We start from the raw sequence: 72,089 nt of genomic DNA on the forward strand, positions 1-72,089 counted from the left end.
AGCATCAGGCTAAAACAGGTCGTTAATATCCATATTGTGAAGCAAGCAACGATCATGCTGCTAAAACGAAACTCAATCTATTGCAGTATTCTGACAATTTATGCTCTGCGGGTAGTCTCGAAGTAAAAAAAATGTTTGCAAACAAATATTAACAGAATAAATTATCAAACTTACCACGTCTACAAGAGCAATATAAAGGAACATTCCAGCAATGACGGCCAACATCCATTCTCTGGCATCTGGGTTTTCGCTGACACTTAATCCAACGTACAAGCCTATAAAGGCAAAGCAGGCTGCGAGAAAGTTGAACAACAGGGCTTTCCACTTCGATAGTCCATTCTTCAAGTAAATGGCAAAGTCACCTGGAGTATAGAAACTAATTTAGCTTTTGAATCACCCAGTCATTAGGCTAGCTTATAGGCAATGATACTAGGCCACGTTACATGCTGAAATGCTGTCATTGAATAGCCTTGATTTCAAACAGATGCGCTTGATTATTCTTTACCACATCAGGTTTTCAAAATGTTTGCATTTTAATTTTACGTATTTAGTAATATTTATAAATTAAGCTAAAGTCTGTTTTGTGATATTTCTTTCAAACTATGCTATAAATTCTTATTTGTGTGTAATACATGATGTTAAACCCGCTAAGGTCACTTAGTTTTGTTTGTCTAAATTCTTATTTCATAGCTCCACAATGTTTATCCTGTACTGTATCAAAGTTTTGAAATAAAAAAACTAATGGTAAAATCATACTTCAAACCTAAAGAACAAAAATACAAAATTTTTAAAAAGCCTGATGTGTTAAAGAGACGCACAAAACCATCGAACAAAGTTTGCTGTTGTTGACCAATGTTACTAAGTTTAGCTTTGGAAGAGAGATAATTCTTGAATACCATAGACAGATAATTGATAGCATCTTGATAGAGATTGAATTGCATAACTCGAAAGCAATACATGAAAATAAAAAGCTAACCACATAAATTCTAACGTTTTCGGCAAAACTTTCAGCCCTCGTCAGGAAAATAACTTTATTCATCTAAACAAAACAACAGATATTCGTAGTTACTCAGTTTTATGACAATCTTATAATAAGCTGCAATACTTGTTCAGCTTTAACAAACGCTTTAAGTGAAATTAAACCACCACTGAAAAACTAACAACTAAATTATTCCTCCTTACCAAACTCATGAGGCAGTTCATGACAAAAGATTGCAATGGAGGCCCCGACGCCACTAACCCAACTTGAACTGAATGCAACCCCAATCGCCAAGCCGTCACCGAAGTTGTGAAGAACATCACCAATCAATACCATGACTCCGACCGGTGTCACTCCTGAGGAGTCAAAATGTTGTCGCAACCGTGAAAGAAACTTAGTTATGAATGCTTCTGTGCTTTTGAATTCTGGGCAACGTATATTTGGCAGTGTATATCACAAGTCGATGCTTTTGCATTCCGAGAAATTACTTATTGCTTGTTTAGCTTATAAACTTGGGGGTTTCCACTGAAAGTGAATCAATTGTGGGAGGATAGACAGCTCCCACCCACTTCGAGTTCAGTTCGTTAAAAAGCGGCTATTCATTCAACTGCTTGGTAAATAGCGAGTAAATACCGAAGAATGAAATCTTTGTCGCACTACGTATGCCTTTGGAGCATTAGTACATTCAAAGGAAGATTTACAACGAAAAATTCAGCGACGAAGCTTTATTAAAATAAAAAACAATCTTAATCTTCAGCATGCAAGGAACCGTCCGTAATGGTTTGACGTTTAACCACTTTGCATCACAGAAGAATTGAATCAACTGTTTAGATTAAGCATAGACTACGGCAATAACACTGTCCGTGACAAACTCAAGTGACAGAATCGAACTCGGTCGTATATAGTCTGACCAGACGTCATATCCTATCAAAAGTTTCATACAAAGAAGAGGATTTTGACATTTGAGAATCTCATGTCTAAAATATTGCGAAGTCGGAACTGAATGTATTTGGAGCAATGAATACTTAATAATATACAGTATAACAGTCTTAAATCAAATATAGTTATTACTATCTGAAGCCTTTACAAATTGTTTTATCTAACGGATCATCAGAAGGTCTTATTCAAATAGAATCTAATATAATAAAATAATAACCTAATAACATAATAATAATGTCTTATTCAAATAGAATCTAACATAATAACACATAAATAAATAGGTATAACAGTCTTATATTCAATGTAGCTTAACTTCGTTCGTTCAAATAACTTACCACAGCAAACAGATCTTTCTATGCTATTTTCGCTGCTTTCATCGAGCGAAATAGGTTTCTGAAAATGAAGATGTACTGAGTTTATGTATATTTGAAACACAATAATCACTACAAAAATGCTCGATGTCGAACAAAAAAGCCGAGTAAAACGAATTCTATTAGAATAAGAACCTTTCTCTGACCCCCATTAGGGTAAAACAGGTTGAGAAGGTTTTCAGGTAGAGCAACTATATTTGATATATTTCAAAGACAATGTTTTAAGATTCCATAATGATTAAGCAAGTTAGGGCAGTATTAGACCTACTTGTTTAAGCTAACTCAACAACCGCTTTACCTTCATTTCGTCCAAGTGAGGATAACCTGGGAGTCCATTGCTTTCCGCAATGGTGACAGTTGCTCTTGCAATCATGTGCTGGCCGCCTGCTCCTCTGCCTTCTTCTTGGTGAGAGTGATGATGGTTTCCGTGTTCTGTGTCATGGTGGTGGAGGAAGAGTTTACTCTGCAGAACAAAAATATAGTTTTGGATAAAAAATCATAAAACTTTGCTCAAGTTGTAGTTCCGAAAATTAAAAATCTATTAGCCCAGGCTGGTGAAAATAGCAATATAGCTTTGAACAGAATTCTTCATCTAATCGCATTTTATTTTTTCCGTTTATTGACCGTGAATAATTCTATCCAAAAGGTGCCGCAAAATCGAAAATTATCCGAGAAATGCAGTGGTCAAGCATACACGTTGGAAGCTGAATCAGCGTTGCTCAATCTTTCTTATTTCATAAAATCAAGAGCTTAACGAAAAGGCCTGCTTTAAGGGTGCCTGTTCTTTAGCTATTGTCCTTTAATAATGAACTCTTTTGGGAACTGTACGTGTATGCTTGGCAACACAAACAATAATAATTGCCAATAATTGATCTTTTTTCAGAAAAAAAATCTGTTTTCACTTCACTAAGTAGCCTAGGCTACTTTTTCACATTGATACGCAGCATTTTAAAAGCCAACGTTAGTTGTGCCTTGTCGTGAATCATACACATTTTATGGGTGTCTTACATACATACACTTCTTCAGAGTTAGCCTATGTATGGAAAAGTGCGACTATATGAACATGAATAAAAGAGCAAATAGCCCGAGGCTCTTAAAGCAAACCTTAAGTCTCAGACAATAATAACAATCTGTATAAAATGTAGTTGCTCTAACTTTTGCTGTAACCCCAAAATCACACCGCTCCCCGCCGCCACGGGGGTGGCAGGCCGTTTTTTTTTAAGTCTCTGACCTGGCTATATTTATTGTGCTCTTCCAACGTGTAAATTATTTGTACCCGTGTGTTGTCGATGCAAGTAAAACTGTTCACCACTGTTTAAATACAATTATATACCATAAAATGTTATCATTTTATAAAGTGCAATATGAACCAGTCCACTTACTCCTCGCACTTGGTTGTAAAGACGAAGAACGTTTTCGAAAAGGAAGAAAATATAAATTCCACCAACAACAACCAAGAGACGATAAACATATGTATTGTCTTCCTCTTCTTCGTCGTGTGCATGAGCTCCTCCTTCTTCTTCTGCGTGCCCATGGAGTCCCACAACCTAGTGAAGATTTAATTAAACTAGACCTATTTTTTAAGTTCTCAAATCTAATTGCATATAACTGAAGTATAAGAAGGCTATGTTGCTTTTCTATGTTTTAATTCTTATAAACAAAGCAAAATTTTATTGTATATTTGCAGTGAACAATTAAGTTTCTGAAATTACAAATTTAAAACAAAATTTCTCAGCATACACCACTAGACTTGTAATCCTTCTGAAAGTTAATGTAGTCTATCAAACTAAAAGATAGATAACTGAGAAAAAAAACTTCTGCTGATAGCATATCTACGTCCGGGCCTATGATAGTTTCAGGGCCTGATTAAGGCTCATGGGGGCCCGAGGCACAGCTAAGTTTAGGGGCCCCTGTTGGCAATCGCTTTCAATGCAATACCATGTAGTCTCTGCGAATGATGAAATATGGGCTAACAAATAGTTCAAGCAAAACTATAACTTCATAAATATTAATTTAGCCAATTTACCTACAACTTTCTAACAGTATGAACACTCTTGTACTTGTTACAAAAATTATTGGATGAAGAATCTCTCTAACAGATTGGAAATTGAGCTCATTTCAATTTCATACTGGAAACACTAGCAAAATATAGGCTACATTTGAATTTGAACTAGCAGAGTTTATTAATGGATCCTTGAAACCAATGCTGTGTTAAACCCTTTGTGGGCCCCGGGGCCAGAATAATTTTGGGCTCTCTACCGTCAAGCAGACCTATAATATTGTGTATATTTTCACTGCACCGACATGGAAATGTGGTTCATTTCAATAGACTTTCCCACCAGTTTAGAAAACAACACAAGTGTAAGTAACCGCAAACACAGGTTTATCATTTCTTAGCTACACCTTTGCTCGGAATGAAAGCCAAAAGTGTTAACAATTTCTAATAAAAAAAATACTGGCAATGGAACATATCAAACATAGGCTATCGGTCACGACGCGGTAATACCATCGTACAAAATTTTGACTGTTTGAACTTTGCCGCCCGGTTCCGCGCAGATAAAATCTGAGGACAAAACCAAAACTGTAGAAATTATTAATTTCCATTCAGATTTGGTCATCTGGTAACAATTGTTTTTCCCCATTTTTATTTTTTATCTGGCAACATTACTTGTTCTGTCAACCAAGGTAAAAACATTGTAGCCTACAGTAATTGTAAACAAAAGCAGTGTAAAGCGTTTTGAGGATCAGGTGTTCAATTATTTTTATTCAACATTATTTCATTCCAAGGCAAAGCTTTCATAAATTTATGTAGGCATTCAAGTCTAATTAAAGTTTTTAGGGTATGGTAGCCTAGGTTAGTGGCAAGAATAAACAGCTTCCTTGTGTTAAGAATGATTTTTGTTTTGTACCGTACAACATGTGATATGCCAGGCTTATAAGGTATTTGAAGATAAGAGCAATTTCATGTGCATATATTCAGAAAAATTAAATACAGAAGAACGTTTCTGCTAAAAGTACAGGACAGGTTTTTCCTGCTCGCAACATCACTAGTCAAGGATATTTATAATTACGGTATTGTAAATGTTAAAATGAAATGATAATTAAACTATCTGAAATGCTATTTTGCTTACACCTAACAATTTTTTAAAACAAAACACTTTTATTGGTGAAAATAAATTGAATATGTGAATTCACAAAGGGCCCAACCCCATTTTTTTTTTACTTTTTGTGCTTTCCGATTTCTTTGAATGAAAAGAAATTGATTATAATGAATTCAAAAAGGGCCCTCCAGTTTGTTTTTTTCACTTTTTGTGCTTTCCGATTTCTTTCAATGTCTTCTAAATGATACTTTAAAAAAACAGCCAAATATTTCAAACATACCGGTACACACATAAAAAATACCCTATCAATTTTTCCATTTATTTTAAAATGGGCCCAACTACAGCAATTGCACTTCAATTTCTTTATAGTTTCTCCACATAATCCTCACTGAGTGAACTTTTTAGGTATGATGCTTCTTACCAGTATGTTTAAGCATATAACCATTATCGAAGTTTCACGACAAAAGTAAATGACCAAAATAATTAAAACAGTTGCGCCAAAAACACTTTGTGGCAATTGGGCCCTTTTTGAATTCATATATTCAATTGCATCAAACCTGTTATATGTTAAATACATTTCTGCAGATCATGTTACTAATGTTATCGCATTTTAACTTTGTTTTTAGAGATGTGTCAGTGTAGTTAGGGGCCCAAATTTGTATAATAGGGCCCAAATTTGAGATGTTTTAGTATAATAAGGGCCTAAATCATCTTCTTAATGGACAAGTACCTGCAGTGAACTTTAGCAACTCAAAAACACTTTACTGAAACGCAAAAATGTATTATTTGTGGCCCCTGAGATGGTGGGCCCGAGGTCTGGGCCCCCTTGACACGGCACTGCTTGAACCTATAAAAGTATTGACGCCTACGGTACTAAGGTAAAAAAAAAATTGGGGGCCCCCAAATCCAGGGGGCCTGAGGCCTGTGCCTCGTGTGCCTCATGGTTAATCGGGCCCTGGATAGTTTACAGTAGGTAGCCTAATGTAGTTGTGTGTTAGTAATTTTATAGTTACAGTTATTGGACGATTCTGTAGATGAGACATTATCGTCTGTTTGTAATCCACAAGTCTTGCCATTTCTGATCATTGCAAATTCAAATACAAGCTGATTGTTACACAACGTTTGTCTTTTTACCTCTGGGATCAGATGTAGTAAGGCATCTCCAGACAAAGTACCAACTCCTAGAGCAATGAAGAACTGCATCGTCATTTTGTAAGAGGTGCTACCTATGGACGGGAAAAGTAGCAACCCACCAAACGCCAATAAACTGATGAGGGCCACAGCAGCTGTGCCGTATCCGTATTCTGAAAATTTAAAAACACACCTTAATGTGTAATCTTCAGTATTCGGCTGGACACGGATTCGAAACACAAAAACAAAACGCTCCAAAGAAATGAAAACAACAACTTCCTGTATACAACATCTAACACAAAAATATAGCACAGACCAAATTCTCAACCTTCCAAATAACGCTACACAACGCAGCTATGATGTAGGCTATGTAAAATTCATTAGGATATATAAAAACAACGTGTGAAAGGCTTGTTAATAATAGCACAGATAGTTTTGATAAGAAGTTAGAAGCGAAATTACCTTAAAATTTCACAACAAAGTAGGACATTTTCGCAGAGTTTTCAAATAAAAATGTTTGTATTTTTTGCAAACCAATTTTGTGGCGAATATCCTTAGTTTTGAGAAAATATCATAAATTAATAAGTTGCATACTTTGAGCTCTTGTGTATCCTGAACTCGACGTGTTATTTTCTGAATGTGTGTCGTCGTGTCCAGAGCAAGCAGCGGTAACAAACTGATGGATGATTGCTGGACAAACGTCAGACAAGCCATCTTTTGTTAGGACCAGGTTTCCATCTGCATCTGTGTCTCTTCCTGCTATTTTCAGCAGATCGTTTGCAGAGTAACACTGAAAAGCCATTTCGATTTTTAGTCAGAATTTTCTTGAGTGAATTATCCTTTGGATGTAAAGACAGCATCTTTTCCGGCAACATTTGTTACAACTAGGAAATCTATTACTTTCGGAAATCAGAACAGGTTTATATCAAGGCAAAAGTTGTGAAGTGTATCAGAATATTATCGGCCACTGACAATATTAATTACAGACATAGGCGTCGAAATAGGGTGGGCCGGGTGGGCGGCGCCCATCCTGCTGTAAAACAAGGGTGGGCAAAATATGCTTCGCCCATCCTGTTTTCATGACACTTATGAAGTGAAAAAAAGAGAATTTCGACACTTTAAACCAGGGGTGGGGAACCTTTTTAGTATTGCGGGCCACATAAAATGAGAAATAACACACGCGGGCCACTAAAAATTTCGAAATTTTGTCCGATCTTTCTGGAACATTCTGCCTTCATCACCAATCTTTCTTTTCTTTCCAGAAGCCATTATACAACGTAAAATTTTGAAATTTGAGCAGAAGGCTACTCTGCAAAACACTTTTCACGAATGGCATAACTGACCGATTAACAATAACTGGTCACATTGTGACATACACATTGTTGTTACAAATGGCCTTCTATGATGGATTAACTAGTCATAGAAGGCCATTCGCAATATACCGAGAATGCAGACTGCAGAGCCTACTCTTTTTTGAGGTTGAGTTGTTGTTTCAATATATTTTGGGTAAAGAAATTTTGACGCGGGCCACATGGAACAGTTACGCGGGCCGCATTCGGCCCGCGGGCCGCAGGTTCCCCACCCCTGCTTTAAACCCTGATTAACGTAAAGTCAATAGAGGATCCGCGTAAAGCAGATACAAAAGCATCTACTTTAATGAAAAAAATTGAATGCAGTAATATGGACGACATTTTAAAGTACATGTACCGGTAGTTTAAACAGAAATAGAAAATATTGGGTGGAAATTCAAAGTTCATGACAAAGTCCAAATTGAAATTCTTCTGTTGCAGATCGCGATTTCGGGTATTGAACCCTCTTCAGTACAACTTTTTAGCTCATAATATCAGTTTACAGCAGTTCACTTTAGAAGTGGCCGTTACAATTATTTCCGTTTTTGTTAAACGCTGAATTATCCAACCAACTGCAGCGCAACTTCTTGTTTTACGCTACCGTATGTCTCTCGCTAGGTATCCAACAGAACAAAGCAATTCCGTAACAACGCTGCGTTAAAAAAAGGCGTTTGGGTACGATTTGATATCAAGCCAATACGCTGTAAAACCGCTGAACTCATGTCTCTCTCTCTTGGGACGTCGCACGTTGAAAACCTGTCTAGAGCAAAAAGCCAAGACAATTAGAATCCGTGTGGCCTAGCTTTTTGTGGTAATCGAAATTGCGCTGATAAGTGTGTCTGTAGCCTACTTGAAACGCTTAATCGGATGCGCGCATTTACCGCACTCCTCTCTTCTAAAAGAACATGTCGTACGTTTCCTCTATTTAGGCTACATACCGTATTGAATATCGTCGCGGTTAGAAACAAAAATCAGCATCTGCAAACCATTTTCAGTACTCACTGCATTGTTGTTGCTACGGCAACTGCCACACGCTGGCAATTCCTGGTGAGAAAGCCACGTTTGATCTTTTCTCCGTATGGCCTCACTTTCGTTACGTCACAATCAAATTTCAGTTCCGGGACAGCGTAAGGGAATATGAATGTGACATCATAATGAACATGACAATAAAATAACCGATACAAACTAAAGACGTACTGAAACAATCGCTTTTTACAAACCTTTCCTCACAAACTTGTTGCTGGGTGTAAATTGAGGCACTGCGCGATGTTGTCAATTCATTATTATTGAAAAGTTAAACATGAAGCAAAGTCAAACATCTATTCGCGCATTCTTAAAACCAGCTTCCAAAAGGCGTCGAGATGACAACGCTGAATAAGCCACGTCCAGCACGAATGAACGTAGAGATGACATTGATGAAGAAAGCAGTGCTTCAAGGATGGACAGTGGTGAAGTCAATGTCTCAGGCAATGCACCGGTAGTTGTAGAAGACAGCATAAGCCAATTGAGCCATGGATCTCTACCTACTCCATTTGACGTTAGCATGCTGCCGGATCAGCTTCCGGCTCGGGAAGGTCGTGTGTTGCAAGGGAATCTTTTTTCCGCCGAATTCCAGTGGATGCGTCTTAACCCTGATGGTACTTGTTACTGTAGCTGCTGTTTGTGGGCTTCGGAAAACAATCGGTTATCTGCCGCAGACCAACGGAGCCAGACGCGTCGCAACAAGTTTGGATAGATGTCTTTCTGTATGTCATTTATATTTGTTGTTGGTGCTTTCGGGTAGCCTATGTACGCCTATTTCCAACAGGTTACATTTCTTTCCGTCTTGGTTACGTTTGGTTTTTTGTATAATGTCACACTGCATCTTGTTTCTATTTCGGAAGTTCTGAATACATTTTCGCCAAACGAAAGCTACAGTAAGTAGCGTGATCAATTGAAAAATTATTTTGAGTCTGAAAAAGTTGGTCAAATAAACCTTTTTCTGTTCAGGACTACTTTACAACTGAACTCGTGCTGCGTGATTGAATGGTCACATTGTACGTAAACTTGGTGCGGTACAAACCGCAATATCCGCACAGTCAGCAGTTACCTGTCCGAACATTTTGCGGCAAATCCGAAGGCGCCACTTGAAAGATAACAGGGACCGTCACGAGTCACGCGCTTTTTAGGTCGTAAAGGAAAACATGAAAGAAGTTTGTTAATTTAGCAGCGCTCATAATATCGCAAGGCACAAGAAAGCAACCATCAAATCTATTAAAGCTTAATTGCTGCAGCGACGCTAAACGCAGTCTTTGTGAAAAAGACTAACCATTGCAAATTTGCGAACATACACATTCAATGAAATCTGTTTGAAAACTCTCGCCCACCCAGAATTCCTCTCTTCTAAGAAAAAATCGACGCCTATGATTACAGATGTCTTAAAAATAAACACGAGGTTAAACCACTGTAAAAAAATAACAGGTGATATGCTGTCTGGGGAACTACGTAGACACTTATCTTCTCAAAGAACTATTTCTATGTTTAAGCAACATAACTGGTTTGCAAAGAACATACCCTTTGGTGGTGCTCTTCATCGTGATTAGATCTCTTTCTTCGCCTTTTTCTTTCGTTGTGATGCTCTTCATCTTCATGTTCATCCTCATGTTCATCTTCATGTTCGTCCTCATGTTCGTCTTCATGTCCATGTTCATCTTCATGTTCGTCTTCACCTCCAAGGCTAAATTTCTCCAAAAGTGTTTCAAAACCTATGAATAAAATTTACAGTTGAAGTAATTATCTAAGGAGATCATAAGCGAATTTCTTGTTGTTTTTTTTGTTTGTTTTTATGGATGCAGATGGCGTACTATTACTATGCATTGATATGGGTTGAGGCCACTTCATTAACTTTTCTCATTAGTTTTTTTCATTTGTTATAACTTATTGGGCCCATTGCTGTCGCCCATGCCATCTCAGAAATAACAGTGTAGGACTATATGGATTGATTGATTGGCGTTTATTTTGTTGCGAGTATGAATACACACATTCATCAAGCAAGGTCAAATAATACAAACGATCACGTAGAATCTGTGGATACTGCAGCGGGTGGCAGCGAAGCGACCTGGAAGGTCTTCTAGTCAAGCAGCCACCCTCTTGATTCAGTTCAGTGTAAAAAATGGTGAAACATACAGTTACAAATAACACTTGTACTGGTATTCAGATTGTTCGACAAGCGACGCCATTTACACATTACGTTAATTATTTTTACCTTCCATCGTCACATGTCCATTTGCGTCAGGGTTGAGGTATTCGAAAAGCTCGTCTTGGAACAAATCGGAAGTTGGCAGTAAGCACAAACCACGCGCCATGTTACTGATCATCTTCATCAATGCTTCATCAACATCGTGAGTGTCAGATGTGCACTGAGATATAAGATCCGGTACCCCAAAGCACTGAAAGGTAAAACAAGAATATAACGTTTTCATAGCAGCAACATTTTTCCATTTCAGAAATGGTAGATATTTATGACCGTTCTAGAAATGTACGATATAAAAGTTTAGGTTAAAGAAAACCTTACAGTATTTTCAATCTGCACGTTTTTCTAGCCATTCAAAAGTAACCAACGTCTTGCAAATGGTGTTAATAAAACTGTGAGGACACAATACGTCAAGAAAATATATAGCCAACGCTCAACGCCTTTTGTTATGACTTAGCATAGATAGTGCACGGCCTACTAGAACACGGCCAAATATGTTGCTATTTGAGGAAATTTCTAAGAGTCTGAATTGTTACAATCATAGCTATGACAAACCTATCATCTTCCCATTTCCAAAAGTAAGTAAAATGAGCAATATTTGCATCTAGACATATTTTTGGCTTGTTTTTCCAGAGATTAGATATGTATGTTAAGCACAACTTATGCAATAATAATGTAAAATATGTAAATTTTCCAACTACATCCTGGAGGTAGTCTCATCATACAGTCGTTAGGTTTTATGTATAGCAGGATTTTTTGCCAATAGCCACATTTTACTTGCAAAATTAAACTTGGTGGAAAACAAAACAAACTAAAATTTAAATTAGCACATCAAATGAACCGCTTACAACATAGAATTCACAAAAAATCCTTGATATTTTAAATGCAACATGCAATTTCACCAAAAGCGACACACCAAACGATACTACCTCCAGGTTGCAGTTGGAAAATCTTACATATTTTACATTGTTATTGCATAAGTTGTGCTTAACATACATACCTAATCTCCGGTTAAACAAGCCAAACATATGTCTAAGTACAAATATTGCTTATTTTACTTACTTCTGGAAATGGTAAGATGACAGGTTTGTCATAGCTATAATTGTAACAATTCAGACTCTTAGAAATTCCCTCAAATAGCAACATATTTGGCCGTGTTCTAGTAGGCCGTGGATAGTGCTTATACAAGTAAACTAAAATTAGCATTGATAAACGTTGAAGAATGTATATCTACAACCGATTATACCACCTGAGGGCACTTTATCATAAATTTTGAAAGGCACACATATAACATCTAACCAGTAGTTGAGTTTTCATGTTTTGATCTAATAACATATCTTACAAAGAACTCCTTATCAACAAGTGAAGAAATATTTTCATGAAATTATGTGTAAATAGATGACAACCATAAATAAACAAAATTATAAAATGTTATTTTTATTCTAACAATCAACGTATGAAATTAACCATTTCGTAAAAGACATACATGTATACATAAATTATGCAATTTTAATACATGAAAATGAAAATTATAGTGCATAGTCAAATTTATCTTACAAATTTCATTTTATGTATATTGCAGATTTAAGTAATTCTTGATGAGGACACAAGTACGTGTCGAAAACGTTTGAGTTGATTTTTTTTTTAATTATGTTATATTTCTTTGTAATAAAACGTGGTGAACCCGCTAAGGTTACTTTGTTTTGTTTGTCTATGGTATAACCAGGGATTCCTGGGTTTTACAAAGCAAACTCTCTACCAAGCTTTATTTGATTGTATTGTAAAAGAACTAAATGTTCTTAAACCGTTCTATTGCTTGTTAAGTTTTTGATTTCTTTTGACTGAGGTTATGATGCGTTGATCTTGTAAAGGCCACGTGCTTTAATAGATAGTTAAACTTTGTAGATTTATTACAAGAGTTAATGGCATGATTAAAATATTTTAATTATGTTTAAAGATAAAATTTATTTTTATAGTGCTGGCAAGTATGGGCTGAAACCATTTGGCCACCAATATCAAGTTTATTATAGTCTCTGTTACAACAATATAAAAAAGATTATAACTTTAAGCCTTATTTTATAAACTCAAATGCCAATTACTTCTCTTTTTTTATCTCTCGTAGTACATCAACTGTATAGTATCTCTATAGACTATAGTAGCCTGTAGAGTATAGATGGTATAAATTCTATCATATTAATACACCATATATTGTACATTTCAATAAAAATTGCAAAAAAAAATCAGAAAATTAATACATAGGCCTACAGTGGTATGTAAATTTTAAAGTTTTGTTAATTATATTACCTCTTGTGCATCTTCATCTTGAACATATTTTCCATTGGCTGAGATGTTGGTGACCAAGCCAGAGACCTGATGCTGACAAACTTGAGCAGTTGGAAAAACTGCATTTCTAGCAGCTTCTACGTCAAGGATGGATTCTGCAAAAGTGACAGTTGCTTTAATATCAAAATAACAATAAACAAAGGTAGAAAGCAGCTTTCATTGGATGGCATGTAGTTGAACCGCCATGTTCCACTTTTGCAACGTTGTTTTAAAATGAAGTGCTTTGATTTTTCACCATCAACAACGATGAAAATGTTGTGAAACTGGAATTAATATTTGTCAAAAAATACAATTAACAAAATAATGCTTATTTAAACTATTTGTTTTCTCTACAATAAGAAAAATAATCAAATAAGTCAAAAATAATTATAAATATTTTAAGATGTTGATATAAATATGTTACGTTTAGATGGGAGAATAGCCTTTGTATTTTTACTTTTGTCAATTGCTATTTAATATTTTAATTATTTCAATTTAATAACAAATAACTTGTCCGTTTGTTTAATTACGGTACACATTGTGAGCACAAGGTTGCTGACAGTCAATGGACGATTATAGAAGCAGCATGTAGAGATTCGTTGTAATAGGGGTGCCCCTTGATGACTTTTTGTAGGTAAACTTATAATTTAAAATTTATCTATGCATTCAACAGTGGCTTTGTCAGGTCTGATTTTTACTCACATATGATACATCAGATAATTTATATTTATAACAGTTTCTTTCCAAACATTTTTTTTCAATTATGAACTATGGCAATGTAAAAGCGGTATTTTACAAAAAAAGACGGTGCTGTAGTACATCAATACCTGTTAGGCTCCCGTCATATGACAATTCACAATTCATTAAAAAAAATCTTTTCTTTTTGTGCCTGTTTCAATCTTAGATCAAGCGGATTAAAAGTTTAAGAAAAGGTCCAATAACATTGTCTCGAACCTGATTGGTTGCATGGATCGCTGGCATGGTTGGATTGAAGATAATATGCAATGAGGGACGATACGTTAGTGAACTGTTCAGCTGTCAAACCGTCCTGGACGTTGACTCCAACTGTTTGGAAGACAGCTTTCGCTGTTAAACACTGCAAGTAAATATGAAAGAACTACATTAGAGAAGTGCTGATAGTTCAGGTTTGTGATGACGTCGACTTGGGCTTCTTTTCTTCATGCTTCAATGATTTATTATAAAACTGTTTCGTGATTGTTTACCAAAGACTGTTTATGACGTGGGCTTGCAGTTGCTCGGTTATGTAACGCACTAGATAATTTAACTGAAGGTTACATAACAACAGAAGCAAATTGAACCAGCAACCCCATTTGTGTTGTAACCAAACGTCATAACCAAACGTCAACGTTGTAACCAAACGTCATAACCAAACGTCATACTTTAACATTGGAACATGCTTGAACACTATGAGTTATTTCTGGTTGTATCAACAATTCTGTATCATCAGCGAATTGTTTGCTAGGCTTTAATTATTGCATTGTTATCAACTTAAACTTTAATAATGCGCCTTTAAGCGTTAATGCTGCTAAACTAAAGTTTCATAAACTAATTTTTGCCCCTCTTAAATTAAACCTCGCATTATTTTTTTTTTATGCTCTAAACACAAAACCAACCAACCACATTAAAAAAATAAATATAATCATTCACGTTTCGATAAGTTTCATACAACTTTGTACAAGAAAATTGCTACTGCCAATAGTAATCTTAAATCGATATTCAGTTACAAAAGATTTTTCACAAAATTAATCGCTCTCAATATGTGCGGATCGCGAAGATTCAGAATTAGTTTTTAGGGTCGCACCAAAAAGTATTTGCAGACCCCTGGCCTACAGTATTAAAGCGACCATTTCAAATGAGGCGGCAGTTTAGTGCCAATCCAAAGTCGATTGAAATAAATTTATAAATTCTTTAAGGAATGACAAAATATAAATAGGCTGATTGCACGTTTCTTCAGAGACATTTTTGGTCAGACAAATTAGCGATTTAGTCCGTTATATGGCATACATGTAATGTGAATGTTGAAGAAGACAAACATTTGTAAAAAAAAATATACACAAAATACCCCCAACTGATACTCTACAAGCTAAAGATACAAATTTAAAACATTTTGTAATTCTTCTTCTTCTTTGTTAGCTAATTAACATATATTTTTAAAAATAGAAGTCTTTAAATTTGTCTTGCATGGTTGGGCGTTACGATATCTAGAACAATGTAGCCTTCATGTAAGACACAATATGGAAATCGCACCTTCCCAGTTGTTGCTGCCAGTTGCTGGAATTGTTTGCCTATTTGTGTAAAAGAAGCTGAAAATTTAAATGAATTCAAAGCTCGCTTGAAAACGTTCTATTTCAATGAACATTATGACTGAAAGTACCGTATTAATTATCACCATTGTCATGTACATCGCCCAGGAGCATAGTTTGACTGTGGATGTGGCGCTATATAAATATTGTTATTATTATATTATAGTGGAACTCATTGCCAGATGAGAAAAAAAAGCGAGTGTCGTCAATTTACTGTACGGTATTTCAAAATAAAAAAATGCTTTTCCTGATGCATGCCACGTTGCTTTCATCTTACAATGAACTTTGTGAGGTTAATAATTAAAAAAAAAGTCATTTTGTTGCCTAAGTTGTTCAATCATACTGTAAACTACAAAAATCAAATAAATGAGACATGCACTGTTTTATGAGTTTATTTTTACATTTTTCTGCATCCTATAACAACGTTGACGTGGTATATAGAATGTGGGAACACTGTTTAATGTAAACGTTCTGGATTACAATGTTTGTTGCCAAAAATTAACAACCTTTTGTATAACGGTAATATTTCAAGCGAGTCTTGCATGTGATGTTGAAATTTAAAAGAGTGAATGAAACGTTTTTGAAACAAAAGTTGAATGGAAATAAGTTACCACCCTAACTTCAAACCACATTCACAGTAAACCACCCTAACTGCAAACCACATTCACTGCATACTACCCTTACTGCAAACCACATGCACTGCAAACCACCCTCACTGCAAAGCACCATCACTGCAAACCACCCTCGTCTCTCACTGCATTACACAAGAAAGAAAAGAATCAAAATCGTTTTCATTAATTCTCTGGTATGACCACGGGTCCACGTACAGAATCAAAACAAAATCTATCAAAAAATAGGGAGAGAAACAAACTAAGAACTTCCAAGGACCCCACCTATGAAGAGATTACTATTGTGCTACTTGTAACTAGATGTACGTTATTTCAACGCAACTGCATGAAGACTGAAGAGCTTATAGTTATCTTCGCACTCAAATAGGTTCTAGCATGCAAACAGTATTTCTGTATAACGCAATGATCTCTTACCTCACTAAAAAGTACAACTGTGTTAAATCACATGCTGCATAAAGAAAACAAGCAAACCAAGTCAGCAAAATTCGTTCTTTTTACATTGCTTCAACGTCTGCAGATGTCTATCAATTCAAAAAGAACAAACTGTGCTAGCCTAGAAAACAACCGATTTCGGCATGTTTATATTTTGTGCAGCGAATTGCACTCTTTTTGCAAGCGTTGTATCAATCTTAAAAAAAACCTATTTGCCGCTTAGGTTGGATAAGCACGGTATGGGATGGAATGGAAGACGTTTTATCCATCTTCCATCTTGAGATTTTCTTCTAACCCATTTCCATTCCATCACAGAAATCTTCCATTCCATCACAAAAATTCTTCCATGTTCTATCTGTGAACTTTATGGCTAAGTTTAAGTTGAAAATTCCAATACAATAAATTGTTGTGTTTGATCCAACTCTTATGCACAGGGAGCGCAGCGAGGTGGAATGCGTTGGACTATTTTCCATGCTTTGTCAATTCGTGAAAACATCAGGGGTGTTTTACTTATAGCCTATACCAGGGCTACTCAACTGGCGGACCGCGGTCCGAATGGAAGATGTTTTTCCATCTTCCATCCTGAGATTTTCTTCCATTCCATCTACATTCCATCTTCCATTCCACCTCAGAAATCTCTTCCATCTTCACATTTTGTGATCTTCGCATTGAATATGCCACAAATAAATCTAAAAACCATAGGCTAAATTTAAGCTAAAAATTTAACAGCAGTATTTTTCTAGAATTACGTACCGTTTGGTGTTAGAACTGTTAGATGTTTCCTCCTCTTGGGAGAAGTGTGAATCGTTTATTGCTTTCTGATTGGTCAATTCTGCCTAACGACAGTAGGTTTGACAAATACGCGTCAGGCAACAGTCCCGTTGGTTTAATACGAACCGAAAATCGAATTATTTCAGCAAGTAACGTAATATTTTGCATGTTTTGATAAAGCGTTAGAAAGTTAATGATGGAATTGAAATAGAATGATGGAAGATTGTCTTCCATCTCATCATCAAGATCTTCCATTCCTTTCCATCCTTGACATTTCCCATCTTCCATCCCAAAATCTGTCTTCCATTCCATTCCATCTTCCATCCCATCCCATCCCCTGACCGAGAGGCGCGAACAGAGAAAATAATCAAAAGCGCGCAAAGCAGAGAAACCATAATGTAGAAACATATGTAAAATAAACTTAAATCTATAACACATAATAGCAGTATATTTTTGAAGTGATCAAAAACATATTCCGAATATGACAAAATATTGAAATTTCATCATTTTTATGGAAATACACCAGTGTTTTCACAAACACATTTTATCAAGCAGCAGTCCAAAAGTTACCCAACCGTTACAATTAGTTAAAACAAGCAAAGTGCAGCTTTAAACTTGAAAATTTCGGGAAAAATCATCAACAACAAATTTTTTCAAGTAGAAATGGTATTTATTTCATAAAAGTCAGCTCGAAATTAAACCAAACCAAATAAATCAGCCAATCAACAAAACAAATACCTAATAGCCTACCTCGAAAACCACGGAACTGGCTACTCTGAAAATGATTTTAAAAAGATAAAGCCATTTTTCTTGTTACGAAATAAGCAAAACAACCATAAGTGTGGAGTCATATTTACGCAGCAAAAAACGTTTATTTAAAAAAACAACAAAAAACATGCCAATGCCAGGTGTGAGTCACTTGCATTTTAAGAAATACTTTTGTTACTTAATTATATGTACGTTCATGTTCTTGTGTATACGAATGAAACATAAACTCAGCTTTTACTCGGCGCCCCTGGCAAATCCTTGCGGCAAACCAGGGCCTCCAGTTTGGGAACTGTTGCCCTATGTAAAGCAAGTGAGGATCACTATATGCACACTGTAGCCTATCAGTGGCGCAGCCAGGAAAAAAAATTTGGGGGGGGGGCCAAATATTTGATGATCTGAAGAGAACAACAAAGTGTTTGATTTAAGCCATCGCCACTTGATGTGCAGTGGCGTATTCTGGTGGGTTGAGCAAGGGAAGCAATGAAAGTGGTGGGGGGTTAGAGCGTGCCGAAGGCACGCGTAATCTAGGGGGGTCCGGGGGCATGCTCCCCCGGAAAATTTTTGAAAAATTACACTCAAATAATGGATTATAGCGCTTTCTAGAAACACTTTTAGGGTAATATTTGTATGAAATTTATTAGCAGATAAACAGCTATTAACTTATTAAAGGTAGCTCTTACACACCAACGGGCAAACACTGCGGCTAAAATTAGAGAACACCAAAAACTCAGCTACACAAAAACTCAATAACTACACAAAAACCCAACAGAGTAAGCCTTTCTGAAATTGCTTTCACAAATTAGTACAAAGAAACGTAAATCGCGTAAATTTTGCGCGATTTACGATTTGCAAAATTTATTGGTGTCTTTCTGTGTGTCTAAAACAAGTCCTTGGAGGTGTTAATAGCCAGATGTCTTGGAAAACGTTACAAATTTCTACAAATTTTATTACATTTTCAACAAAGGGCTCAAGTTCAGAATCCAAACTTGGAAAATTTGGGGGGGACCATGGCCCCTTTCGCCCCCCCCTGGCTACGCCTATGGCCTACAGTATAGTAGGCCTAAGCTTAAAACGTTTGTTACCAATAATGTAAAGAATACACGTTGACACTTTAAACGACTTTGGCCTTTCCAAGTTGCCCGGTTATGTTAAAGGCGATATTTCTTTCAAATAAGCAAATGGCGAACTTCTAAAACCCGCAGGCACTGAAAATAAAGCTTGCAGTAGTCACTATCTGTAATTTAGATATTAACTCGCATTAAATCGAGATTATACTTAACTTAGACAACGGAAATACGAGAGATACAAAAAATAATGATAACTACTATATTTCAAGCTGTGAAAATTCATATTTTAGTTGAAAGTGCTTGTATCTCCCTAAAAGATAGATCATAACTTCTTATACAGAACAGTGACCACTGACTGGCCTAAAGTAGGCCTACTGTTAAACGGCCCTCCGGAAAAATTCCCGATAAGCAATATACGTCCCTTTAAAGCTTAGCATTTAACATGTTCCTGAGAAAGTTTGAAAAACTCATATGAATGACAAAAGAAAAAAGGAGTGTCATAAATCGACAAAGTACTGTAGTTGAAATTCTCTGAAAATAGACGTGCAGATTCTGAGGTGCCACTTTTCTATTAACTTAATCATAGGCTACTTTTATTTCGGTCTCAAGCACGATTAACGTTCGCGTTTTGTCGCTGTACCTTTTTCTAGACATATGGTATGTTGACGTGTATTGTTGTCGCCAGTAGCGTAGCCAGGAAATTTAAAAGGGGGGATTTTGACCACCCAGCGGCGGGGGGTCTGGGGGCCCTCCCCCAGAAAATTTTGAAAAATTACTTTGAATTTGGTGCATTCTGAGTGCATTTTCTACAAAAATGTGGGTACGAATATTCTTGTAAAATGGTGCTGTCCGGTAGCATAGCAAAAGGATAAGATCATGCTTTCTTCGGCATTTTTCGGAAATAAAGCTAAGTCTCTATGTTTTCTTGTTGCTAATTCCTGGCTGAGATGTTTGAATGTTTGGTATTGGCATAACTCGCTCTTTTAATGCAATTTTGTTTAAAATTAGGCAAGTTTTTTTTTTAGACTGAAAGCATCATTCTCAATATCATGACGTCACACGCGTGCGAAAGGGGGGGGGTTGTAACCCCCAAAACCCCTCCCTTGGCTACGCCACTGGTTGTCGCTAATGGTCAGAAATGAAAACAACTGAACTGAACATAGCATGGAAGTACGGTACCACTAGAAATAATTACTTCAACAAAAAAATGTAGCCTTCCGTATTAGAGCGCATAAAATTATCTTTTAAATATTGTAGTTTCAAACCTGCTCGCTCAAAAGACTGAGAACTTCTTGTAATGATGCAAGATCTAATTTGTCGCTAAACTGAGAATTGGTTATTTCTAAAAGTTCTTCAAATTCGTGGTGTTCTTCTTCATCATCATCATGCTCTTCGTGGTGATCTTCATCATCGTTTCCGACATGATCAACTAAATCTACTCCTTTCGCCCAACGCAAGCCAAGAAGAATCAATAAAAATACAGTGGACTTTCTCAACAGCATCATCTTTTACTAAACAGGTCTACCAGTTTGAGCTTGGAAGTTTTTGCTTTCTGTAGCAAATTAAAAAGAAAATATTGTGTTTGCTGCGAAAGGCTGGCAATAGATGGTTACGAAATGGCGTTTTAACCTCGACATCCATTCTAGTGATAGGATATCTTTCGCTATGAATTTTATGTAGCTTTGTAACTGTCGAGATTATCCATAAACTACACAAGTTTCAGATCAATTTTATTTAGGCTACTTGCTGATCTCAGGAAGCCGTTTTTTTTAGCAGGCACTTACACTATGGCAGGTTGGCAGCACTTGCAGCTTTTCAGCACTGCTGTTTATTCATATTCTTTAATTAGGGCTTTGATAATTTTAAACAGTTTGCAGTTATCGCTGGTACTAGTCTAGTCTCTACGTAGCCAACCTGTGCAAGCTAACTCAGAAACATCTAACAAATTACACCGACATTTTGTCACAAAATGACTAATCAATGACAATGGTAAATGTCAATAGATTTATAATCAATATCAGTTTGTTCAATTCTGATAAAATACGCTAAATCAATCTGTTTAGAGCTGATTCAGAAACCGCAAACCAACATGCACTTGAAACATGCAAAATTTGGTTACTTTCAGCGTAAAATAAATGAACAAATTTTAGATGGAGAAGTCAAAATAGCCTGCCTGCGAAACACTGAAGCTTCAAAGAAACTAAAAATCAAACGAGCGAGGCATTGTAACACACTGCGGCAACCAAATGGAGCTGAAAAAATGCTGAAATCTGATGCACACTTGGCAGCGATTCTGCGCCTTGTCTGCTTTCGAAGGACGCAGAATAAAAGATCAAGTAGCAGTCATGCATAGCCTTGGCACAATTTGGAGATTGGCTGAGATTAAACCAACAAAAGGTTTTACAAAATGCAACGTTTAGAAACGTTAAGATTACGAGTGAAGAGTCGAATGCCTGAATCTGAGCAGCATAATACAATAGGGGTTTTGAGAAAAAAAAAGTTGAAAAGGTGGTGCAACAATTGTCTTGGCAAGGTTTAGAACACTTTATCTCTAAATCAGGAGTGCTTCCCCTTTTCGCTTTGCGGCGTATCAGCAGCTTCTTATGCTTACAGCCGCCAGTGCGTCTATGTCACTTCTATGTTTAAGAATACGATTTTCTCGGTAATCCGAGCCCTAAAATTATAAGAAAAGATCAAACTTTAAACGAATTTATTCAATCACAGTTTGCATCACATCATTGACTCCCTCGGTCTTGCTTGCACACAGACAATCAAAATCAGGCAATTCGCTGGATATCATTGTACTCAGTAGCGCAAACAAGGGGGTCTAGGGCTCTAGGGGGTACTTTGAGACCAGAGAGTGGGATAATTTTTGGGCCCGGAAACATAAAGAGACCAAAACGTATTTTTTGAATAGAATGCGTTTTTAGTGTTTTGCGCTTTTTTGTAATCTAAATGTTTGAAATAGGCCTATTGCTGCAGAAGCTCGATATCACAGATAAGCTCGAATCACGAAAGGCCCTATTTTACCACTTTTGAAACCCCGGTTAATGGGCCCACATCTCTGTTTATGGGCTCAACCATATTCATATTTAGGTGGTCAGCGTTTTTCAATAAAAAATATGACAACATTGCTATAAAAACTCGACATTTTATAGCTTAGGATGCATCCATCGGTTTTGTATTGTTGATCATTATTTGGAATGACGATTTTAAATCAGCGAAACAAGTAGGCTAAATCTATGCAATTTTGTTGTAGTTTACAGAAGAAACAATAGCCTACTGCTCTCTCGCTGTCTTAGAAATTGTCTTTCAACGGTTGATAGCATAAGACTTGTGCAAAATTAAATGCTAAGTGATGACAGAGATTATCCAGCATTCCAGCGTATAGCCTACTTTTGCATTCGAAATGAGTTTTTTATTGGTTAAAAAAAACTTTTTAGGTGGGGGGAGAGGGGCCTTGCATACAAAAGGAAACTCCACGTCCGAAAAAAATTATGTAACTACCTTGTTGAAGTAGGCTGTTTTGCATACAACCCAGCGTCTTATTTTTCATTTATTAAAACCTACGACTAGGAGCGCCCGAGCGATTTTTGACTGGGGGGGGGCAAGATTATGAAAAAAGGGCACTTTTGCTGCTGAAAGGCCAACTTTTTTTTAAAGTTTTAAGATAGGCTAAGGTCAGAGGTGGGCAGTAACTAGTTACAAAAGTAACTAGTTACTTTTTGAGTAACTGTAAGGGTAACTTCGTTACCATTTTCCAAAAGTAACGAAACGCGGTAACTAGTTCCTATTTTAGCACTTTTTCAACAGTTACAGTTACAAGTTACTTTTGTATTGAAATTTATGTTTCTAATTGCCGTCCATTATACTCTGCACATGTTTGTGTCATGCTTTATGCGTGTTTGCTACGCGTTGCTCAATAATGCATTCTTCTCGCAGCTGTATCGGAGCAGCACTGCCCATGCGCGGCGCTCTTGTTTTGTGATCTTATGGAGCAGAATTGCCATATTGGCAAATTCATCGCCAAAATCCAGAAATCTGACGATTTTTTTAAGACGTTTGGCTTCATATTTATGGTTTGGCGATTTGGCTCTTTTTTAGCGCTTTTTGAGAACTGATTTGGTTAAATTAATTGCTTTTGGTGATTGATTAATATGTGACTTTCTATGCAATGTTTAGCAAAAGTGTTTGGCAACACTTGATAGCTCAGTTCATGCTTGTCGTATAGCTGCCAGAGGTGTACAGGAGTTGTATTTTTGGAGTATTTAGGACCCGGAGTCTCGGTGTTACGTTCACTGTTCGCAACCTTATTACATCATTGTTTTCTCGATTCAAAATTGGAAGTCGATGTCTAAGTAACTTCGAGTCATAGCAGGGAAAACAAATTATTTCCTTTGTTTCGAGAATTTAAAGAGAATATAGTTTCGGAAGAGAGTTTTCTTTTTTGTACCAAAGACAGGCAAAACACAACAATACCACAGGGTTGAGCATTACAACAATATAGTTTACATATTTACAAGTAGTTTAACAGTCAAACGTTTTCGGCTTAACTTAAGCCCTCATCAGGAATCTGAAAATATGTATAAATTGTAATAAATTTAAACTCTTTGAAAGTAACTATAACTAACTGACTATAAGCATCAAGAAACACGCAACGATTATAAGCAATAGTGTGGAAAACAGACAAACGGAAAACAAACTACATTAGGAAAAGGCAACTGCGTAACTAGAAAAGAATTTGCACCACAGGGTGCGTGATACACCTAATAAATGTTGAGGAGAATGGATGCGCCTCCCGCAAATAATTGTTTGTTTAAATTTGGATTACAGCGTTTATGTTGAGATTTATGAGTAACTGAAAGTAACTAGTAACTGTAACTAGTTACATTTTTGAAATCGGTAACTGTAACGGTAACTCAGTTACTATTTTGGCCAAGTAACTGTAACTCAGTTACTTTTGAAAGTAACTTTGCCCACCTCTGGCTAAGGTATAGGCCTAGCGATAATGCTCATCTATCAGCTCATTATCGAGTAGCCTAATGATACAATAAGTGTCCGGTATATAAAGAACAATGGCCCAATGACATCATGCTATGTTATAATGATGTAACCAACTGTGATACAGAATTTTGTATGGTGGATATTATTTTGAGACAAAAATAAAAGATTATAATTAGGCTAAAAGCGAATAGCAGAAATTGTTATTGCAAAATGTGCAGTAGATTACGCGACCTTAAAATGGCACCAGTTCCCCCCTGCCCCCACTCCACAGAAAAATGGAGGTTATGGGGGCCCGCTGCCCCTGCCTACGACACCTGTAATGTTCATAACTTACGTGTAACGGTAAGTTGATCTTTGTGGGCTCTTCGTAAATCAAGATGAAGGCAGATTCATTTACTCTAAAATCTGGTGACCTACCACAGCTGTAAACATCACATAATAATGAATGGTTTGATCGGCACAGTGCAGTAATCAGTGGAGCGTGTTAAATCCACATGAGGCAGTATTGCTTATCTGTTACACCTCCCTTCTTGCAGGATGTTCTTAAGCATTACTAATGACATTCACAACTGATAACAAATCACAAGCACGGTATAAATAATTCAATCACGATATCTCGCAGGTGTCTTAATATGTCTGCCAGATCGTGTCGTGCGATTAAGAGTATTCTCAACAACCTGCGGAGTAGTTTCATTTGGTGGGGACACTAGGTTGCTCTGTGTGGATGACACTTGAGCATTGTGTGGGAAGCTGGATGAAACTATGTCATCTAAATAATCATAGTTACGTACAGGTGTTGAATTACAAGCTTTGTACAAATCACGCCGGTTTCGTCTAATTTGTCCATGAGAATTCTCAATGACGTACGAACGAGGCTCATCTCTTTCATTATTTACCATAGCTTTTTCCCAATAATTGTTTTTACGATAACGGACTTCATCTCCCTTTTTCAATACAGGCAATGACTTAGTTCCACGGTCATAATAGTGTTTCTGACGACTTTGCCGGTTACACAAATCATCATAAGCGTCAACAATTTGCGGTACAAGCAACTTCGTCGCGATAGGCAATTTTGTACGTAGTCTTCTGCTCATCAACATTTGTGCAGGTGAATACTGCAATCCAGCAATAGGCGAGTTACGATACTCTAACAATGCAATATACAGATCAGTGTCATCATCATACGCTTTTTTCATCAAATTTTTGACAGTTTGGACAGTTCTTTCAGCCTGGCCATTACTTTGACTAAAACCAGGGCTAGATGTTGTGGACTTAATACCCCATTTGCTGGCAAATTGTAAAAACTCTTTACTACCAAATGGCATATTATCCGACACAATTTCCTCAGGAATGCCATGACGTGAGAAAATTTGTTTCAATTCATTAACAACACTTTTTGCAGTTTTATCCACAAGTTTCACTACTTCAGGGTACTTGGAGTAATAATCTACTACAACAAGATAATCAACATTGTTAAGAGTCATTATGTCCGTTCCAACTTTAATAAAACGTCCATTCGGAATCACATGAGAGATTAATGGTTCTCTCTGATGACATCTTTGATACTTGCCGCAAGTTTGACAGTTTGCAACAACATCTTCAATGTCTGCACACATTCCAGGCCAATAAAGCAGTTCTCTTGCCCTAGATTTACATTTTTCACCACCTAAGTGGCTTTCATGAATTAAAGTCAACATTTCAGATTGTAACTTAGAAGGAACAACAATACGTTCATTTGAAAAAACAATGCCTTCAGAGAAGTGCAATGGAGGCGAATTTTTCAAGTTTGTCGAATTGTCGAATTTTTCAAGTTTCGGAGAAGAAACAGGTAAATTTGTAATCAGTGAGTGTATAACATACTCAAGCTCTTCATTCAATGCATTGTCTGATGTCTCCGGTAAATATGCTCTCGATAACGTGTCAGCCATATACATGTACTTTCCTGGTACAAATTTTACTCGAAGATCATATGGTTGCAATCTCAGCATCAGTCTTTGAAGTCTCGGTGGAGCCTTGTTTAAAGGTTGCTTCATGATTGTTTCCAGCGGTTTGTGGTCGCTTTCAACAGTCACGTCTTCTTTTCCATACACATACTGATGGAATTTCTCGGTTGCAAACACAATGGCAAGCATTTCCTTTTCAATTTGTGCATAATTCTTTTCGGCTGATGTCATTGTTCTGGACGCATATGCAATAGGCTTACCCTTTTGCAATAAACAAGATCCTAACCCACTCTGTGATGCATCGCACTGAATTGTTACCGGATTGTTTACATCATAAAACGATAAAACTGGCTTACTTGTTAACACAGTTTTCAAGTGTGTCATCGCTTTGTCGTGTTCATCTGTCCATTTCCATTCAGCGTTTTTCTTTAAAAGTTCACGAAGGGGTGCTGTAATCGTTGACTCATTCGGTATGTACTGCGATAAATATTTTGTCATTCCCAAAAATCTTTGCAGAGATGCAATATCGTTTGGTTGAGGCATGTCTGCAATGGCAGATACTTTCTTGTTGTCTGGCTTCAACCCATCTTGTGACACGAAATTTCCCATGTATTCAACAGTACTGACTTTAAATTGAATCTTGTCCTTGTTGAATTTCACACCCTTGTCCTGTGCTCTGTTGAGCACACTTCGAAGAATTTCGTCATGTTGTATTTCATCAGTGGCTGCGATAATCAAGTCGTCAGCAATAACATGTACACCCAGTAAGTCGCCAAACGTTTCTTCGTTTCGTTTCTGCATAACTTCACTGGCGGATGAAATACCGAAGGGCATTCTTAAAAATCTCTTTCGACCCCATGGCGTGTGAAATGTTGTGAGATAGGATGATTCGTCACTCAGCTTCACATGCCAATACGCATTCTTCATATCAATAACAGTGAAAACATTTTTCCCTGATAACTTTGCTTGTACATCTCCTGGCGTCGGGATGTTATGACGTTCGCGCATGATAACCGCATTAAGTGGTTTGGGGTCTAAGCATATACGCAAGTCTTTGTTTTTCTTCTCAACTACCACCAAGTTGCTCACCCATTCTGTTGGAATGTCTACATTCGCAATGATGTCATCCTCTTCAAGCTTGTCCAGGACGCTTTTCAGTTTGGGCTGTATTGCATATGGGACTCTACGGGGTGGTTGAACTACAGGTTGTGCATCAGGCTTTATCTGAATGTGGTACTCCTTTGCATAGGTACCAACGCCGGTGAAAACATTAGCATAATTAGTGTTTACGCTGTCACGTGATAAGGGTTCACTACATACATCCACTCGCTTAACTAAATTAAGTTTCGCACACGATGATTCACCCATTATCGATAAGTTTACAACATCAGTAACATAGCACAATAAATCAAAGTAATCACCGTTCTTATTTGCACATTTAATCACAGTAGTGCCTAAAGGCTTCACATTTAGATTTCCAAAACCACAAAGCTTAGTGTTGGTTTTAGTTAGTACTTGGCCAGTCATGGCACTAAACAATTTCAACGGTATCACGTTGGCTTCGGCTCCTGTGTCTAGTTTAAACAAGACAGAAAATTTGTGATTATCTCCATCAATAACGGTAAGATGAGTTTTCATTCTGGATGTAAACTCTTCGTTACTGTTAATTGATGAGATTCTCAGGAAACCTACATCCTCATTTTGTGCTTCAATTTCATGCACGGGTACATGTCTTGCCGCACTGTCATTTGATCTCCTACAAACACTAGAAAAATGATTACGTCCACCACATTTATGGCACGCTTTGCCGTAAGCTGGGCATTTTCTAGGAGCATGTTTACCACCACAATATTTACACTTAGTAGGCCTATAATCAGTTTTTTCTACTGCACGTTTAAAATTATTGTGCCTAGTATTAGTACTGTGCTTGCTCACAGCATTGATAGCATGTCCGTTTGCAGAATTCATTACTTTCATGTGATCCTTGCTGGCTTCTGCCGCATGACATATGTCCAGTGCTTTAGCTAATGTTAGATCAGGCATTTGCAATAACCTTTCTTTCACATGCGAGTCCTGCACACCAAACACTACTTGATTTCTTAAGTTTCGCTCTTTTTCGCGTACAGTCTCAAAATTACATCCTGTGGCAATGGTTCTTAAGTCATTGATCCATGAATCAACGCTTTCTCCTTCCCGCTGTGTGCGCTGCTGGAAGCGATGCGTTTCAAATATTTCGTTCTTTTGTGGCTCACAGTAGGTCTTAAACTTTTTTAGGACATCTTCTAGAATATCTTTCTTGTCTCCCTCTTCATTGGAGAACACGAAATTGTCAAAAATTTCCTGGGCCTCAGCCCCAGCCGCATTCAAAAAATTGGCTATCTGGACTTCCTGTGCCTTTTTGGTGAGTTCAGCTGCTACGTGGTACACTCGATATGCACGCTCGAATTTGCGCCATGCTTCTGCAATATTTGTCACAGAGAAGCTCATTTCCTTTGGTTGCCTTAACTCCGACATGTTTTTTACAATGTACGGATTACTAGCGCAAAACGTACTGGTCACTCCAGTTGGACAACTTCAGTCCAAATTAACGTCTACCAACTTCTTATCTCACTCTGACACCATGTAATGTTCATAACTTACGTGTAACGGTAAGTTGATCTTTGTGGGCTCTTCGTAAATCAAGATGAAGGCAGATTCATTTACTCTAAAATCTGGTGACCTACCACAGCTGTAAACATCACATAATAATGAATGGTTTGATCGGCACAGTGCAGTAATCAGTGGAGCGTGTTAAATCCACATGAGGCAGTATTGCTTATCTGTTCCATGCATTCGCAGCATGGAAGCGGTACCAAGAGCGAGTTCAAATTTGTCTCGAGCTTTCATTGGACAATCTTTTATTCCTGCTTTTGATTCTCTATCGCCACCTAACAGAATGTCATTCTTCGTGTGAGACTTTGGCGATGAGAATTTATCCTTTTACCACCCCAGTTTGTGCAGGCTATATCTACCTAAACTACATTGATAATCTGGTGCAGTAGTTTTTAACCTGTGGTACGCGCATCAATAATAGTACGCAAAGGCCTTCCAAGTGTGTAGTTAGGACGTAACCATGCGCGTCTCAACACGGACATAACGGCACAATAACTATACAATATAAACTCATTAGCCTACATTGAAAGCAGATGACATGATGACCAAATGGTATTTCACTGCTCCTGGCTAATCATATTAAGTTGTTCAACAGTAAGCATTATTTATGTAAATTGTATGTCATTGTGATGTAAGCTTATTGTGTAGGCTACTATCATTATAATCATGTGCAAAAGGCTTCCACATGTCACGTTCTTCCGCTACTTTTTAGCTTCTCCAATATTTCACAAGTTCCCAATCATCTCCCCAAGTTCCTCTCCTTCTCCTGCACTAATTCTTTCCTTTCAACATACCTTCAATAACTATTAACCAATTGATGTGGCCAGGGCCTCCAAGAGCCCTGCCGGGCCCCGGTGCAGATGTTGCTGCCGGGCCCCCCAACGCGACATGTCGCATGATATCTCACAAATCACAAGCAAAATTTGCGGTGCGCATTAATCCACAAGGCCAATGCATACATGGTGTTCCGCACAGTGTTTTTATTTTAAAACCAGACCTGTTTAAAAAATAATACAAAGAATACATCAGGTTAAAGTATTAACACTCCACCATTTCACAAAGAATGCAGTATTTTACTGGTGTTTATGACTTTAAATTCACAGATACACACTAGGTATACACAAAGATAAAAGGCTGTGGCTATAGTTACACTATGTAGTGTAAATATAGCCTCAATAGTGTTGCCAGATAAGGAATTCTGCCCAAATTTGAGGAAAAGTTTATAGCTGTTGAAAACAAAAACTTGTACGGTATCATATTTTTGAACTTTTTTTTAGTCCTGGGCAAAGATCAAAACCCTAACCTTATTCCTAACTCTAACCCTTACCTTAACCCTTCCTAACTCTGGCAACATCTGATTGTAACCATGGCAAAAAGTGGGTAAAAATATCCACTTTGAAGATAAAAATGGCAACACTATCCGGCATGGCTGACATACATATGTAGCATTGCATATGTGTGCATACAGCTTTACATTAACATACCGTACAATATCATTTCTGACCTTAAAATCAGCAGAGACTAGGAGACCAAACTTGGATGAATGCATTGCTATTGTTCATGACATTAAGAAATATATATATATACCAACTTCATTTCAGGATCAATAGGCTGCTTCTTATTTTTACTCCTTTAGTTTTCTTTGCTTGTTTGAGTGAAACTGCATTCAAGCACGATTGAGGGTCACTTTCTCTTTCTCTTCATTTCTACAGCAAGCGGTCAGTAGAAAACAAAGTTGAATATATTTCTATTTTCAAGTCCTATCAATGTAAATATACCTACATCTATCACTATACTATGTATCGATACCTTTACAAATACCCTGCATAACTACAGAATGGCTGTTTTGAGTCAATATTGACACTGTTCCTGAAATTCAAGAGTAAGATTGGATTGGCCTGGCTGGAGAAGACTGCTAAGAAATACTTAGGCCTAGTGAAAACAAATGAAAAGGAAAAAGGAAAAGATAGATAAGATATATAGGAAAAGATAAAGATATATAAGGAAAAGATATATAAAAAAATATTTGTTTATATACTAAGCATATTTTTAAAAATCAACACCTTTCTGCAGTGCTGAAAAAAGTAAGTTGCATTGCAATTAGGACACTTCTGATTCTGTCTAGAGTTAAAAGAAACTGTACTTCAATTTCAACAGAAGTAAAGATCTATGATTTTTTACTCAACAAATCACACTTTCACTAATCTTTTAACTTTTTTTTGATTTTTGTTAGACTGCTATAACATTTGGCCCTGCTACAAGGACAAAATTATTTTCCAGCACTGCCTCCACGAAACTTGCTTGCATTCCAATATAGCAACATCATTCAAGTCCTAAAAACTCAAAAATACTGTAATGTCTCAGGCTATATTAGAGAAGCTCCATGATTTTAGTATAATTAGTATCCAAAAAAAACACTTGAGCATTTTTGTACTGAAAAAGTGACAGTAACAACTTCTTGCTAAGCAATTCGAACAATATTTCAATACCGGTACCTACTGTTTACTATTTTCTGAACTCTTAAAATATCACTCTAAACAAGATTATCTACAAATAAAATTGTACCAGTTCAACATGATTACACATAACTGTCACTGCTGCTTGCTTGTGTCATAAATTGACAAGATGTCAGAAAAATGCATGAAATACCTTCTGTGTAATGACTGTAACCTAACCTGATCAATCAATTGCTTATTAAAACATACCGTACACACCCAAATATTCACATTGAAACACCACTGAAATTAAAACATTGAAATAAACTGAAATATTCATTCACACTGCAATATATGTTTTCTGTAGTTTTTTAAAAAGAATGCCCATGATGGGCCCAATCGAAATACAATTAACATAAAAAATAATATTTCATGCAAATCGACCTTGGCACGCAAATTTAAACATTTTGTCAGGCCCCCTGAAAGTAAAAAATTGAAAATTCTGTAGTCATAAAAAAGAGCATACCCATGAAGGGCCCAATCAAAATACGAAACTAATATAATATGAAATAAAAAACATTATTTTATGCAAAATCAACCTGAGCACGCAAATTTAAACATTTTGTCGGGCCCCTTGAACTCAACAAATTGAAAATTCTGTAGTTTTGAAAAAGAGCATAGGCTAGCCTACCCATGAGGGGGCCCAATCGAAATATGAAACTACCAGTAATATAAAAAACAATATTTTATGCAAAATCGACCTGAGCATGCAAATTTAAACATTTTGTCGGGCCCTTTGAACTAAAAAAATTAAAAATTCTGTAGTTTTGAAAAAGGGCATACCCATGAGGGGGGCCCAATTGAAATATGAAACTACCGTTAATATAAAAAACAATATTTTATGCAAAATCGACCTGAGCACGCAAATTTAAACATTTTGTCGGGCCCTTTGACTCAAAAAATTGAAAATACTGTAGTTTTGAAAAAGGGCATATCCATGAGGGGGCCCAATCGAAACACGAAACTAATATAAAAAAACAATATTTTATGCAAAATCGATCTGAGCACGCAAATTTAAACATTTTGTCGGGCCCCATGAACTCAGAAAATTGAAAATTTTGTAGTTTTGAAAAAGGGCATCTATAGGCTACCCATGAGGGGGCCCAATCGAAATACAAAACTAACATAAAAAACAATATTTTATGCAAAATCGACCTGAGCACGCAAATTTAAACATTTTGTCAGGCTCCTTGAACCCAAAAAATTGAAAATTCTGTAGTTTTAAAAAAGAGCATACCCATGAGGGGGCCCAATCGACATACGGAACTACCGGTAATATAAAAAACAATATTTTATGCAAAATCGTTGAAATCAACTTTAACGCGTGAATTTAGATATTTTGTCGGGCCCCCTTGAACTCACCGGGCCCCGGTGCAATGCACCGGTTGTCCCCCCCTCTTGTGGGCCCTGGATGTGGCTGTCCTGCCGATCCTTTCAAAATATGTCCCGCAAATTTTATCTTTTGTGATGCTAAATCGTTTGCCCATCTATCTTGCACTCCAATTCTTTTTCTAATTGCTTGGTTTGTAAGGTGTTTTTATAATATTTCTAATGTTCTTCTGTAGCACCAGAGTTGAAAAACATTAATTTTATTTGTGAATTTCTTTGTTGCAGGTCCAACTTTCACTTCCATATGGCATAACTGGTTTGATGTAACAAGATAATAGGCTCAGTTAATTGCAAAACTATAACTCTTAATTCCATACATTGCCAAAATGACGCTTTTGCTTGATCGATCCTTTTTTACATTATTGGTGCATCTTCCATCTTGTGTATAGTTAGACCTTAAATAAGTATGTGTAGTAGGTACTAGGTAGTGTGGCCTGTTCCAATATTGTTCTCGTTCCAGCTTAGTTTTTATTTTTCATTGCTTTTTTCTATCAACATTGTCTTTGTTTTCCTTAAATTTAGTTTCATTACGTACTGTTTTCTGATTTTGTCCATACTTTCCTGCAATTTCCCTCGGTTTTAGCCTGAATGAAAGTGTCATCTGCAGATCTTATAGGCCAACTGCTCACTAGCTGTCCATTATTATTATAGAATCTGGAAAATAGTTTTTTCTCTCTTAAAAATTAAAGACAGAAATTTAAAAATCAAACGTCAGAGTGTTTATTCATTCGCTATCTTGTCAGGCTGGTGCGACACATGATTCATCAGGAAAACAGAAAAACCAAAACGTTATTTTGTGCCCATACGCCACACCGCAAAACTCGTAAAATCATTTAAAATCACATGGCAGTGTCCATTAAGGTAATATCTTGTTAGGTTGGCGTAGTAGCCTTCACGACTCATTAAGTAAGCACGCAAGGCACAAGAGGTGACAGTACAACCAACAACTGACTCATTGAAATAAACGCAATTGCCGGAAAACCGAATTGTACCTTAAAAAGCGGAAAAGACAAGATGAAGTATGATTGCAAAATAAAATTACCATCCTCGATCCAATCGAAGTGACACAGCTACTTATCAATAACTGCACAACACTGTGATGCAAGAACGGCATTGTGATGAAAGCCAGCAGTCATAAAAAAGCATTGCATTGATTAAAAATCGTTCAATGATTAAATGACGTAAAAATAACGGACTATGTAGTTATTCTTTGTTGCTTTCACTTGCCATTGAATATACACAGGTTTTCTCATCCCTGAACAAAAAAAGAAGAGTTTACAAAATGCGTGACTTAAAAACTGCTCAACAACGTTTCAATCCACGTCATAGAGGGTCATTGGGTTGCGTTGTTTACTATCAAAAGTGATGACACCGCGATAAAAGGTTCAATAACGCCAGACAAAGAACTGAACCCGGAGTTATTATAGGGCGAGTTTTGTAAAAGCTCGCCTCTTCAATACATTCCATCCAAGTTTGAATTTCTTGGTTTCTTTATCTTCTCGATGTTCTTGATTATAATATCGTGTAGAACAGACTGAAAAAAAAAAAAAAACATTTTCATCAACGTGAATCAAAATGATCCATACAATAAAGCAACGCAAATTCCCTGATCACATAGATTAAAAGTGACTATCGGATCCAGGTAGTCAAAACACACCATTTGCTAAAGCCACGCTGCTGTTCATTAGAGCTGCAATGCGTGATCGAATGTTGAGAACGTGTCGCTTGAATGTATGTTGGTTCGACACCGCTCCAGAGTACGCGGCAAGACTACTTCATGGCATGCAAAGATAACAGTAGCAACAAAGTTAATGACGACATGTCCATTGCTGCTTCCTGTTGAGCTACATGTATGATCGCAGTGCACTGTATGTTGTCGCAATGGGCGTAAAATAAAACGTGATCATATAGTGATGCTACTCGATAAAGATAACCATAAAATACAATGGGGTAATCTGATTACCATATCAATGGTATACGGTGGGATGGCGCAGCGGGTAAGGCGCTCGCTTTCCAATCATGCAATCCTGGTTCGACTCCTGGCCCATGCTGGTTGTTGACAAACACCGCTCCGCTCTACCCAGGATGTAATAAATTGGGTGAGCGTAATTGCCGAAGGAAAGGCGGCCGAGAGAAAGGAATTAGCTACCCTAATCACAATGAGAACCTTATCTCCTCATCCCCCGATGCTTGGATTCAAGTATGGGACTCACCTTCAGTCCTTTACCTTAATGGTATAAGGTACATATGTGTAATGGTAACACTGCCACATGAAGATAACTTATCTGGATATTTACTTTTAATTTGTCATCAGAAAACAAAGGAAATGTTGCATGGCAGAAAATTTTCACTAAGGATGAAAGGAAAAGTATATCGGAGCTGTGTGCGGCCTGCAATGCTATATGGTAGCGAGACATGGGTATTGAGAGAGAGTGAACTGGCAATCCTGAGAAGAACGGAAAGGTCAATGGTGAGAGCAATGTGTGGGGTGAAAACGAGAAGGGAAAAAAGGACTGAAGAATTATTGGATATGCTAGAGATGAGAGAGACCATAGACCAACATATGATAAGGAGGGAGGAAGGAAGTTTTCTTAGTAAGGCACTAGATCTAAAGGTGGATGGGAAGAGGAAACTCGGTCGTTCAAGAAGAACGTGGAAACAACAAGTGAAGGATGAATTTTAAAAAGTCGGACTGAAGGAGGAAGATGCAAGGGACAGGGTGAAATGGAGAAATGGGATTAAAACAATTGCTGCGCGGAAACAATCGGCCACCCCCACTAGTGGGGAACAAACCGACGATGGATTATGATGATGATGAAAACAGTTTACCTAAAAACAATTTGGCCTGAGTAAATAGTCCGATAAAATAATAATTAAGCACTAATTCTTAACTGAGAATACCACAAAAAACTCACATAATGATTACGCAATTCGGAAGCAATTAATCGTAGGCTTAGAAATTCTTTTTCATCTAATTCATCGACGAACTGCCTGAAGTCTCCGACATGAGGAAACTTTGCTATTTTGGCAATAACCTCACCCCTGAAACATAAATGTATGATGCTTCAGTTTAACTACATGAAAATTGAAAACTGCAAGCCGTGCATCGACAAACGACAACTATGAGATTATTGTAGCCTAAAACCTCAACACCAGAAACAGCCAGGTTCTTATTCTGGCATTGCTTAACTGCTACTATCAAATGCATGTTACGTAGTGCCAGATTTTCTCATCAGCTCTTGGGGCAATGAATGTGCTAACGCTTTGCCTCATTTTGTTGGCGCCTTTGCTTTCGAGAAGATACTTTTCTTTGAATGGCAAAGGCAACAGCTTCTTAGTTTTGTCCAAAACCAGCTCAGTAGTAGAGTGGTTATCGCTTGCGGCTCTAATGCTGGTAGGTCTGGGTTCGATTCCAGGTCAGATTGAAATAAAAGTTTTCAATACGGTACCGATAGTGTTCTTTCTTGCATAATACAGTGAAGACAACTCGGGTGATGATGTGATGACATCGCAAATAAAATACAGCATTAAAAACGAGCCCTGTCGCTAAAAGACCTTTGCAGTTGGTTGTAGAGTGACAATAATATTATTAGTTTTGTCCAGTAGGTTGCCGTCCCGTGGGCTTTTACGTTAAATAGAAGGTTTATGTAAATCAACTCCGACCTCAGTCTGGTGGACTTGTACCTCAATGCAAGCCCGTACAACAGAGTGACACACTAAAATATCCCATTTGCTGCACTAAGTGATAAGCTGGGGGCACACAAGAAGCGGAATGGCCCGTTTCGGTGAGTCCGATTCGATTAGTCCGATTCGGTGAGTCCGATTCGGTGAGTCCGATCCCTTAACGGGGGATTTTTTCAATTCTTTTTTTAAATTATCGGGTACCATAGCCTAATTATCATTGCCGTTTTAGGGTTAGGGGTTAGGAGTTAAGGTTAGGGGTTAGAAGTTAGGAACTCACCGAATCAGACTCACCGAATCGGACTCACCGAATCGGACTCACCGAATAGTAGCAGACCCCACAAGAAGATGGTCCGTTGTTTAGGACTAGTGTCACAGAAACATGCAATTGACCCTGTCTTATTACATGAAGATTAGGCACCAAACGGAACGCAGGGTATAGCAACCCTGGACGAAGCTACACTCACCTGGCTCTCCAGTCTCCATCACCTGCCCTGAAATTTGATCTAGTCTCAAACAAAAGAAGAAGAGTTGATTTGTGGTGAAGAACTTAAATATTGCGAGAAAATTATTCATAGCTCGAAGTTGCAGTTTTTGTTTCTGACAAGCTCCTGAAGAGAGTCAGATGAATAGAACGGCAGCTTCGAGCTCCGAAAAACTTTCTCCTCGTAATGTCTCATAACCCCACTTCGCCATTGCACATCTAGTACGGCCAATATCGCTTCAGTGTTCGGTCTGAATTCTAATTAATATATAAACTCTGTAGTAACTAACTTTAACTCTGTAGCTTGATCGAACCTAATGAACCAAAAAAAAAAAAAAAATTGTGGTTGCACATAAATATCATGGAAGTTGTATCATAAATCTGGTTAGAAGCTCTTTCGTTCTGGGCTGGGCATTGGGCATTAGGGTGGAGTGAATTTCACTTTATGTTTTGGATTTTGATTTAAGGTGTTGTAATGTTGTCTTTGGGCCTAAAAAACAACCCTGAACATAATTTTGGTTCTCCTACCCCTAAATTGACCCTCCTACCTGAAGTCAAAGGTCACGTGAGGTCAAAACTGCTCTATCTCCACTTCTACTGGAGCTACAAATCTGTTTAATGGCTGAAAAGATTCAGAAGACCCATATTTCTATCTGTTCTAAGAGAACTTTTTCTTCTATTGCTAGTAGAACTTGACTAAACAGCAAAAATACAGTTTTTGTGGTATTTTTGCTTATACAACACTATAGTTAACGAACTTCAACAGCCAAAATACTAAATTTCAGCAATTGGTTGGATTGTTATGTAAGAATCACAAAGCTTTTCACAAAGCACCGGAAAATAACGACCTGCAAAAAAAATTGTCAATTATAGGCTCAGATGAAACCACAATTATGACAGGTAAACACCATTGCAGCCTTGCCACATTAGAAGAGTTGCTGCAAACACCTTCGCAATAGGTCATCTGTCTCCTGCATACCAACGAACTGCCTCTCAGGCATGTCTTTAAGCACTTGGATGGAGTCTCTTTAAACTCCGACTCGTTTTCAGGCCCAATTGACAAAGAGCTAAATGGTTTAGTGTCTGATTGGCATGTGGTTAAGTTTAAGCCATTATCTTCTATTGAATTTCCTCAATTGCCAAAAGAAGTTATGGAAAGTTTGAGTTCCGATTAATTTTATGCATAGGCCTACCAAATTTGTTTGGTTGTCATATCTGGAAAACTTGAGAATGACTTAGCACAGTTTGAAGTAGATGGCTTGTCACATGCAAGATGCTTGACACTTGCATGTCACATTTTGAGATACAACACTTCCCAAACAAAGCCGAGCAAAATTTTGAGAATTCTGGTAGAATTTTGTTTAAAAGTCTACTTCCCAAGTTGGTTTGATATCAAGCTTAACTCTAAAATAAATAAAGTAGCTGTCAACTATTTTCGCATGCTCAAACGAATCAACCAATTTCCCTAGAAGCGAGCAAGAGACATTGCATCAAAAACTTTGATACGTAATGGCTTTTCAGCTCACCCCGAAAACATTCTTCTTTCGATGATGGCTGACGATGATGATACAATTCGATCGCAAGCTGTCAATATTGTGCTGTCGCTACGCAGAAGCAAAAATGTTGAAATGATTCCAGGTGATGAAAGTGCAAAGGCGAAATCTATTGCAGAGAGGACAGTAACTGTTCGAAAATTTATCATACTGGAAATCAATATCAACGCCGAGTTCTACCACAACATAGTAAATTTTGATGAAATTCATGTCACAGGAACCTCCCGCAACCAAAGTCATGAATGATGATGCAATACAAAATTTCAAAACAAACAAGCTTGAACTTGATCACCCATGCCACAATCAAGCTGTAAGTGTAAAGCGTCATGTGAAGCTCGTAACAGAAGCTTTCATACATGTGGCTGGGTTCGAAAGACGGGATGGTGTGATCTGGCAAAAGATCAAATCACGGAAGTTGATGCCCTCTTTCAACACCAAAAAGCAATTTTACTGCTGAATACGATTGCATAAAAACCACTTGTTTTTTCGTTATAATTACCAGAGGCATAACGGAAACCTAAATATGAGGGAGGCAAAATATTTTGTGACATTTTTTGAAATGTTTAAAAGTGCAGTTGGATTTTCATTTACAAACAATGGGATTTTCATTAGGTGCTGCTTGACTTGAAGACCTGTCGGTGGTCTCTTCGCAGCCTTCCCGTTGTTGCTGGTTAGTTCATGCTCAATTTAAATTTTGATTGTTTGTGTAATAATTATTATTGTACGTAGTGTGACTTGTTGGCAAAAACTGTATCTCTCTCTCAATAATTTCATGCCTTTCAACCATTGAAATGTCATCTTAAAGTGCCTCTGACAGGAAAATAAATTCGCTAAATTTACCTAAGATATCAAACAGATGACACTAACAAACTTTCCTGACCAGCAAATCGTAAAAAATATCACCAGGCTACTAAGTTATACGCTTGTAAACTTTCGTTCAATTTCGGCGAATCCGGCACTCATTCAATTGCGAAAATAAAAACGGCAACACCGCTGTGACGTCACCATGGGTGGGAAGCATACTTTTTTTCTCTGTGGTGAGTTGGTAAGGTATGGTACGACTACTGCAAAGCGTCAATGTGTGGGGCTCTGTTGGTCTAAAGAATGTGCAAAATGAGAATTACCGAAATGAAAAAGTCAACTTATTGTTACTATCAGGCTTAGTAAATCAAATAGGTTGAGTTTATTTTTATCAAACAACATCTCAATTCAATTGAAATTGCAGTTTTTCTAAACTCTTGTAGGGCTACAATTTTGATAATTTTTTATTTGTCCTAATCTGGCTATAGCCATTTGCAGTGTAACAGCAGTATCTCACAAACAGTACTCTTAATTTATGGTTGAGGTAATGCCTGCAAATTGCTGTTTTTGTGACAGTGTCGTGACAAAGACGTGTGTTATCTTTTCACGCTTTCAAACAAAACAAGGTGCTGAGAAGAAAATAGTCAAAGTTTTCTTCAAGTGTTCGAAAGTGGGATGGGCCACACAAAACTAGTCGTATATGTTCTCTTCTCTTCACTGGAGATGATTTTGTTAACACCACCAACCCGATTTGGATCTTCCCAGCAATGAGTGGCGTGCTGGGAACTCTAGGTGGTGCGTTTGCCACAAGTGAGAGTCTATTCCCCAGCCCAATGAATGTGCATGCTGCCATGAAGTGCCACAGACGAAAGCACTTTTGAAGAAAGACGCATCTAGCTGTGCTACCAATTTGACCGATTTTGAGGCACACTCACATCCTGCAGTTCTGGGTACTGTTTTTTATGAGGAGCAGGAAGAACTGGAGAAAAAACAATAAATCTAAAGGAGAAAACGGAGATCTATCAAAAGAGTAAGGATGTTACATTAGGCTAAAAATACCCTAAACGCTAAAGAATGCACACTAAAAGAAGTGGTTTTATTTCCTTGCAGGCAGTATCAGTAATTAGTCGCTTACAGGCATGTATTGGAGTGGATACTACGAAGTGATGCTCTAGGAAGCAACGATTTGATTGTGCTGCCGTCATGCATTGTTTGGCGAATCCGAAACAATTTTCCAAGTCCAGATGGCCGTTACACCGGATTTCAATGGACAACTGAAGGCACATTACGAGAGAGAGAGAGAGAGAAAATTTTTATTTATTCATAAATAGTGATGAATGATGATGAATTGAATATGAATGATGATTCGTACGATTTCTTCATTTTTCACTTCAAGTATATTTTAGGTTTTGTAGGAACGTATCCAGTACAGTTTTATCAAACTGTACAAAACAATAAATCTTTGAAAAAAGCAACCGCTTGTACCAACTCCGACCAAACTGTGATCCAGTCCACCAATTACATCTAGAAAGCATTTGTTTTGTTCGTAGCTCACGACGCCCACCCAGGATGACGTAACACCACCAAAGTCGTCCCAGAGCAGTGAAATATGGAATTTCGCCAGTGGTGGCGCTGCGAAGCAGTCGTTTTGTATAAATTTCGCCCTAACCAGTCGAGCTTCGAGGTTAAGGTTAAAAAGTTCGCTAAGCATAATTCTGCGCTAGGAAATGCTTAGAGAAGTTGCTATACTTGGATTCAACCTATCAGGGGCACTTTAAATGCATCAAAACCTTAATTTCATACTTAGTTCAAACTTCAGTTCCTCATCAATGCTACAGATAAGAATATTTTGATGTTCAATACACTTATTCTCAAACAACAATCCAACCAATAGCTGAAATTTAGTATTTTGGCTGTTGAAGTTCGTTAACTATAATGTTGATTATGCAAAAATAACACAAAAACTGTATTTTTGCTGTTTAGTCAAATTCTACTAGCAATAGAAGAAAAAGTTCTCTTAGAATAGATAGAAATATGGGTCTTCTGAATCTTTTAAGCCATTAAACAGGATTATAGCACCAGTAGAAGTGGAGATAGAGCAATTTTGACCTCACGTGACCTTTGACCTCAGGTAGGAGGGTCAATTTAGGGGCAGGAGAACCAAAATTATGTTCAGGGTTGTTTTTTAGGCCCAAAGACAACATTACAACACCTTAAATCAAAATCCAAAACATTAAGTGAAATTCACTCCACCCTATTGGGCATGTTCTTGGTGAGTGATCGTGGATTCCTTACTTCTAAAGATTACTGTTTAAAAATTTCAGGCAACAAATTGATGGGCACAAACGAAGTATTTATAAGTTTGAGGATACCTTGAAATGAAGTATTTTGATATCTGGTCAAGAAAAGATGCGACTTCACTTTCGACTTGCCGCAATTCCGTCAAAGTATCTTCCTAAATAAATCAACATGTCAAACGTCGAAAGCGTGACTAGAATAAAAAAGAAATGATCTATTTTCTATATTATATTTATCATTAATTATTATATATTTTTATAATATAATTTTAACCAAAGATTTTATAATCATAAACGGATTAAGAAGTTTGCAAAGAGTAGTAGTTAGCTTCAACGGGTGTTTTGATGCAATCACTAGAACTAGCATGAAATTCTGTATATAAAAACAATCAAAACTATTAATACTACAAAAAGTGCTCAATGCTAAGCCAAAAAGACAAAGCAGAGCGAATTAAATCAAATATAGTTATTACTATCTGAAGCCTTTACAAATTGTTTCACCTAACGGATCATCAGAAGGTCTTATTCAAATAGAATCTATTTGATTATTTTATCTATTATGTGATTCTATTTGAATAAGAAATTCTGTATATATATATATACCTTTTTACAAAAGCCATGTTTCACAAAATTTGACAACATTCAAATAAAAAGGTCTATTGCATTTAGTCTAAAAATGATGCTACTGATTTCTCTACAAATTAAAATGATACTGTGCAAATAATACTGTAAAACCGATGAAATCAATCTACAGCATTTAAGCATGTGTCCCTCCTGTTTGATTTGTACTTTTGCTCTAATTACTAAAACTCCAAAAAAAGGTTTAACAATAGATTTAACACCAAATCAGATACCTGAATAGAAACACCAAAATTATTCCCGTCTTCAATCTTTGGGATGAGCAAGGTGACCCACATTCGTACAGTGTTACATTTTTCAACTAACGTCCGTACCTCGGGCTTAAGAATGTTGATGATTTTAAGAATTTTTTTATTACACGGAACAACACCATTTGGAAAAACGAAAACTTTTGTACCTAAAAAAGCAACACTTAATTTACTACACAGGTCTCTAAGTTCCGGCGACCATCGCCGCCGAGAAGTCGTTAAAGGCCTTATTTAAATAGAATCTATTTGAATAAGGAACATCTGATGATCCCCTTTACGGTCAAACAGGCTGTAAGTAAAGGTTTTAGAAAGTAATAACTAAATTTGATGTAAATACAACTGTAAATATGTTTCAAGACCTTGTTTGTGTTGTTCTAACCTCTGTGAACGCAAAAACACGATATCAATTTTTAACCGGTTTTTAAAAACACGATTTTTTTAATGGACTTTTTATTTTGACTCCGGGCCGGGAAGAAGCTTTGGTAGTTGGTAGGCCGTGCTTGGTCGCCGGCCCTGCACTGTATTGATAAAATATAGTAACTTTACGACTTAAGACCACATTTAAGCAGCATCCCTGTCATACAACCCTTCCTCTGAAATCACCAGTATCTTTAAATCATTTATATATATTATAAGAAGTTTTAATCAAAGAAAAGCTCTTGAAATATCTCCAAGAAAACAAAGAACTAATATATGAATTGGCATAGGCGTCAATTTTTTCTTAGAAGAGAGGAATTCTGGGTGGGCGAGAGTTTTCAAACAGATTTCATTGAATGTGTATCGTCGCAAATTCGCAATGGTTAGTCTTTCTCACAAAGACTGCGTTGAGCTTCACGGCAGCAATTAAGCTTTAATAGGTTTGATGTTTCTTTCTTGCGCCTTGCGATCTTATGAGCGCTGCTAAACTAAACAAACTTCTTTTATGTTTTTCTTTGCGACCTAAAAAGCGCGTGACTTTTGACCTGTTATCTTTAAAGTGGCGCTTTCAGATTTGCCGCAAAATGTTCGGACAGTTGACTGCTGATATTGCTGCTGTATAACTTCCGTTGGACTGCGGCAGATAACCGATTGTTTTCCAAGGCCCACAAACAGCAGCTACAGTAACAAGTAGGCTACCATCAGGGTTATCATCAGACGCATCCACTAGAAATCAGAAAAAAGCTTCCTTTGCAACACACGACCTTTCCGAGCCGGAAGCTGATCCGGCAGCATGCTAACGTCAAATGGAGCAGGTAGAGATCCATGGCTCATGCTGTCTTCTACAACTACTGGTGCATTGCCTGAGACATTCTGCTGCTTTCTTCATCAATGTCATCTCTACGTTCATTCGTGCTGGACGTGGCTTCTTCAGCATTATCATCTCGACGCCTTTTGAAAGCTGGTTTTAAGAATGCGTAAATGACTTTGCTTCATGTTTAACTTTTTAATAATGAAATGACAACATCGTGCGGCGCCCCAATTTATACCCATCAACAAGTTTGTGAGGAAAAATTTGTAAAAAGCGGTTGTTTCAGTACGTCTTTAGTTTGTATCGGTTATTTTATTGCCATGTTCATTATGATGTCATATTCATATTCCCTTACGCTGACCCGGAACTGAAGTTTGATTGTGACGTAACGAAAGTGAGACCATTCGGGGAAATGATCAAACGTGGCTTTCTCTCAACAGGAATTGCCGGCGTGTGGCAGTTGCCCTACCAACAACAATGCAGTGAATACCGCATTTTTTTCAACGCAGCGTTGTTGCGGAATTGCTTTGTTCTGTCGGATGCCTACCGATAGACATAGCGTAAAACACGAAGTTGCGCTGCAGTTGGTTGGATAATTCAGCGTTTAACAAAAACGGAAATAATTGTAACGAACACTTCATAAGTGTCATGAAAACAGGGTGGGCGAAACATATTTTGCCCACCCGATTTCGACGCCTATGTGAATTGGTATTTATTGAGTAGAAGTATAAAAAAGCATTTAATTTATTCTTGCACATTTAATAATTAGAAGCATCTGTGCGGTGCTAACACATGTACCAATTGAATATATCACACATAATATCTGAAACTTACTATTTAACAAACAGTCAACATTAAATAAGGTAAAACAAGCTAGATTCTCACTATCCTCAGCTGTACGAAAGGACTTATCATTACCATTAAGATATGATTAAGTTATGATTGAATCAGCATCGAAAAAAAAAAGCAAAAGAATTTCCACACTTTGTCACAAGAAAATATTTCAATACAAACTAAAAAGATGGCTGACCTAACTTCATTTTACAAGCAAGTTAAAAAAATTGTCCAGTTGTAGTTATCTCTACAAGAGCAAAGATGTGGCATGGTAGTTTGTTGCATATTATATAGATGGTATATATATATATATATTAATAGATGGGTGCAAGACAATTGACCTACACAAAATTACACAAACCTTTTACATCTTCAACTCCATATTCATTAACTGTAGTAGTAATTTTCCTTTTCTTTAATGGTGCCTCATTGCAATGGTCATTATTGTGATTTAAAATTGTAGGATCTGGAACAGGAAGATTGATTTCTTCGACAACGGAACTTGTCAACTCTGGTTGTAGAAAATCTTCCTGCGCATTTCTCAAAAAATTAATCTTTTAAGAATAAGTTTAAATTACTGGAGAAAACTTTTAGGTGTTTGGCAAAACTAGCTTCAGATTTTTAGGTTATTGGTACGTAGCTTTATGAGAAGTTTCAATTAAAAGACATTATTGTTTACAACTCAAGCTAACTAGATTTTGTATCATTATGAACATCTTCAACTGAAATCATGCTAAACATGCAATCTGAATAAAAAATATTGAAATGCTATATTTGAGACATTGAAGTAAAAAATAATGGCCTATTATATTTGATCAATTCAAAAGCATAAAGAGAACATGGAGAAAAAGCCTAATTGGACTCCGATCTAAATACAAGTATTTGATGAAACAAAAGTCAGACTCAGACATGACACTACTGGAAGTATATGTATAAGTTATATCTCAGATCGTACTAAACTAACTAGAGTTGTAAATTGAGTTAGTATAGTTTTAATATGCTTAGAAATGCACTTCTACCCATTAAACTGGACAATATCAGGAAGTCAGTTTGTCTGAATACGATAAGCAGATGGACCTAATAAACGAAGTAAATTATGCACATACATATAAATGAATTGGAAACCAGTAAAAACTCTGAATAAAGCAGGATTGCCTGTAGTAGTAAAAAATACAGAATCACGTTAAAAAGCCAATCATACCGTATGTATTATAAACAAGTCCAAGATCTCTTTTGTACCATACCCCCTTGGCTTTACCCATATGATCTTGGCCTGATTTAGACTGTTTGATGACAATAGAACATCCAAATGAGATATGGAAATAGTTTTGAAAAATTGTAGCATACCTTTAACAGATTGTCTAATTCAATGACTTTTCGAGGGAAGAAATCACCAATCAGTTGCTCAGCTTCTTTCGATATATTCTCTTTGAAATCATCTACCTAACAGAATACAATCACATGAAACTTTGTAACATCACGTGAGAAAAAATATTGATGAAAAGTACTGCTAGTCCAAATATTAAACTATATACACTATAGTGCAGTCTAATATAATTGGCCTAGTGAAGTAACAAGTGTGAAATAGCAGACAGGAACAACAAAACACTAGTACGGTAAAGTGAACCAAAGGTGAGATTAGTGTTGGGCGATATTGAAATATTGAAAAATATTGATATTGTGCCGATAGTGAAAAAAACGCCGATATTGAAAAAAACAAAACGATACGATATTTGAAAAAATACTCGATATTTCGATACTTTTCGATATTTTTGTTCTAATTAAGAAAAGAGTTTCCCAGTCTTCGAAATTAATATCGGCAATTGCCGAGATGATTGCCGACGCAGATGCATGAATGGCGCATTAGCGTCGGCAATAAAAATACCGAGGCCACACGAGCGCTTGTAAGGTTAGGGTTATAAATTCCTCCCAGGCAGGCCCGTAGCCAGCCGGAGGCCAGGGGGTCTTGCCCCCCCCCCAAAAAAAATTTTGCCCCCCCCCTGGCAAAATCCCAACATTCTCGAGCAACAGCTACAATTATAATGAATTAATTTTTTGGCCCTCCCTAAAAAAAGTTCGCCCCCCCTTGCTCTGCGGTCTGGCTACGGCCCTGCTCCTAGTCGTTATGCCACAGATTTGCTCTTTATAGTCAACACCCGATGGAGCTCTGCGAAAGAAGCGTGTGGGTGGGTATCAAAGCACGAAAGCCGCAAAACGTGGACACTTCATTGCGAACGGCAAAGACGGTGTAGATTTACAGCCAAGCGATGAGCCTCTTGATGTGTCCGATTCCAGTGATGACGCGACAACCTCATCCTCCGGTACAACATCTGATGATTCCGATTTTGACATCTAGTTCTTCATCAAACAGACTTTGTGTTGCTCGCAGTATCCCAATTGTGCCGAAATTATGTTAGTGCATACGTAAATCGAGGCAATCTTCTCGCAGGGAGCTATTAATTTGTTACCGGTACTTAGTTGAGCAATTCACGTTATTTTATGATAATTCAACGTCGCTAGATGTCCAATTAATGTAAAACAAACGTAAAATTCTTATTGGGCATTGTTGTTACGCAATACACCCGCCGGGAAAATTAAATCGATTTGTGCTGACTCTAACATTAAATCAACCCAAAATTAACGTACTTTTCCTCCCCATGAGTTATTCAACGTGAATTACCGCAACAGCGTGCGTATCGCGTTGTTCGCTTTATTGCTACTTTCACAGCAATTGCCGAAACGTTCACAGCAATTGCCGAGGCAATTTCAACTTTTGCCGTTTGGCCTCGGCAACATTTTTGTAGGGGTTTGCAGTTACGAGTTAGGGCTGTAATAGTTAAAATATCGAACGATATTGAAATAAATATCGATATTGAAAAGATATCGTATCGTATCGAAAATTCGATATATCGCCCAACACTAGGTGAGATGATTATTTGATTTCTTGCCCACACATCCATTTTCTTTGATCAAGCTAAAAACAATAGCCTATGCCCTATATATATGTCACAATTGATGATGTGTTATCTTTATTCAGCATGTTATTGTTCACTCTAGAAACTGTCAGTTGTGTCGTTTTTCCTTCAGTTATAAGAACTTATAACTAAACCAAAATCAGCAAATGCAATCTGTATAACCAGGGGCATAGTCATGGGGATAATTGGCATTGTTCCCCCCTAAAACATTTGTGTACATGCAATCAACCAACAAAGTTGTAAGCTATTGAAACGCTGTAGAAAAGTTTGTGAAAAAGATGTATCTCTTTGATCAAAAATGCATGCATTTAGTCTTGTACAATAGGCTACTTTTGCTGCTATCAGTAGTAGAGCTTGACCGATATATCGGTCAGCCGATATATATCGGCCGATATCAGGTGTAGCCGATATATTATATCGGCTTTTTTTCACCGATCAACATCGGCCAGCAAAAGCAAACTCAAAACCAGCCATACATGCCTTTTAGAAAAAACACAAGTTGCTCAAACGTGCTTGCATAGCACGAACAATTGTTGCGAGAATATGATTTCCTGCCCATTCTAGTGCGCGCATCTAGAAAATGTTAATACTGTATCCCTTAGCTTCCATTCAAGCAGGAAAACTTTCGAGTTTTACGTTGCTTCAACGATTGATGACTGATGACAGTGAATCAGTGTAACAAAGGTAAATTTTTCGCTAAAAATTGATGGGAGTACCGGTGTACTTCTACACTAACCACGCGCAACTTATTTCAAGTCTTACGTCACAATGTCTGGCTTTGATCTCCGAGTGATATTGACAAGGCAAGATTCGTTACAAAATTAGATCATACGAGTAGGCTATCACAGCAAGATGCAGCAAAATTTGTCAAGTTTTGGTATTACAGTAAGAAAGAAAAGGCCCAGGGAAAATTAACATTCGCTCACATGACATGCAAAAATAAACCCAGAGAAAAAAGCCTAGTGAAACTTTGCACAGAAGAAAATAGTAGCGTCATTGTAGAAGTTGCAGAAATAAACCCAAAAAAAAGCCCAGTGAAACTTTGCACAGAAGAAAATAGTAGCGTCATTGTAGAAATTTTCCGACCCGTGCCCACTGCCCAGAGCATTGTGATGCAAGAAGCCACACGACCTCGTTCGGAGGAAGTTAATCAGTTATGTGGCATATTGCAGCTACATGGCGCTTTGACTCTCCAAGCGCACCTCGTTGGTCTGATGAAAGCCTTCGCTGAAATTTTAAAACGCCTTTCAAACCGTAGCCATAGCTCTTAAATGGCAAAGAATTCAGACCGGACACGTTTGTCCGCCGTCAGGAAAAACGAATTTCGAGGCCTGGGTTGTTTCTTTTTTGTTTGGTGTTTTTTTGTGATTCGTGTTAAGAATGATTTTTCCATTACAGCAACTAATGCATAAACCTTCTTGGACTGGTTTGTTGCTTAATAACTTTGTTGGTAACAAATTTTTCGTAGCTGATATATATCGGCCGATATATATCGGTAACGGCCTAAAAATTTCATAAATATCGGTATCGGCCTGAAAAAGTGATATCGGTCGAGCTCTAATCAGTAGTCAAAGGCAGTGATATACAATTTAGTTGTTTAAGGTTTTCCTTACCAGTAGCCAAATGTAATGTTGAATGTTTGTTTCTATGTACAATGCACACCACAGATTTAATATGAACATGAGAAAAGTCGGTTACTGTGTTGTATTTTGTATGAAAGGTAGGCCTACCGTATTTATTGACATGTACTGCTGATTGCTGAAGCCCACCATTGAACCAACCATTTATAGGCCTAGTCCAGTCTATTTATTCTTACTGCTGTTTTGATTTTATGTAACTTGAATAAACTTTTCATCTTCTGTTAGAGCATCATTTGACAGAGTTTTCTATTACAGTTGAAAACAAGTTGACTTGTTAAATAATTTTTACCGGTATATGACCATCAGGTGTCATCTAGTCGAGGTAAAAATGATACACAGCAAGAACACACATTTTGTATGCTTGAAACATGTGACAAAGTTCAATGTAAGGTATTTAGGAGCTGGTATACAAGTCCCCCCCCCCCCCTTGGTAACTCATGACAAAGACAGGACTCGACCAAACATATAGGGTGAAACTACTTTACCTTTGCTTTACTGTTCACACACTTTAATCCATATGTTTTGGTCAATTCCTCTTTGTCATGAGTTACCAGGGGGGGGGGGACTTGTATACCAGCTCCGGTATTTATAATTAGAAGATCTTACTTACAGAAGACATGTAAAATATCATGAAAGAAAATCACCTTTTGTTTCAGGTCACCATCTCGTATAGATAAATCCATATTAGATTGTGGTAAACTTTATAAGAAAGTAGCAACTTATATGGTGTAAGGTACACTTCAGTTAGCTAGAAAAGATTAAAAAAACATGAACAAAAAGTTCTATCAATCAGACAGAGATGCTGCAAGACCAAATTGTCAACTCAGTTAATTACATGCAGGGCCGGATTAAGGGTTTATGGGGCCCTGGGCTGAGATGAAAGTGGGGGCCCTTATCAAGTGACATTTTTCGCTAAAAGTTAATGGTGGAGTGGGGCTACGACACGGGCCCAGTTGCATGTATCTGTGGCACCGAGCCCCGAACAGCGGCGCAGCCAAAAAAAATTTTGGGGGGGCCAAATATTTGATGATTTGAAAAGAACAACAAAGTGTTTGATTTAAAGCCATCGCCACTTGATGTGCAGTGGCGTATCCTGGTGGGTTGAAGCAATAAAAGTGGTAGGGGGGTTAGAACGTGCCGAAGGCATGCGTATTCTAGGGGGGTCCAGGGGCATGCTCCACCGGAAAATTTTTGAAAAATTACACTCAAATAATGGATTATAGCGCTTTCTGAAAACACTTTTAGGGTAATATTTGTATGAAATTTATTAGCAGATAAACAGCTATTAACTTATTAAAGATAGAGCTCTTACACACAAACGGGCAAAAACTGCGGCTAAAATTAGAGAACACTAAAACTCAGCTACACAAAAACTCAATAACTACACAAAAACCCAACAGAGTAAGCCATTCTGAAATTGTTTCCACAAATTAGTTCAAAGAAACGTAAATCGCGTAAATTTTGCGCGATTTACGATTTGTAAAATTTATTGGTGTCTTTCTGTGTGTCTAAACTCTAAAACAAGTCCTTGGGGGTGTTAATAGCCAGATGTCTTGGAAAACGATATAAATTTCTACAAACTTTATTATATTTTCAACAAAGCGCTCAACTTTAGAATCCAAACTTTGAAAATTTGGGAAGGGGCATGGCCTCTTTCGCCTTCCTGGCTACGCCTATACAGCGGATCACCTTCTTGTTTGCCCTCGGCTTGCCACCCAGTGCAGTAGGTGGGACCTGTCAGTGTATAACTCCGTTGCGGAAGAATGTGTCAATCTGTGGTGTATCAACGAACTTTAGAAGACTCGATAGAAGAAGAACTGCATCATTATTCATATCTAACTGACCATCTTGTATCAGATAATGTCTTCAAAACAGGCAAACCATCTAGGAATTTTCGATGGACTTGCCAACGATGAGTAGACGAGACCACCCATGAGTAAAGGCTTTGCAACAATTCAAAAAGCTCAGCGGCAGAACGGCATGTTTCTACTGGACATTTAGGCTACCGATTAAATTAAGTGAATGTGCTGTGCAAGGGACATAATGAGCTACACTACATTTCTCGCGCAGAAGAGCTTGAAGACCGTTATACTTGCCACTCATATTGGCAGCATTATCATAACTTTGACCCGTAATCCGTATGATACCATTTTCGGATATGAAAGTATCAAATAAATATGTTTTTTTGTTAAAAAAACGAAGAAAAATTGTATAACTGGGGTTTGGTAGGGGTGCTGCAGCACCGCAGCACATATGGGTGAGCCGCCCTTCCTTGTTTGAGATACACATTTAAGCAGTAATCTCCAGTTGTGCAACTAAAAAAATTAGTAGATTTTTTTCTTTGAAGTGGGGGCCCCCAAAAGTGGGGGCCCTGGGCTTCAGCCCAGTCCGCCCCCCCCCCCCTTAATCCGGCACTGATTGCATGTACGGTAGGCTACTGGCAAAATCTAGCAATTTTTTTAAAATCATTTTGGAAAAATAACCGAAGTCTCAGTGAGAAAAAACAGCTGCTGATCCTTGGACCTTGACATTTTAATCATCCTAAACCTCATGCTAATCAGCAGAAAAAAATATGATTGTTTTTGTAAAGGCAGTGGCTATTTGACCGGCTCCGGTCTTTGAATCTGAAACACTATTTGACCGGTCATGACGTCACTACATAAGCACTTTTTTCTTTTTCTCTTTCAAAGCAAAAGACGATAAGCGCCTTAAGTTTTAAATTCAACACGTTTTCTTCAACAGAGTCCGTGGCGCATACGTAACGTCTCGGGCTTCCATTCTAGAGGGAATGAGTTCGATACTATTCGGAAGCGTTCTTTTTTTTTTTTTTAACTAAATTTTGACCCAAAGTGCATTTTTGTGGTCAATTTTTAATTTGAGTAGCCTACAGCCCATTTTTTTAAATCTTTCCAAATGTGAGTAATAAAGTTAAGTTTTTTTAATTTGTGAATAAAAGAATAACAGTTAACCTCTCAAGTACATGTAGCTCCACACAGAGTGAAATTTACATGCCTTTTGACTCCGTTTTATTTCTTTAAAAGTAATATCTAAAAAGACATTATTGACCCAAAAAGAATGTCTAAAAAGACATTATGAAAAGCAACTACGGACAAAGGCCAGTGTTTCGATCTCCCGACCTCTTCAGCGTAGCGTAGTAAAGTGAAAGTGGAAAGTTGTCTTGAAGGGTTGGTTGAGATGATGATTTGAAACTTGACTGATTGTTGTGCGACAATGAGACTGGATTTAATTTTTAACTTCGGACTTCAGCGAAACGTAATCTTATAGCCTATTAGAAGGTGTGATTTTTTCAGAGAATTTGTGCTAAGAAATGAAAGGAATTTGTTAAAAATAAAGACTAGAAAAAACTTTTTTAATTCGTTTTGAAACTTTTTTATTCACTTGTTGATTTATTCATATCAGTTTGTATCCTTTTGTAGTTAAAAAAAAAAGAAAAAAGAACGCTTCCGGGATAGCGTCGAACTCATTCCCTCTAGAATGGAAGCCCGAGACGTTACGTATGCGCCACAGACTCAGTTGAAGAAAACATGTTGAATTTAAAACTTAAGGCGCTTATCGTCTTTTGCTTTGAAAGAGAAAAAGAAAAAAGTGCTTATGTAGTGACGTCATGACCGGTCAAATAGTGTTTCAGATTCAAAGACCGGAGCCGGTCAAATAGCCACTGCCTTGAATAAAATGGTTGGATTCAGAACTTATATGCGCGCTTCTCATCTTTTGCTTTGAAAGAGAAAAAGAAAAAAAGTGACTGGACAATGACGTAATGACGGTCAAATAGTGTTTCAGATTCAAAGACCGGCGCCGGTCAAATAGCCACTGCCTACAAAATAGGCTCTTTTTGCCTTCAACAAAGCGGAACGATTACTTTAAAAATTATCACCTAAATTCAATAGCTAATTATTTCCATTGTACTAGAATATATGTTATCCAATTTTGAGAAAACATTGCTTCATACATATATTTGTCACATACCGTACTAAAAACAAACACAAAAATCTAATTGGTTTGGTTTTGGTTACCCACTTACACTTACCCTGATTGATTTTGCGCCAAAGAAAAACATTGGTCATCAAAATCAGTCATGCATGACCAGTATTTAAAACGCGAATATCTTGATGTTGTAGGGGTTTAGGTGTTTCTTATTGAAAGTTCATAATCATCCTGATGACAGTAGAACCGCTGCTGGCGTAACTATGCTTCGATGACACAGAGACAACAAAATAAGTCTCAAGGAATTTCTTTATTTGTGAGTTCGAATTGCCGAATTTAGAACACCAATTTTTGAATGAATAGATTCTGAATTTGGAAATAAAGTAATGTACGGTATTATCTTATCTAATGGCAAAACTTGGTTGGTTGGTTTTGAATCTTTATCTTCGGACTAAAAAAGCCTTGATAAATTATGTTATTCCTAGTAGATTCGCATACTTGTAGAGACTCTTGACGCAGGGCCGCTTACCGAGATTGGCAGAGTGAAGTTTTCCGATTGTTGAAGTCTTGTTGCGGGGGAAGTATTCCATTCATTAGGTGTCGCTGAATGGAGAGCAGTCCTCAACGTGCGTTGCTCAAGCGCACACCCAGAGAGTTGAACTTGCGCTGCTTGATCTTGGGCCGGGTGCGTAATCACTGAGCTAGCGGCGCGAAGTTACTCCAGCAGCGGTTCTACTGTCATCAGAGCCCGATTATAAACTTTTAAACTTGTTTGTGTGATGGTATATTGATTGATGGAATCTTTTTCCTTGAACTGGGAAAGCTTCTTGCAGAGCTTAATCTTGGCAGTTTCGCATACTTGTACGGTAGAGGCTTTGAATCACTGACGCGCAGGCCCAATCACCGAGATTGACAGAGTGAATTTTCCGATTGTTGAAGTTTTGTTGCCAGGGAAGTATTCCATCCAATTGATGCCGCTGAATAGAGAGCAGTCCTTAACTTGAAGTTTCTTCGTTCCAGACGTCGCGCGCTAACCAACTGAGCTATCGTGACGGACTGTAAAGCACTTTCAGATTAAAAGGAAAGGCAAGTAGGCTAATTACGTAATATAAAATTGGCAAATTTCAACAATAGGCTACGTTTACGGTACGATTGTAGAACAACAAGGGTGAATTCATGTTAAGATTTCGTCATAGAGGTGAAATGCAGAGATATTGAATATTTGTTACTTCACAGCTAGGCTACTTGAAACTGTAGCCTAGTTATTTCTTAAAAGTTATTGTTGATGAAATCACCGATTTGACGTCATAATGCAACGTTTTGTTAAAACGGAGAAAATTAAAAGTGATCAATTGCTATTGAACAGAATCCTGATAAAAGCTGCGGTTGAGTTATTGGGTAGAAAACAATTTATCAATTATTTTTGTTCCCAAAGAAACGCAAATATTATAGGAGAAAAACATTTTGCACAAGGTTGAAAACAATGAATATTCATCACTGGTCCCTACCATGTGTAGGCTAGGCCTATAGGTGATATTGAAATGTGTGATGTATGGTCACAGCGGTAAACCATAATCTCTTCGTGGGAAAATTTTAACATAAAGTTCCCGAATCCGTTCGTCTGTATATAATAACCGAAGAAACACACACTTGAACTTCTTTTCAAACAGTGTATTTCTGTAAAATTAGCCCGCGGCTATCGAAATGGGGTGCACGCGATACACCTCTAAAACTGTCACTACGATACAGATTACTTGGATATAAGACGGAGAATTTGTCCAGCTAGCAAGCACCAAATAAACCAGTTAAATGTGCGACCGACTTCCAACACACAACTTCAAGAATGAATCAGAAAAATTTGTGATAACTCAAAGGCACGCCAGCAGTAGCGCGACGCAACATTTCATGTTTAAAGCGGTTTCAACAGGTTTGACACAGGTCTTACGGACGATGGTGCAATTTTGGCTCATGTTTTAGGAATTTCCATGACGTAATATTCAGTAGACCCGAACGGTTTCTACATGACGTTTGCCAAGGCGAACAACCGTCTGGAACATAGCGCCCCTAGTTATGACAGTCTGACATGGCATAACTAAAAAAGAATTGACGGCAATTGTGAGCCAATGAATAAAAACACATGATACACAAATTGTTTGAATCACTCACGTTTAAGTTAATACGCAAATACAAAGGGCATGCAAAGAATGAACAGCAATAAGAATAAACACGACGATACATGAAATTGGTACCATAGGTAGTAGGTACACGCAAAAAATGACGCTATCTACAATGGTTGCGATAATAACCGACTGTTCTGGGGTCAGACAAGTGTCGGCCACCGCAGACAAAACCAGGCTCAAACCCTAACACTTAGGTGTTCTTTACGGGGGCGAGGCACGAAATATCCCTCAACACATAGTCTACTTTCACTTTCCCCGTACTCTCATCATAGTTGCAGACGGCAACTTTAGCTCTACGAACCACAGGCTTCCCTTTCCTAATTTGTGGAACTACCTCATGCACCCTCCCAAGTTGATACTTCCCACGTTTACCAATGTCCTGGAGAGAACCTACCACTACAAGTTGACCAGGCTCCAAATTCTCGGCCATTTTTAGCCATTTTTTCCGGCCCTGAAGACCTGGCAAGTAAAAATCGATCCATTTACTCCAAAACTGCTGAGAAAGTGACAAATTGAACCGATAATCCCTTCTTAATTGGTCACGATCATGTGGTTGCCCAACAGCACAGTATGGGTCTAAGTATGGGGTCAAAAGTGAAGCAGGGGTGATGACAGTAAAATCCCTAGGGTCGTCACTCAAAGGTACCAAAGGGCGTTCGTTCACGATCCTTACGGCACTGCCTGTGTACGTAAGCAGTTCAATAAAATTGGGCTTACGACTTGAAGAGTCCAAAATGTGAAAAAATGCAATTTTAAATTGTTTAACCATTGCCTCCCAGGCGCCACCTTGCGCCGGAGCATACGGAGGTATAAATTCCCAGTTTATCTCTCTCTGTCTCAGGGCGTTGTGAAATTCAGCTGATCCTATCAACTCGGGTAACTTCTTAGATGCTGCCTGAAAGGTACTTCCATTGTCGGAATAGATAGCATTAACCTGCCCACGTAAATCTGTAAACCTTGTAAAGGCAAGTAAAAAATCACTCAGCGACAATGACGTAACCAGCTCAACATGAATAGCGCGAGATGCCACACATGTGAACAAGAGTCCCCAAGCTTTTTTGTGACTTCTACCTTCAACAAAGGTTAAAGGTCCAAGATAGTCTAAGCCGCAATCAAAAAAGGGTTTCCTATGCGCAGTTGTGCGAGACAAAGGTAAATCAGACATGAGCTGCCTTATAGGTCGAGCTTTCTCAATCGCGCATACACCACAGTCATTAAGATACCTCTTCACGGAGGCATTACCATTAGCGATCCAAAACTTCTGTCGCATAGACAACAAAGTGTGCTGTACTCCACAGTGTGCATTTCCATTATGATGCGACAGTACAACAAGCCTAGTGAAGGGGTGCTTCGAAGGCAAAACAATCGGATGCTTTGCTTCAAGAGAGATCTCGGGAGAATTACTTAAGCGCCCTTCAATGCGGATTACACCAGCGTCATCTACACAAGGTCTGTACTTTTTAAGTGAACGTAATTCTTTCAAGCGTTCCTTCTCACGTTGCGAAGCGCCAACACTACCTCGCTTTATCACTTCCTCAAGGGCATCCGGCAATCGTTTGGTCATTAAATGTACCACATCGCCATACACGCTCTTCTGAACAAACTTCACAGCCAATTCTGAAGCACTGTTAAGATAAGATGCATCCAGTTTTGACTTCACAAAGCTACGCTTTTTCGTTTTACAGCACAAAAATTCAACAAAAGCAACCAAATAAGCGATTCTCTTTTTCATAACATACAAAGAAGGTGCGGCCTCGATCAATCTGTGAAGACCACCCTGTCCAACGTCAAGCGACTCCTCTTCGTCACGAAGATATAGGCTATGGACAGGTACTGGAGTGGCATTTTCTACAGATGGAATTTCCTCACACTGGTAGAGAAGACTAGAACCATTTAACCACAACTCTCGAAATTCTTTCTTTGTAGCCTAATAAGATTTGGCCTTGTGCCAACATCAGCTGGGTTCATATCGGTAGGGCAAAAACGCCAATCCTGGGCTCCAGACAACAATAAAATATGCTCAACTCGACGCGTAATAAACTTATTCAAACGTAAATCAGGGTTTTTAACCCACTGCAACACAGTACGAGAATCACACCAAAAATACTTAAGGCAGTCGGGCATCTTCAATGCCTCGTAGGCCTGCTTCACGAGTCTTGCTGTATTCAAAGCGGCAACAAGCTTTTTCCTAGCTATCGGCCAAGAAAACTGATTTTTTACAACAATGGTAGATTTACCCAGAACGAAAGACACACTCGGAACTCCGTTAACCAGTCTACGTAAGTAAACAACAGAAGAGAAAGCTTGATTCGAAGCATCACTAAACCCATGCAATTGATATGAAACAATATCATCCGGACTGCACACACCAGAGTTTGCAAAATACCATCTCGGTAACGAAAAATCCTTAAGCAGGTCCAAAGAGCGAAGCCACGACTCCCACTCTTTAACAAAGCTATCAGGGACCTCGGTGTCCCAATCAAACTTGTCTATCGCCAATTGCTGAAGTATAAGGCGTGCTTTTAGAAAAAATGGCGCTCCAAAGCTTAGCGGATCAAAATTTTGTCCAAGCTGACTGAGCATACTTCGGCGCGTGTGTTTAGCTAAGGGCTTTAAGGAACATGCGATACGCATCTCGTCAGACTCGGTTTGCCACACACAACCCAATGTCTTCGCTGATGGCAAAGTCATATTTTCAGTCTGAAAGTCAATGTCACGAATCAAAGGTGAAAGCATCTCATTATCCAAATTTGACAAGACAATCATAGCCTCCTTGTTAGCACTCCACTTACCAAGTTTAAACCCACGGCTATCAAACAAAGCAATTGATTCATGAGTGATTTGCTGAGCTTCCTCTAAGCTATCAGCCGAAAATATAAAATCATCCATGTACATATTATTTGCAATATTGCAGAGAGTCAATTCACCAGCACTGCTGGGATTCTGCTCGATCATTTTCTTTATAGCCAAGCAAGCGATATACGGGCTACTCTTTATTCCCCAAGGGTGTACACAAAAACGAAATGTTACCATCCTACCATTTTCAAGGTCATCATCTTCAAACCACAATATACGAAACAAATCCCTTTGCGACTCAGGTAACTTTATTTGAAAGAAGCATTTAGTCACATCAGCCATGAGACCAAATCTACCAAGCCGAAATCTAGCCAAGACATCTACCAGAGGGTTTAACAAGTCAGGACCCGAAAACATTACATCATTAACACAAGTTCCTCGAAATTCAGACTTGCCATCGTAAACAATGCGCTTTTTTAATTGTGACGTAACAAAGTATGGTAAATACCATTCAAATCCCTTGACATTTCCTGCTTCACCAGTACGCTCAATATAGCCATTTGATTTAAGATCTTTCATGGTGTCAGTAAGGAAATCACGAAGTTCAGGTTGTTTTAAAGCTTTCTTTCTTAAAGCAGCAACTCTATCTGACGCCAACACAAAATTGTTAGGTAGATCAATATCTTCCTTCAACGGAACAGGTATCTCAAATCGACCATTTTTCAACTCAATATTCGGTTCGACAAGTTCTCTAGCCAAAATATCATTGCGAGACAATTCACAGGTTTCATTTTGCAAAGTCAAATCCTGAATGACTTTATTCAGGTCTGCTATTTCCATATCACGAGACTCAATTTTACGCTGAAAGCCAGAGACGACATCCGACTCTGAAGACATCTGCACTCTGCACACTTTAGCAACGCTTTCATCTAAGGGTGACTTACCACCACAAGCCAACCAACCGAGAGGAGTGAGTAAAGCATGCGGTTCACTACGATTTTCACCAACACGTTCTTCTTTTGCCCACATCAAATAAGCGTTGTCGTTGCCAATCAGTACATCTACAGTACTACAATCATTCAAATGAAACATATTCACGTCATGAAAATGACGGAAACCGTTTAAATCTTGTTTATGCGGTAAAGTTTTAACATCATCAGCCCAAGCTGGGTTAACCACCGAGGTTATATCACAAAACAGTTCATCTGTCTCTAACGACTGGATGTTGAGTTTGACAAGGTCAGCACAAGTAGCTTTCTGACCAGCCAGGGTATCCATTTTAAACGACGCTTTATCGTACGGTTTAAGATCAAGTTCACACACCAAATCACTCGAAACAAACGTCAACTGCGAACCAGGATCATGCTGACAATACACCAACTTCGATTTGCCAGTCATTGGATTCAAAACACGAGCAGCAGTAACGCGGTTAAAAGCTGCTTTAACATTTCCAATCTTAACATTACGCACAGGAACTCTGGCACGAGCCTCATCTTTCCCAACAGAATCCAGAGAATCACGTGATGTCACATAAAAATCATGCAGAAGAAAATAGTGTTTCCTATCGTTGTTAGGCCCACACTTACGACAGTTATTTGCATGAACGCAATCCCTAACCATATGCTGGCGCAAACAATTCAAGCATTTGCCAGCTTTCACAATGACATCTCTCCGATCTTTAGGTGTCAAGCGCAAAAATTCTTTACAATTAGACAAAAAATGATATTCAACTTGACCACGTGACGAACAACAAATGCATGCCGGTAGGTTTTTACGTCTGGCTTCACCACCGTGCGGTGCGCCAACAACAGTCGAGTACTGCGAACTCCCTGAAATCACATCATCGTGGGGTTTTACGGACGTCTGCCTAACCGGACATGAAGGCAATTTTCCTTTGCCAAACTTTTTAAAATGCTGCGACTCACCAGAATCGCCCATTAGCATAATGCTAAAATCAGTCGACTTACGCGTTTCCTCCCGTACTACAAATTCAAAAAAACTCTGAAAAGTAGGCTCATCAGTGCCACGATACTGATCACCTAAAAAGTCAAGATAACGCTGCTTAGCGTCAAACGGGAGTCGCTTAGCCAAATCCAAAACAAAACGTCCTTCCAATTTGTCACGCTGACCATAAGCTTGCGCGTAAAGCAAACACTGCGATAATTCATCTTTAAACTCTTTCAGATCACTGGAAGAGGTCGAAGTCAATTTGCTACCATAGCGATACTTTCTAATTTTCGGTTCTGCAAAAAGACCTCCACGAACCCCAAAACGCTGGGACAAGCGAGCTAACGACATTTCTATCCTGTCTTCCTCTGACAAGCCAGGGGTGTCAGAAACCAAATTAGCAATCGTTTGCGCAGCTGTCCTAACACAAGCTGCTTGTAACAAAGTCAAACGAGTCCCCTTAAAGGGCGAAGCTGCCATTAAGGCCGTAACACGATTTTTAAAGAAAATAAATGGCATATTATTACCATCGTAACCAATCAAGGCCGCCTTATCGAAAAACGTCCTACTATTTTGGTATTCAAAAAAGCAATCCTGCTGTTGAGAACTAGATTTAGCGGGAGAAGACAAGCTATATCCCTTAAGGGGCTGAGTGGGCTCAGTCACGTGCACAGCCCGATCACGATCCTCACACACGTTAAAATCAGGAGACGCGATACGCCTCTCACAACCACCCAAATTACGTGTAGCTGGGCGATCAAAACCTAGCGGAGCAGAAAACTGTGAAGGGGGCAAAGCATTACTACTAATGGCGGCCCCGTGACCTGTACGCTCTGGGGGAGGAGTTCGGTTGTAATTCGCAGACCTTGGCTCTACAGCATTCGGAAGACCCTTAGCCGCGGCCCCGAGACCTCCTGAAACAGCTGGAAAACGTGTGGATTGCCCTGGTCCACTCACAGGTTGAACGGGCGTTTGGAAAAGGTTATGTAAATTAAACTGCGATTGATGTTCATTTCTGGAATGCCTAGAAGAGCCCTTCTTAGAGCTACGCCGAGAGCCCACCTCTGATCGATATTCAGCTAAAACTACCTCTTTACGTTGTTCAGCCCTCAACTGAGCGTCTTTGAGTGCGAACTCAGCAGCTCTCGCGGCGGCCTCAGCTCGAATGGCCTCAGCTCTCGCGGCGGCCTCAGTTCGTATGGCCTCAGCTCGCGCGGCAGCCTCAGCAGCTCTCGCTTCGGCCTCAGCTCTCGCGGCAGCCTCAGCTCGAATGGCCTCAGCTCTCGCGGCAGCCTCAGCAGCTCTCGCTTCGGCCTCAGCTTGTATCTGGAGCTCCTCTCGTCTTAGCTGCAGGTTAATTTGTGCCACTATCCGAGACGAAGTCCTAGACATCCTAGTGCTTACATTTGAGGCGCTATCCTCAGGATGTATGTCAGCATCCAACATATCTGAGAACTCATTTTCTTTTTGTTCAAAGTTATTTTTTAACGAGTTAAATTCGGGATCTACCCTATCACGAAGTTCTGCCAAGATTGCAGAGTTAAAGATTTTAGTCAAAAGAGCATGGAAATGCCGTAATTCCTCTTCTAAAGTAGATAACTTAGATCTAAAAATTAACAGTTCCTGCTTATCACTCAAAGAACCTAGGGCTACAGAAAGTTCCCCAATTTCAGTCAAAATATCCCTTCTAAGATGCCGGGCCTCTCGAACTGACTTAGCCTCATCGTTACTGGGCCCCTCCCCAGAATGGCCTGCCCGACCGCAAAGAACATCATCAGGCTTAAACTCAGTCGAGTCTACGGCGGTCGAGTCCTTGTCGCCACCGAGTGTAGACATATTAAATGTTTGGGCTAAATTTAACAATTAAAAAAATTAAGTTACACAAACACACAAAATTATTAGGCTACAGTAGTTATAAAAAACTTAACTGCAAAGACCGTAAAAATACAAAAAAGAATTTAAATGCACGATACCGTAGCTGTACGAGTATGAAGTCCTAAAGTCCACAAAACTTGCTTGGATTCTTCCACTTGAATCTACAAGCACGGATGGATTGTCTTTTAATCTTCTTTCTTGCCAATGAATGTCAAAGTTATTTTTCTTCTGTACCAAACTGAGAAGAAATGTCTTTACTTTTCTTTGCTTCTGTAAGAGTGTAGACTACCAACCAACAAATCTTCTTTTATTATTTCTTGTACTTCTAAGTAGTTCTTCTGCACTAGCTGACAACAAACACGTCGTTTATTTTTATGCCTTCAAGTGCTTCTTGGCCTACCAGCTAACAAAAATCGTCGTTTATTTTTCTTGCTTTAATTTCTTCTTGATCTACCAACTGACAAGAACTCGTCTTTTATTTTTATGCCTTCAAGTGCTTCTTGGCCCACCAGCTAACAAGAACTCGTCTTTTATTTTTTATGCCTTCAAGTGCTTCTTGGCCCACCAGCTAACAAGAACTCGTCTTTTATTTTTTATGGTCACAGCGGTAAACCATAATCTCTTCGTGGGAAAATTTTAACATAAAGTTCCCGAATCCGTTCGTCTGTATATAATGGCCGAAGAAACACACACTTGAACTTCTTTTCAAACAGTGTATTTCTGTAAAATTAGCCCGCGGCTATCGAAATGGGGTGCACGCGATACACCTCTAAAACTGTCACTACGATACAGATTACTTGGATATAAGACGGAGAATTTGTCCAGCTAGCAAGCACCAAATAAACCAGTTAAATGTGCGACCGACTTCCAACACACAACTTCAAGAATGAATCAGAAAAATTTGTGATAACTCAAAGGCACGCCAGCAGTAGCGCGACGCAACATTTCATGTTTAAAGCGGTTTCAACAGGTTTGACACAGGTCTTACGGACGATGGTGCAATTTTGGCTCATGTTTTAGGAATTTCCATGACGTAATATTCAGTAGACCCGAACGGTTTCTACATGACGTTTGCCAAGGCGAACAACCGTCTGGAACAATGTATCATCTGAAAAACCTTGTAGAAGAGATTTGTGTCACAAATTATCTTCAGATGTTTTGTGTTTGTTTTAAATACAAGCAAAAACTACATAACCACCATTTACCACAGTTTACGTTACCATGAATCGGCTAGAACACATGGTATATGCATAGGCTATACATATAGGGTAGGGTGTTTTTAATTTTCATAATTTTCTAAAAACTCCAAAATTCATCTCACTTTATTCTATATTATTCCTGGTAACGTAGCCTATTCATATCTGCGCTTTGATCGCTAGTCCCCTCGACTCAGCTGGGCGAATCTGTCCTAACGTCTGGCCAGTGCACAACTGCACATCCGTGCTCGTTGGTTCAACGTCAACACTTCTCCACCATGTAGGCTAAAGTAGGGGAGACCGGGGAGATTTGTTACAAGGGAGGGTTGTTACAGTCCTTTTAACTTTTAAATTAGTTCATATCAACCGCTGGAATTAAGTTGTTTTTTTCAGGTTTTTAGTTTTCATGTGCAAACGAAGCTTCAGCCATTTTGAAGGCTGCAGTAGAAAATTATCGATGAAAAACTGTTTTAGGGTATGAAAAGTAAATTTTTGCTTTGTCAAAGAAAATGTGATTGCTACAGAACTATGAGTGATATTTAACTGGCTTCAAAGTTAAATCAGACTTGAAGTGCAATACCTTTGATTCATTATAAATATTTTAAAGCTAAGTGTCACATGTTTGACATATGTTGATCTTATTCAGCCAACTACTATTGGGGTGAGTTGTTACACAGTGTAATGCTTGCTCATCCCAACTGGAAAAAGTATTTAATTTGGTACTCAAATAACAAATTTTGTATTATTTAGAATGGTTGATTACATTTTTAAGTTCTACTAATATCTGTTGTTGCTGTATCTGTGTCTAAACATGCCAAAAACTAATAAAGAGTGCCTTATTGAGGCCAAATACCATGAATGGTTGAATGGAGATCATGTGTTTGCAATCCTGGTGACAATGCATTGTCAATATTGATGTTATTTGTTTGTTCATGATCTTTTCAATTAAATTTGGATGTTCAATAAATTCAAGAATGCAAGAATAAATTCAACGAATAAATTCAAGAATAAATTCAACGTATTCCATCAGTTTTAGGTATTTTAGTAGGAAAAATTAGTTAATAGAACAGCCTATTTGAAATTGTAATATTTCACCCCATCTGTGTAACAAGTCACCCCGATAGCCTACTGGGGTGACTTGTTACAACTGACTCATTGATATATTAATGCAAATATTTTCCTGTAAACATAACTTTTTTAAATTTTGAATTTGTATTTACAACAACTGGTGATGTGGCAAGATTATATAAAATTTTCAGCAACTTTGTGCAAATATTGAAAGAGAAATCATAGATTTACTGAAAATTGTAACAATCCTCCCCGGTCTCCCCTAGGCTATACAATAATTATATTCCCGTACCTACCTTCTTTTTTTACACCAATTAATTGAGCCTTCGCTCCAGACTTTATTTAATTTTTGTCTCCCACTGATATTTGAAGTTTCCTTGTAGCTAAGCTTCTCTTCCTCGTGGGAGACCCCAAAGTTTATCCGCTCTGCCTACGGGCAGACCGGGTAGGCGCAGTCAAACGTATATGTGTTACGGTCACATGATGGAGACATGTACGCTTCCCGGCTTTAAAACTTCCATCGGTACCATTGGCCCCACACGACGGGCCGCCCGGCGTGTCGTGAGCCGACTTTTTGCGTTTTTTCTAAGCCCGTCGCTCTGGCTCGTTCCGCCATTCTAAATTTTGCTGACAAGTCGCACAAAATTTTCGATCCGCCCTTTCCTTCCACATGTAGCTACCTAGACTCCCCAGCCTAGCCCATGCGATCTAAGCTAGTGGACTCACTTCCGGCTGCATCGCCATCCCATAATCACACCGCTCCCCGCCGCCGCGGGGCGTGGCAGGCCGGTTCTTTAAAGTCTCTGACCTGGGTATGTTTATTATGTTCTTCTCGCCGTGTCAATTATTTTGTACTCGTGCGCCGATGATTAAAATATAACAGTTCATCACCGTTTCGAACAAGTTTTAATAGTTAAGTTATAGCCTAGGCCTACCCTACCGTACATGCAAAAGTAAGTTTATGGTGGTAGTTGTATAGTTGTATAAGATGATTGTACCCAAACCTCGGGTCTAAAAACATCACATATTTTTTGATAGAAATAATTTTTCATCTTTTGATCTACTTTTTGGATATAGCTAGTGTAGTAGACCTACAGTATAGCATAATCCACTTAGGTTTAATTATTACTAAACCTTCTTTCTTTTTACTTTTAACAAATCAAATACCTACATTCGTTGTTCTTGCTTAAATGTTGTCGCTAAGAAAGTCTTCTTCTTCTTTAAGGTTATGTGATGAAACAGACCAGTCCGATCCGTTAGCTCAGTTTCCGCCCCGTTAACTCAGTGGTTAAGCGCTCAACTCAAGATCACGCGGCGCTGGCTCGACTCTCGGGGTGTGCGCTTGAGCAACGCATTTCAGGACTGCTCTCCATTCAGCGGCACCTAATGAATGTAATAATTTCCCGGCAACAACACTTCAGCAATCGGAAAACTTCACACTGCCAATCTCGGTAAGCGGACCTGGGTCAAGAGTCTCTACAACAGGAGTGTTAAACTCAAATGCACCGCGGGCAAAAATTAAAAAATCAGTAGGCCTACAAGTTGCGGGCCAGATTAGTTCAATATTTTATGGCAAAATATATTTCAAGGAACTTCCGACTTTGCAACAATAATAGGTGTTTTTTCCAGCGATTTTGAGCATATTGGTTGCGCATTTGCCGAAACATGATTAAAGTTTAAAAAAAGTAAATTAAGGTCAAGTCATATCTAAAGTCAGGGCATTAAAAAAAAATATATATCCGTTGCATTCCTTGGTTATGGCTTTCACTACAGCCTTTTCAGAGCAGCAAAAGAAAACAACATTCAAACTAAAACCGAAAAACACAAACATGACCCACAAGACAGACGTCACTCCAATACTTCTTTTAGCTCGGAATTTGAGTTCTTGAGCCTTTTGGTAGATATAAACTTTTCATACAGATTAATTGTTCATAAAAGTTCAGAAAGTTCATGAGAATTATTTTATCAGTAATAGTGTTCAATTCCATCGCTTCTCACACAACGCATCATAGCCTTGTAACCCATCACAATAGAGGGCGTAGCTGAGAAGATCATTTGCGTTAATGGCTCCACAATTCAGCACATTTCCACCGTGTGGTTGATGGCGTGCCAACAAAGCCACCTCATCAGATGCAAGATTGCCATCAGTCCATCTCCATTGTCCCTCTACAATTTTATCATCCATTCCAATGAACATCCATCCTTGAAGGTTAAAAGCGTTTTTGATGATCCTGAAAACACCGAACAAAGTTAATAATACTACCAAAAATTACAAAATAAATCTAAATTTGAAGAAAACAATGACAGTGTTCATATAAAAAGAAACCAAAAAAAACAACTTAAAATTAAGCTGGAAAGACAACAACTGGAACAGGTTATTACCTAACATACCTAGGGTTTCTATACACGATGGAAGATGCATCAATGGTGAAAAGGAAAACTCAGTTATGCAAATACGGCATTTTGTAAATGTAAGGAATGAGATATAGGCACAGGCCCGTAACTAGCTTGGAGCAGCAGGGGGGCAAAAAGTATTCTAGAGGGGGCCCAACTTTTACTTTCCGTATCATGTACGAAAACGACGTTTGTACACAATGTGGGTATATTTACGCAAGAACATTAATCGTAGGCCTAATACAACGTTTACATTAGACTAGTTTATCATAAAACCAGTCAGTGGCGTAGCCAGGAATTTTGAAAGGGGGTGGGGGTTGACGGCCGACGGGCAAAGACCGACGGCGTCTTCGCCAAAGGCGACACCCAGCAGCGGGGAGTCTGGGGGGCCTCCCCCAGAAAATTTTGAAAAATTACTTTGAATTTGGTGCATTCTGAAAGCATTTTCAACAAACATGTGGGTATAAATATTCCTGTAAAATGGTGCTGTCCGGTGGCATAGCAAAAGGATAAGATCATGTTTTCTAGGGCATTTTTCGGTAATAAAGCTAAGTCTCTATGTTTTCTTGTTGCTAAATCCTGGCTGAGATATTTGAATGTTTGGTATTGGCAAAACTCGCTCTTTTAATGCAGTTTCGTTTAAAATTAGGCAAACTTTGTTTTAGAGACAACATTCTACCACACCCTTAAACACACAATGTTTACAATTAAATAACACAAGAAAATTGAGTATAAAACTGAAAAGTCAGCGAACAGAGCTAATTAACATAATTTTTTCCAGGGGGTGCCAACATTTTTGCAGGGGGGGCTTCGCCCCCCATGCGCCCCCCTAGTTACGGGCCTGTATAGGCATGGAATTGAAACTGAGATTATTAGTAGGCCTATGTTGTATTACACCAGTTATACCAAATGGAAGTGAAAGTTGGACCTACAGCAAAAAAATTAATGACTTTCAATCGGGTGCTGCAAAAAATACTGAAATTACGATATAAAAACACATTATAAACGAAGCAATTCGCAAAAGAATTGGAAGAATTGGAGTGCAAGACAAATAGGAAAATGATTTAGCGAAACAAAAGATGAAATTTTTCGAGATATAGTATGAGAGGATCGGCAGGCCAGCTACATCAATTGGTTGTTGAAGATGTGGCAGAAGGAAAGGGATGCAAGGGAAGAAAGTGACAAACTTGGAGGGATGATATAGCCCAGGGGTCACCAAACTTTTTTCTTTGAGGGCCGAATTGCTGCGAGATTAACAGCTGTGGGCCCGATGCCAACTGCGAAAAGAGATACAACTATCTAGAATCTCTATTGACATGAACTGAGCACAATAAATAACAAAGTCAGTGGTGGAATAGCAAAGTTGTGATGAAAATCGAAAGGTTGCTGGAAAAGTTATCCCCTGCTGCGATACACTACAGGGCATCGTGCTTTTGAAACAACATTACATCTTTCCAAATTTGGCCTAGACTGTCCCTATTTGCCTAATGATAAAAACAGAATACCAACATGTAGGCTGCCTGGTGGAAAAATGTACAAATTCAACATGCAAGAACGAACTATAAGAACGAACAATTTTAACAAAAAAGTCTCTATTACACAAAAAGGCAAAGCCAAAGACGGTAATTGCTAATGCCAAAGGAAGCACATGTACAGAATTTATAACAGTGTCTTCTATTACCGGTATTATAGAAAAAGTATTATTATAAAAACAATTCTTATTTTAGGTTTAGAATCTATAATAATTTGTAGTAGGCTACTTCAAATAATTTGTGATAGGCACAGGCAACGAATACTGATATTTGCCAGAATTGTTTCATGAGAAGAAACAATATGAAAAAATCATTAGCAGGTTGCGTGTAGCTCAACAGCAACGTCAGTATTTACAAAAAGTTTGGTAACTTTTTTGTAAATTTTAAAAGTATTCTACGCTTTATTAAAGCACAGAAATGACTGCTTGCATTAAGAAGTTTTTGTCGCAAACATATATTGTTTATTTTACTTATTAGTAAAACTAATTTTGTGAAGCATGCTCTAGTCTAAACCTTAGAAATATTACTTTTAAAATGTAAACTTACAATCTTGTTCCCATATCTTGAACGCCGTATGTAACCTAATCACCTCCTTTTGCTATGCAAAGCTGCCTGCTTGCTTCAAAACTTTGCTTGGTAGTTAGTAGTTTGTAGTAATATCCATTGTATAGACCAATCCATCGGTCATCTAATCTCGCAAATCCAGTTTGCATTGCTAAAAATGTTTCATTACCAGTTTTTTGTCAGTAAGATGTTTATTAACATTCCCTTATCCCACAATATAAACCCAAAACACAAGAATAAAGATTCATTTTCATTTATAGCCTATATGTGGTTATGTTGTAATCAGCGCAGTTTGAAGCTGCTGAGTGTTTGGGTGTGTGGATGGCTCCTGGAGTGGACGCACTAATGATGAGACAGAGAACAAATCCATTTCATATGGAAAATTGTAAACCTGCAAGATGTAGTGGTATCCATCTTGAACTCTGAGTGTTGCGCGAAAAAAAAGTTTGAAGCCAAATTTTTTGAAGAACTTTTGTTTTACTATGTGTCAAACAGCTTACATGTAAATATAACTAAGAATGAAGTTAACGTTAATTTAAACGAAACTAATTTTCTGAAAATTTTACTGTAAACATGTTTCAGTAAGTTTATAAAGACTTTTGAAGCCAACTTTTTCCTCCAGCTCCCAATCCAAAGTTTATTACCTAGCTTAACGACGAGGGTTTATACTCTACAAACTGTTTATAAATCTATATATAAACAAAAAGCATTATTTTGTTGTGAATCAAATATAGTTATTACTATCTGAAGCCTTTACAAATTGTTTCACCTAACGGATCATCAGAAGGTTTTATTCAAATAGAATCGATTCTATTTCAAATAAATTAGAATTCAAATAAATTAAATTCAAATTCAAATTCAATTTATTACCTAGCTTAACGACGAGGGTTTATACTCTACAAACTGTTTATAAATCTATATATAAACAAAAAGCATTATTTTGTTGTGAATCAAATATAGTTATTACTATCTGAAGCCTTTACAAATTGTTTCACCTAACGGATCATCAGAAGGTTTTATTCAAATAGAATCGATTCTATTTCAAATAAATTAGAATTCAAATAAATTAAATTCAAATTCAAAATAAAATAAAATAAAATAAAATTAAATTAAATTAAATTCAAATTCAAAATAAATTCAAATTCAAATAAAATAGATTGTATTTGAATAAGACCTTCTGATGATCCGTTAGGTGAAACAATTTGTAAAGGCTTCAGATAGTAATAACTATATTTGATTTAATTCGCTCTGCTTTGCTTTTTTGCTTGGCATTGAGCACTTTTTGTAGTATTAATAGTTTTCATTGTTTTATTTTGTTGTGATATTCTTTATTTTGTTTTTTAAAAGTAAACAATTTTTTGTTTTGTGGTGATTTAAAACTACAGGAAAACGAACAAGCATCTCTGAATTATTGTTCTACGCAGTGGCGGCTCGTCCATAGAAACTGCAAAACTGCAGCACCCCCTGCACATTTCAGTATTTTATTTTTTTTATTAATTTCACGTTTTTTCTCGTGTTCTCTATAGATCCTACCGACTAGAAGTTTCATAATTTCTGGGTTTTAAAAAATATGATGATTTTTTAAGTTTTGTATTTGGCAGCTCTGAACTGCAAGCCCTGCAGTTGCGATCTTATAAAAGAAGAACAAAGAGAAATTGTGACGTCATATTTTGGCTCAGGTTGCTTCAAATCCCACAATTTCGAACTGCAAATTTTGCAGTTGCTGGTCACGTGGTCAGGCTAGCTACTGTTGCAAATACTGTTGTTTTCAAACACGATATTAGGTGGCTGCGACTGATGCTGTTACATGGTTAGACTAATGTGCTTTGCTTTCTCCACAAAAAGATAAAGCTTAGACTAGGTTTTCATTAGTGTTGTTAAATTAAATTTAAGAAAAGCTCTACCAATAAATTTTTGTGGTTACCAAACCTGGTTGATTTTTTATAAATTAAATGTAACCTAGGTTCATTGTTAACTTACGATAATAAGTTAAGGCCAAAGGTCACACGCTAAAACAGCCTATTTAAACTTGATGAACATCAGGAAATTAATTGCTCAAATAGCCTCAGAATTCATGAAATATCACTAAAATAAGGTAAAATTTATGGGGGTCATGTCCCTAGACCCCTTGGCATCGCGCCTTTGGCGCTCGCTCTTTCACGTATAGGCTACCTCCGGTTGCAGCACCCCCTGCTATAAATACCACGAGCCGCCACTGGTTCTACGAATAGTAGTTACAGAGGCTACTGTATTAGAGTTTAAAGTAGAAGTTTGTTCAATTAATTATTAAACACAAAAAGCCGATAGAATTTTGTAAACTCAAATTCAAAAATTCTGAAAGAAAGCTATTAAAAAATGAAAGCTGTGCTGATTCAAAATTACCTGTATTATTACATCAGTGTTAATGTTTTTTTTTTTTTTAATCTTTGAATAGATGTTAATAGGCTATTTAGTATGGTATTCATTTTTTTATTGTTTGATTGTTGCCTATGAGCCTTTTTAGTCATTAATTTTTTCCTTGCTTTGTTATTTTTTTTAGAATTATTACTGAATTAGTCGGCTGAAAATAGAGACAGTTTTCTTATTCTGGAACGTTATTTTTGTGCAAAATTGTTGGTATTATGTGTGATTCGCTGTGACCATATGGGTACAACATGGCAACATCTGAAACTGAGGACAAGCTTTTGAAAAAGTGTGTATGGGGACTTAGCCAGCAGAAACTGTAGAGAGGAAGAGAGGAATAAGTATTAGTACACATGGGAGTGAGCCCGAAACAAGTCAGCAAAAGCAAAGCACACAAAGGGGAGTGTAAGTGGCTTTCCCCACAAAATTTTGAACAAAATACCTCAAAATTGTTCATTATGAGAGAGATTTCAGACAAGATCCTTGATAAAACTCTGTCAAATGATGTTGTGACAAACGGTGAATAGTTTATTCAAAATATTTTGAGGGGATAATTGCGCCATTTGCCTCCTGAGCACGCACCTTTATATGGTACATTCTAAATAAAATGTTTAATTTCTATAGATTCTTATTTACCCATGGCTTCCTCAACAGCTGTGATGCTTGTTCCAAGTCGTCTTTCAAGCGCTGATATTTCATCTAAGCATAAATATATTTGCTCAAACTGAATTTGAAAAAAGCCGGATTAAATATTGAATCTTTGTAATATTTCAATGTTTTGTAGTCTTTTTAAATACTTTACTTACGGTATATATTTTCTGTTGGGGTACCAAATATTGTTTTTAATAAAGAATCACATATTTTAATGAAACTTGATGTTACTCAAAGCCTATGTCAGCAAACTCTCTGTT

The 72,089-nt window shown here is 37.8% G+C and overlaps 2 protein-coding genes across 4 annotated transcripts in view; both read right to left on the bottom strand.

Annotated features, from left to right (window-relative positions):
* The window catches only part of LOC145770603 (zinc transporter ZIP4-like), a 25,328-nt gene extending 4,373 nt beyond the window's left edge, over positions 1 to 20,955 (bottom strand). Inside the window, exons 1-12 of the mRNA XM_082582295.1 lie at positions 20,681 to 20,955; positions 14,379 to 14,520; positions 13,407 to 13,540; positions 11,115 to 11,298; positions 10,424 to 10,614; positions 7,116 to 7,311; positions 6,525 to 6,694; positions 3,672 to 3,836; positions 2,588 to 2,752; positions 2,254 to 2,311; positions 1,183 to 1,335; positions 175 to 362 (exon numbers count right to left, since the gene is read on the bottom strand). Of these exons, the coding sequence (XP_082438421.1) occupies positions 175 to 362; positions 1,183 to 1,335; positions 2,254 to 2,311; positions 2,588 to 2,752; positions 3,672 to 3,836; positions 6,525 to 6,694; positions 7,116 to 7,311; positions 10,424 to 10,614; positions 11,115 to 11,298; positions 13,407 to 13,540; positions 14,379 to 14,520; positions 20,681 to 20,920 (1,986 nt within the window). The 5' untranslated portion in view covers positions 20,921 to 20,955. The remainder of the gene's footprint in view (positions 1 to 174; positions 363 to 1,182; positions 1,336 to 2,253; positions 2,312 to 2,587; positions 2,753 to 3,671; positions 3,837 to 6,524; positions 6,695 to 7,115; positions 7,312 to 10,423; positions 10,615 to 11,114; positions 11,299 to 13,406; positions 13,541 to 14,378; positions 14,521 to 20,680) is intronic.
* Positions 20,956 to 33,594: 12,639 nt separating this feature from the next.
* On the bottom strand, positions 33,595 to 50,028 carry LOC145769320 (proteasome activator complex subunit 3-like). Of its 3 annotated transcripts, none has more exons than XM_082580928.1 (8): positions 49,923 to 50,028; positions 46,011 to 46,106; positions 45,025 to 45,193; positions 42,569 to 42,750; positions 41,790 to 41,872; positions 37,047 to 37,073; positions 35,814 to 35,940; positions 33,595 to 34,432 (listed from the first exon to the last, which is right to left on the bottom strand). In XM_082580928.1, exons 1-8 carry the CDS (start codon positions 49,959 to 49,961, stop codon positions 34,352 to 34,354), a joined length of 804 nt encoding a protein of 267 aa, XP_082437054.1. In that variant the 5' UTR covers positions 49,962 to 50,028; the 3' UTR covers positions 33,595 to 34,351. The 3 variants fall into 3 exon arrangements, with proteins under 3 accessions (XP_082437054.1, XP_082437045.1, XP_082437063.1); XM_082580919.1 differs by having other exon boundaries at positions 37,047 to 37,085; XM_082580937.1 differs by lacking the exon at positions 37,047 to 37,073.
* Positions 50,029 to 72,089: the final 22,061 nt, after the last annotated feature.

The sequence above is a fragment of the Aplidium turbinatum genome, chromosome 1 (assembly GCF_918807975.1).
Source record: "Aplidium turbinatum chromosome 1, kaAplTurb1.1, whole genome shotgun sequence".
Classification (NCBI taxonomy): domain Eukaryota; kingdom Metazoa; phylum Chordata; class Ascidiacea; order Aplousobranchia; family Polyclinidae; genus Aplidium; species Aplidium turbinatum.

Bases quoted from the DNA above. Each gene is read 5' to 3' on its own strand.
- LOC145769320 (XM_082580919.1), bottom strand. From the start codon at position 49,961: ATGGATTTATCTATACGAGATGGTGACCTGAAACAAAAG. The intron at 46,107-49,922 runs GTGATTTTCTTT...GTATTCTGTTAG, and splicing joins ATGGTGACCTGAAACAAAAG to GTAGATGATTTCAAAGAGAA. The intron at 41,873-42,568 runs GTATCTGATTTG...TGATTTATTTAG, and splicing joins ATTTTGGTGTTTCTATTCAG to GAAGATACTTTGACGGAATT.